This window comes from Dipteris shenzhenensis, chromosome 15 (genome assembly GCF_047967505.1).
Source record: "Dipteris shenzhenensis isolate YYH24624 ecotype China chromosome 15, Dip_SZ_1.0, whole genome shotgun sequence".
Taxonomy (NCBI): domain Eukaryota; kingdom Viridiplantae; phylum Streptophyta; class Polypodiopsida; order Gleicheniales; family Dipteridaceae; genus Dipteris; species Dipteris shenzhenensis.
In genome coordinates, this window is record NC_141610.1 from 18,279,226 (window position 1) to 18,351,314 (window position 72,089).

The window sequence follows — 72,089 nt, forward strand, 5'->3', positions numbered from 1 at the left end:
GGTTTTGTGGAACTCCCCCCCCCACTATTAAAACTAGGGTGTTTATTTATTTATTTTAAAAAAAGGATACACATATTTTATTGGTGACCAATAATTGCTAAGGAGAAAAGCTATGATTAATGTACAAACCTATGACTACTTGAAAACTATGACATAAATGGTGCTATAGTTACATCTCCACGGCATATGGGTTTACCCACTTAGAGGGATTCTTTATTTCTTATCTTTCAACAAATTATGTCACTTGAGTGTTGCAAGCGCTCAAACTTTAGAAAATCTTCACAACCCCTATAGTTACATCTCCATGGCATATGGGTTTACCCACTTAGAGGGATTCTTTATTTTTTATCTTTCACCAAATTATGTCGCTTGAGTGTTGCAAGCGCTCAAACTTTGGAAAATCTTCACAACCCCCTTACATCATAGGCCTAATCCCAAATAGAAAGGCGCCACACTATTGGCCCCACTATCCTCTATGTAGCAGAAATCATTCAACACATTGTTGTGAACGTCAAAAGCAATGAAAATCCAAAAAGGTCATTGGGAGCAGAAACGATTTGCATGTGCATCATCATCATGAGCCAAGGACATTGTAAAATTTGGACGCATTGAAAATGTGCGAAGGTTATTGAGAGTCGATATCATTTATATATAAATTTCAAGTGTTATAGACCCACCGCAATCTAAATATGGAAACTAATGCAATTGTGTATTAACACAGGTGTGATCTTATACCTTCCATCATTAGCAATGCTGATTAGTATTGTGCAATCAACCCAAGTGTGGCCAAGGGACTATAATCATTATTTTGACAATAATCGATGAATGACTTGAGCAATTACTTTTATCCAAGTATTTTTATAATAATATATTTATGATATGTTATGCATATCAAATTCTTCGAATTCCATTGACCTCCTCAAGGACCAAGCAAATCAAAACATGCAACACACCAACAACAAAACAAAACAAAAAAACATCCAATGCAATATAAACTTCACGCGCTTACATTTAGGATATTCATAGCAAATTTAGATATACAAGTATAAAAAACATATGTAAGCTACCATGAACACAAGGCACCATATAGGGTCCATCAGGACTTGAGTGATGGTCCTACAAATACAAAGGGGAGTTTTCTCTCTTAGCAAGTTAATGAAGGCCAAATGTTGGTAATTGTTGTGGCATGGAACTTATCATGTATATTGATAAGGCATTGATAGAATGAATCGGCAAATTATATTCCTAGGACTATAACGACATCATAATTGATATCGCTCTTTGAAGCTCATGCTAAGAGAGCTTATCATTCGATCATGCAATAATTCATTGAGCAAGGCTAGCATCTATGGGGTTGCATATCATATGAGGTAAATCCACTCACCTATCATTTTTTTCTTTTACGCGTGCAAGAAAAGGAAAATTAATTAAGAAAAGAAAGTACAAACATTTTGCCAAGTTAGCATAAGCTACAATGTAGCCTTGAGGGCTAGTCTAGCCAACTTAAGCTATGAGAATCGATCACCATAGTACGAAAGGGCAGATGGCATCTTGCTGAAGAAAAGGCAAGAATTCCATTGGAATGTGCATGTCGGAACATAAGGTCATTATTGATTCTCTATATTTGTTCAATAAGCATGGCTCATATGAGATTCCACAAGCAACTTGTGACTCTGTTAGCCTGCCTTTATCTCCTAGTAGTGCAAGTTTACATTTGAATTGAATATGGATGTTTGAGAGCCACTATAGTATTCGTCTCCAAAGCAAGAGCGTGAAGATGCATGTCCAAACAAATGAAAGTGTGATTCCATAGAGATGTAGCAAAATGAGTAGATTGGAGAGATGTCCTTCCATTTAGTGATTCTATCCTTCGTTGGATACTCGCAAGTGAGAAGTCGCCATAGAGTAAAACACAACCTAAATGAAGGAGTTGCAATCCAAACATGTTTGCAACATGCCGCCCATATTTGACCTAGGTCGAAAGGAGCTACCTTCTTCAATCTTGTTGGACTGCTTAACATAATAAACAGTGAATTACTAGGGATAAATTATATTTTAAATAGGCAATTTAGCTCCTTACTATTTGACTTGACCCTTTTGGCCATTACCAAAGTTGTGCTCATAGGCCAAGAAGGACTGAGATGTTGAGAGGTGGCTCATAGGAATTGATTTTTCCTACGCAACAGATAATACTGATCAAACAGCTCCTAAGGGTCAAACCAACAATGCCGCATCGAATTCCATAGCTGAAAACAAGAATTTAGGCCACATTTGTTAAGTCTTCTTGAAAGATTTGGGCTTATTTGAACCAGAGCAATGTTATTAATGAACAAGGAGCTATTGAACCAAATGTCCATCCCAAGGGTCCATCACCTGTCAATCGCATTGTGCCCACTCACTTGCAATCGCCTAATAGAGTTCTCCAAATGTGAATCAGCTTAGTCAATAATGACTAACAGATTTTCATGTGGAACCTAGAAAGAAAGATTTCCTACCATTTTAGGAGCCCCAGGGTGAATCAAAGAATACTCTAGTCTTCTATCGGATGCTGAGCATACACCGTGTCATCTTCATGAGAATCTTGTTTTTCCTCTCTACAATCGGATTATGTCGAGGCATGTATGGCACTATTTTGTGATGCTTTATCCCATGCTCTTTCAAGTACCCTTCAAAAGAATGTGAAGTATACTCTCTTCCATTATCAGAATTAATTGTTCCAATTCTAGAATTGGTTTGGTTCTCAGCCAATGCTTCGAACTCCTTAAACCAATTGAACACTTCAGATTTGCTTTTCATGAGAAAGAGCCAAGTGAACCGGGAGTAATAATCAATGAATGTGACAAAATACCGATACCCTCTATGTGTTGTGACTGTTAGATATCAATGCTCCACTCTCGTGTAACTACACGGGAACCAACTAACTCTACTTGTAAGGACCCCATATGAGGAGAAGGCATTTGAGTAGCTCGGTTATCCGGTAGGTCCTGGTTTGAACACCAGATGGGGGCCATGTGTGGCTTGATGGCTGGACGGAGTTGGCACACTACCAACTAGGCTACATGCAAGTGCGGGAAGGCATCCCATGACTGACCGCATTGAGGGTAGACGGAGCATTTCCTGGGGCAACCCACTCTCGGGTTGCGGGGCCCGTTTGGAGCCTCAGATGATCTCGGATGGCTCTGGGCCGAATAGTAACCATAGGTTGTTGCTCTATTTTGCGCACTGGTTCTATCCTGTGGTCGGTGGCCTATTTCGGGACCGACCCCCAGTCGGCTGTTTTGGGCGGACTGGGTCGGTCACCCAATTGGGTCTAACCAACTACGACTGATGGCTATATAAGAGCGAGCCCGTGAAGCCCATTTCATCACTGGCTATAGCAACCGTGATTCCTTAGTATCTAGCCTCCATCCTCTACTGTTTTCAGCTTTGCCATCGAAGCTTCTTTCATAGGAGCACATGGCTGGGAGGCAGCGCCATCTATTGTATCAGTTCTATAGTAATCAAATTTTTTATTCTCCATACTATCTGTTTTTCTCTCTTGCGTACGAGATCCTCTTATCTGTTCAGCACAGATGTTGTATTGTTTTCTTACATGGTATCAGAGCTTGGGCTCTAGCAAGAAGATTTGGTGCGAATCCCACTGTTTGACGAAAGCGAAAAGTTGGACGGCTCTAGCTATCCACTCTGGAAGTTCAAGATGAAGACCATCCTAAGCATATACGAGCTTTGGGACACTGGTACTAGGGTGGGCGTGAGGCCGGTTATGAGATCGGATCCAGCCAATGCAAGACAACAGATAGTACCAACTGTGGATGAGATTCTCGCGTGGACAAGAAGAAATGCAGATGCGTTGTGTTCTATTGTCTGCAGTGTAAGTGATTCCATCATGGCGTTAATTCAACATGTCACCACAGTGGAGGAGGCATGGACGATCTTGAAAAATTAGTACGAGACCACGAATCAGACGCGGATTCAGAATCTGGAGACTCAACTCGTGAACGAGGAACTGTCTGATTCTGAAGTGGCAGAGAAGTTCATAACTAGGGCGAAGAATCTGTGTGATCAGATGACTGCAATTGGCATCACCATCACCAACGAGAATCTAGCACGAAGGTGCATATAGATTCTCCCACCAAAGTATGACAGTCTTATTACGGTGCTAAATACGCAGAATAAAAATCTGCCCCTCAACTTTGAGGATTTCAGCGTGATGCTTCTAGAGGAGGAGATGCATCAAAAGACGAGGACTGGAGAAGATTCAACTTTCTACACTGGATCAAAGAAAGGTAAGGGTAAGGACTCTGGTAACCCATCTTCTTCTGATGATAAAAAGAGAAAGAAGAAGATCAAGTGCTTCTATTGCAACAAGGCAGGGCACAAGCAGAATGAGTGCCGGAAGAAGATTGCAGATGAGAAGAACGGAGTAAAGAAAGAGTCCAGCAATAGCGCACATGCAGTACCAGTAGAGCTGTTCGTAGCAATTGAGGAGATTTGCACGGAGGTAGTTCATATACCTACGGATGAACCTTGGATCATTGACAGTGGTGCATCGCGCCACATGACCAGTCGAAAGGATTGGTATACCTCTCTAGAGCCAGTAGGGAATGACATCCTGGTAGTAGTCGGCAATGATGCAAAATGTCCAACAAAAGGAAAAGGTACGATTGCTCTCAAGTTGTAAAATAGTTGTCCAATGTTCTTTATGTGCTAGATATCAAGAGGAACTTGTTGTCCGTTTCTACAATCACGGATTAGGACCTCAAAGTTCAATTCGATAAGAATGGTGCACAGATTCTGGATCTTCAAGGGAAGGTCATTGGTAAAGGTACACGACACAACAACATTTACGAACTCTCAGCTTTCAGTGCTCGAGCCGAGGTGAAGAACATAAGCTATGGCATGAGAGGTTTGGTCATCTAAACCTTAGTTCTTTGAAGGAGATGCATAAAAGTGGAATGATTGTAGACCTTCCAGAAATTTCAGATCTGCCCAATGTATGTGAAGCTTGCATGATGGGCAAGCAGCATTGGCAGGCCTTTCCTAAACAGGCCAGCAGGGCAAAGGCTCCTCTAGAGCTCATTCACATGGACCTCTGCGGAAAGATGGAGATGGAAGCTTTGTTGAGATATCGAGCTCCACTCGCGATATGCCAGGGTGACCGTTGTGCATTTATGTCACCGACTTGTTAGCTACAGATGCGGTTGGTACACCGCCCACGAATAATAGCTGGATGACAGCTATCCTTATCTACACTAGTTCGTGGCTCAGTTAGTATGCCACCTTAGTTAGTTGAGTTTGGTTTGAGACCCACATATAGGGTTCTTCTATTTCTTTGTACTTGAGTTCTTTTGGCTTTCACAACTAAGAAGAGGAAAACTGTTTTCAGCCTCCACCTTTGTGTGTATTCCCCCATTGTGATTGTGAGAAAGCCTCAAGTGAGACTCCTTCCCTCTCTCCCACTATCTTCACAAGCTTTGGGTGGTTCCTACTACTTCATGACGCTGATCGATGACTACAGTAGAAGGACATGGATATACTTCCTGAAGACTAAAGACGAGGCCTTTAGTAAGTTCAAAGAATGGCATGTAATGGTCGAGAAAGAATCGAGGAGGAAGGTGAAGAAGTTGAGATCAGACAGAGGTGGAGAGTTCACATCAACTGAATTCGAAAGTTACTGCAAAAGTCACAGGATCAAGAGGCAGAAACCCCAGCCACATACATCACAGCAAAATGGAGTAGCAGAGCGCAAGATGTGCATCATCTGAAAAATGGGCTGGAGTATGATGAAAGGGAAAGATTTGCCAAATACTTTCTGGGCTGAAGCAGGTAACACGGCAGTTTACATTCTCAATCGTAGCTACATGAAGGCTGTGAATGGGATGACTCCACTGCAGGCCTTTTCTGGTAAGAAACCTTCAGCTGCACATTTCAGAGTTTTTGGATGTGATTATTTTGTGCGTCCTTGATGCTAACAGAACCAAATGGGAATGGAAGAGTATTTTCTTGGGCTATAGTGAAGAGGCAAAGGGTTACCGTTTCTATAACCTATTACCAAGAAGGTAATAGTAAGTTGCGATGTGGTTTTCTCAAAACAGCCGCATCAATCAGAGGAGGATGCTTCCTTCCCAGACAACCAGGACCACGATATCCATCCAGTACCACCACCAACAGCAAACCGAACTCCCCCAATGGTGCTTGGGAGGATTCAAGATAAAGAAGATGAAGAAGAGCCTGCAGAACCACAACGGCAATGGCCATTCCCGAAGTGGGTCAAGCAACTTTTGGACGGCTGAGAACCTCCAGCCATTGAGGAGGAACCATCCGAACACCGCCGGTCCAAGAGATTAGAGGAGCAAAGAAGAGCACATGAACACTTGGTTAACTACGCTTTGACGATAGAAGTGATCCGTGCTGGTGAACCCAAGTGTCTTGAAGAGACACAGGGTGATGATAGGTGGATGGAGGCTATGCAGTTGGAGTATGGCTCCATAATGAAGAACAACACTTGGGACCTTGTGGATCGACCACCAAAACGCAAGGTAATCGGCACCAAGTGGGTGTACAAGATCAAGTACAAGTCCGATGGCATGTTGGATAAGTACAAGGCTCGGCTTGTGGCAAAAGGATTCACACAGGTACATGGTTTTGATTATCAGGATACTTTTGCTCCCATAGCTCGACGAACCATAATTCGTAGTGTTTTGGCTTTAGCTACCCAGGGAAGTTGGCCTGTGTTTCAGATGGATGTAAAATCTACCTTTCTAAATGGAGATCTCAAGGAGGAGGTATACGTGGAACAACCACCAGGTTTTGTGATCCCCGGTTCAGAAGGTAAAGTCTGTAAATTGAAGAAGGCACTTTTCGGGCTGAAACAGGCCCCATGAGCGTGGTACCAGTGAATTGATGCCTACTTTCTACAAACCGGGTTCAGGAGGAGCCCATCTGATGCAAATTTATATATCTTCAGAGAAGGAGGCAAGTGTATGATCGTGGTCCTTTATGTGGACGACCTCATCATAACAGGGAACCATGAAGAGAAGATCTCGCAGACAAAGCATTTGCTAGGAAGAGAGTTTGAAATGACAGACCTCGGACTAATGCATTTCTGTTTGGGGATTGAAGTTTGGCAAGAGCCGAAACAGATCTTCATTTCACAGCTGAAGTATGCTGGACAGATACTGAAGGCATATGTCATGGCTGAGTGCAAGATAGTTGGTACCCCTATGGAGGTTGATGTGAAGCTCTCAAACAAGGATTCATCACCACTGGTGGACAAAGTGAAGTAGAGAAGACTTGTGGGCAGTTTGATTTACTTGTGCAACACGCGGCCAGACATTAGCTTTGCGATTGGTGTACTAAGCAGGTTTTCCAATAAGCCCCAGGAGAACCATTGGAGGGCAGGGATGCGGGTGCTAAAATACATCAAAGGCACACTTGATTATGGCATCACCTATACTAAGGGCAACATCTTGACTGGATTCTGTGACTCGGATTGGGTAGGAGACATGGACAGCAGGAGATCAGTGATAGGTTACTGTTTCTCACTTGGATCTGTGGATTAGCAAGAAGCAACCTATAGTTGCTCTTTCTTCTACCGAGGCTGAGTACAAATTAGCATGCTTTGCTTCTTGCAAGGCAGTGTGGTTGAGGAGGATTTTAGGGGACATGGGTGTAGTGTAGAACAAGCCTATGCAACTATCATGTGACAATCAGAGTTGCATGGTGATTGCAAAGAAGCCTATGTTCCACTCTCGTACAAAACACATTGAGATTCAATATCACTTTGTACGCGAGCTCATCATGGATGGAGAGTTCGACTTGGTGTACTGTCCGACTACAAAGAATGCTACAGACATCTTTATGAAGGCTCTTGGAAGAGACTTGCTGGAGAGGCATCTTCATCGACTTGGCATTGGGCTGAAAAGTTAAGTTCACTTGCGGGTGGACATTGAGGGGGGGTGTTAGATATCAATGCTCCATTCTCATGTAACTATGCGGGAACCAGCTAACTCTACTTGTAAGGCCCCCCATATGAGGAGAAGGCATTTGAGTAGCTCGGTTATCCGGTAGGTCTTGGTTTGAACACCAGATGGGGGCCATGTGTGGCCTGATGGCTGGACGGAGTTGGCACACTGCCAACTAGGCTACATGCAAGTGTGGGAAGGCATCCCATGACTGACCGCATTGAGGGTAGATGGAGCATTTCCTGAGGTAGCCCACTCTCGGGTTGCAGGGCTCGTTTGGAGCCTCAGATGATCCTGGATGGCTCTGGGCCAAACGGAATCGTAGGTTAGTTGCTCTATTTTGCGCACTGGTTCTATCGTGTGGTCGGTGGCCTATTTTGTACCGACCCCCAATCGGCTATTTTGGGCGGACTAGGTCGGTGACCCAATTGGGTCTAACCCTGACTGTGGCTATATAAGAGCGAGCCTGTGAAGCCCATTTCATCACTGGCTACAATAACCCTGATTCCTTAGTATCCAACCTCTGTCCTCTACTGTTTCCAGCTTGCCATCGAAGCTTCTTTCACAGGAGGGCACGGCTGGGAGGCAGCGCCATCTATTGTATCAGTTCTATGGTAATCAAATTTTTTATTCTCCATACTATCTATTTTTCTCTCTTGCGTACGAGATCCTGTTATCTGTTGAGCATAGACGTATTGTTTTCTTATAATGACATCCATTGGTTCGCAAACATCACTATGCACAATCTACAAAACAATGGCCTCTTTCCCTCATAGGGCAAGCGTCACAAAACCTTAAACCATGCCTCTTCATTGCTTGGATTCACTATGGAGAGAAGCTGCACATAAATATCGTACAAGCTTATTGCATAATATTTATTATTTGTATGCAATATTTCCTTAATGATAAAAGTGACAGTTTACCCCTTGCATCTTCTGAGCATAAGCTTGACCACAACCTTCCTTGCATCAGCCACACAAGCTTCGTAAGATTCCTTTGGAAGCCCACTTGGAATCTCCTTGCACTTTTCCTCCAAGTCCATCTTCCATTTCCCCTATGATGACAACATAGTTTAGGTAACAACAAAGATCCAACATTAGATATTATTCACTTTCTAGAAAGAAAAAGAAAGAAAAAATCAAATGGAAAAACCTCACATAAAATTTCATGCGTCCCAAAATTGTTCATGTTAAGGGATACCATGGCCTTTGACCTTGTAAAATCTCCATTTGACGTGACTTTTCCAAACTTTTTTTTCTCCTACTTAGAAAAACTATCAATGAATTGCTCATGATCACAAGCACACATAGTGCTACAATGCCATAATATACCTTTAAGATTATTAGTCACAATTGCATCCTCATTCATCCTATCAAGTCATGAGAAAGAATAATGAAGATTTATTTTTTCTTAATGCAAATCTTCAAGAGCCTCAACAAAAATATGAAAGTACTTATAGATTAAACCTTTGAATTGCAGCCAACAACTTGATTTCATCTTTCTCTGTAGGTGATATGAATTGAGCATGAACTCTTATGTGCCTTGCCTTCACTCCTTTGGAGAGCTCTTCAATACTCTTCATCCATGAAGTTGTGCAATGATTTCCTTCCCATACAAAAAACATGTGATTTCTTAAAAACCCCCAATCCTCATCCTCAACTATTTCCCTTTCAAAATCTTCATTGACTTCCACCCAATATTTGATTTGATCATCAATCATTCTTGTCTCACCATTTGGCAATTTTATAGATAGGATGAAAGAACCCTTAGTAGGTAAATTAACCCTCACTCTCAAAGGCAAGCTTCAAGTTAGAGAGGTTATTTCTAAGCTCTCTAACCTTATTATTTACAATACATTCACATAAAGGAATCTTGGGTACCACCTTTGACTTATTTATGGTCAAACCTCTAGAATGTCACTACCATGAGGCCTTTCTATGCAATTTGGTATGACCTCCGAAGCTTGTTCTGCTCACTCTTTTGTATCTTTATTCGAGTATTGGAGGTCAAAGGAACAATGGCAAGTGGATTAGCTTCATCAACATTCTCTTCAATAAGCTCTTCCACCACTTGGTTTTGCTCAACACTTGATGCTTTCTATCTTTTGCCTCTTCCTCTCCTTGTAGAAGACACTTGCCTTTTTGATTTCTGGAGATCATGAAGAATATATATTTGTTATGTATCAAAAAGCATATCGATATTAATTAATCGAGCAAATGTATATAAATAATAATCTATTACACTATCTAATAAATATATGAAGATTAATAAACCAACCAAAGAAATGCAAGAGATTATTGGACCCATTTGAATCAGTGAAAAACACTAAATCTATAAAAACAAGGAATCATAAAAAATTGAAAATGACCACCTCTAAAGAGAATTGCAATGACAAATAAATACACGATTGTTTAAAGAATTATTAATAACGTGTATTATGAAGTATATGTTTGTATCACGAAGTATTTGTGATGGTGCTTGAAACTATGTGTAGATATGTATTTTGAGTTAAGAGCAAGCAAACTTTAATGTGCTCCTAGTCTAACAACATATTGCTTTTTGCCAACATAACTTTGGCTCAAATAAAAAGCACTTTTCTTTAGAAATCATCCTGTGTGAGATCTCTTTGTAGATACATGGATGCTCACTATTGGCTCGATTCCATGAAATCTTTAGATAAGAAGGTAGACTCTCAAGTGGGAAACATAAGCAACTCTCAAGACCCTTCGCCAACGAAAGGGTCCAAAGGGATGTTATTTCAGCTTTCATAAAATAGTGTTTGAAAGGATGATGAGACAATGTCACTAGAGGCGAGACTTGCATTCTTGAGATCTCTTTAGATAATACACTTTCCTTCTTTCCATCAAGGCTCAGACCAATTCGGCTTTAAATACACGATTGAAATTCTGAGTCATTCATCATCATCCAACTCGACTTGGAAGGAAATCTCTAGTAGCTTCATGAACCCTTTCTCTAGTGAAAGGGTCTAGACATTGCATTTTCATCTTTGTTGACATAGAAATTTCAACTCATCATCATTATCCTAGCTCAAAATCGAAAGCCTTAGAGTTTTAACCAGCCTCTTCCTCAATGAAAAGGGACCTAAAGTTTCTTCTAAGACACCTCTCGAGTTATATCTATGCAGAAGCTCCTAGACCCTTTCACTAGTGAAAGGGTCCAAACATCGCTTTTAGCCCTTCATGCCTTTAGCTTTTGTATGAGCTCCTCTTTCTTGTTAGCTAGTTGAAGCTTAAGTGCTCTTTATTTTGTATGATGTATTGCTAGTAGTAAATAAATAGAAGCTATCAAGAACAACCCTCTTACAAAAGTCCTATGAAGATGGTGAATAATTTGACACGATTCAAAAATTGCTACAGGATTCTAATAGAGCCATTTCCCACCACAACAAGCATAGAGTGGATCTACCAAAGGACAATATCCACACCCTAGGTTTAGGGAGGCAGTAATCAAAAAATAGCTTGTCAGTGAGCAAACACAAATGGTGATCCTTACATCAGCATTAGTAAGATCCAAAAATTATCCTCTTCAAATGTGACAAGTTCAGAAGTGCTACAATGTCTATATACATACATACATGCATGCACATGTGCACGCACACACACACACACACACGCACATGTGCGTGCACACACACACATGCATGCACGTGTGTGCGTGCACACACACACACAACCACTTTAAGGAAAGAGACCAAAACCAACAAACCAAAGGACAACAACTTTGAGATAGAGGACTCCTGGCGGGGTTAACTAGAATGGACAAGGGCAAGAGGAGCATCTCCAAAATAGAACACACTAGAGCCAGAGTATGTTGGACAATAGAGGAGCTAGGAGGAAAAAAGCACTAAGAAAGTCCGCCCAATGAGATACAAAAGAAGGGAGAGACCCAGAAGAAAGAAAGAGCCTACATAAATAGTAGAAAAGGGGGCAAGGAGAAGTGCACAATGAAGGACACAAAGTAGATGAAGGGGCTAAGAGCTAAGGTGGCAAGAGAGGGACGTGATAGGAGCTCAAAAAGCATTGTGATGTAATAAGGATGGCCACACAAAAAATCGAGTAAGCAGACATAGTTGGGGGTCCACTTTAGAATAGTGGATGAAGAGCAAATACTTGAAGAACTCAAATTTAGTTTAATTTCAAATGGCCAAACCCCAGTAGGGTTTCCAAAATAAGTACACAAATGTCGATCCAGGCTTCAAGGTCAACTGTGTCTTCAAAGTACACTTCAAAGTACACTGGCTCTTCTGTAGCTATGATGGTAGTCATAAGAGCATAGTTGGTGGTTTCCACTTGAATTGCTCTGCCTTTCCGAGCATATGTCAATCTGGCTGGAGGTTTACTTTCCCTAGTAGACCGTCTGAGCTGCTGTGGCTATGTTTGGGGTGTTGCTGGCAATTCTTGCTCTTCTTCAATCAACCTATTCTGTAGATGATTGTGAAGTCGATGCTTCTATCTCCTGTGTAGGTGAGGTTTTCCATTCTGATTTCTCATCAAAGATTACATCTCTGGAGATAATGACCTTGCGGTTGATGGGATCATATAATTTGTATGCTTTGCTTTCTTCACTGTAGCCAACCATGATGTATTTTCGTGACTTTGCATCCAATTTCCTACGCTGATGATCATCATGTATGTGGGCATATGCTATGCAACCAAATATGCAGGTATGCCCAATGTCTGGCTTGTGTCTAGTGAATCTTCATAAGGAGTCATACCCTATATCAGTTCAGTAGGAAGCCGATTAAGCAAATAGTTTACAGTGGCTATTTCTTTTGCCCAATACTAATTTGGAAGATGCTCTCACTCCCAGGGGGTCCACTAGGGTTTATCATATGGTACCACTTGAGTGTAAGGGAGGGGGTTATATAAGGGAAGGAAGGTACATTTTATAAGGTAAGGTCCCATAAATAGGGGGTAGATTTTGGGAATTTTTATATATTTATTGCACGTAGGTGATGTCTCCTTATTACTACTAGTGAATCCCCCATGTTCTCACTAAGCATTGCTTTACCACTATCTACTAAAGTCCCATTCTTCCTTTTAGCTCTTGCATTCTGCTAAGGAGTATCTGCACATGTGAATTGTCTTTGTATGCCATGACTTCTACAAAAGTTCATGAATGCTGAAGACATGTATTCACCTCCTCGATCTAATATCATGACTTTGATCTTCCTGCCTGTCTGGTTTTCTACCATGGCTTTGAATTCTTGAAATCTGGAAAACACTTCAGATTTCTCTTTCAAAAAATAGACCCAACAATATTTGCTGTAGTCGTCGATGAAAGTCAAGTAGTAAAGTGAAATATTGATGTTGCAGGTCTGGGCATAACCCCATACATTTGTATGTATCAAATCAAGAATACCTCATGCACGAGAGGTACTCCTGACAAAGTTGGTTCGCTTTTGTTTGCCGAAGCAGCATGCTTTGCAAACTTTTCCAAGAAATTGTAGCTTTGGAATCCCAATTGCCATATTCTGTTTCTTGAGATCTAACAAGTACTTGAAATTAACATGACCATATGTTTTGTGCCATTTTACAGATAGTGGCATCTGTTGTAGTTGAGCTGACATGGCATGCTTATCTAGTACTATAGCTAGCATTTTGTATAAGCATCCTTCCTTGACACCTTTTGCTACTAGCTGACATCTTTTGGATTTTTCTCTGATAGTGCATTCATCACCATCGAAGATGACGGTGTAATTGTGTTTCATCATCTGACCTAATGCCAAAAGGTTCTTGCTAAGATTCGGAACATGGAGCACATCTTTCACCAATCCTTTCGTACCAGTGAAATTGTTCATAGGGATAACGCCTGTCCCTTGAACCAGATTTGGTGAATTGTCTACTGTGTAGATGAATTTTTTTGACCTTCTAATGGCTTCATTTCTGTGAACCATTCTTGATGATTTGTCATGTGAGATGATGCATCGTTGTCGATGTACCAAGGATCCTATTTCACTTGGTCGACTTGATATAGCTGAAATCCTCTTTGGGATTGTAATTAGTGTCTGTGTACACTGTCTGTGTACACTGTATCAGTCTGATGCATTTCCTCGCTTACAAGAAACATATTAACATGTTCATTTGCAAAATGATTGTGACTAGAATGTCCACCACGATGATTTCCTCTGCCATGAAAATTCCCTCGATTGCTACTGGATTGACCGCCTTGGTCGTACTGCTTCTTGCAGCAGCAATCTCTTTCATAGTGTCCAAACTTGTGATAGTAGTTGCACTGAATGTTTGACACATTGGTGGATGCATTCCCTCGTCCTTGAAATCTTCCTCGGTTGGAATGATTTCCTCTTTGCTGATTTTGATGCTACTGAGGATGATGCTGATGCTGATGTTGATGCTGACTTTGATTTGGTTCTGATAATGACCACTTCTCTTATATGATCTACCTCTACCTCTGCTTCTATCTGAAGTTGTGAATGCCTAATTATTAGAATGACCTTTACATGCTTGAATTGCCTGAGTCCTGAGTTCTTCACCAAGTAGAACTGACTGAAGTTCTTCCAGTGTTGGAATTTGCCATTGAATGGCAATGGTAGTCTTTTATCCAGAGTACATAAGCGTGACCAGTTTCATTGCTTCTGTTGCGAAAACTCTGGTTGATCTGGTTTCTCAGGGTGAGAATCTTGGATGTGTTCTTGGACTCATAGAGAGCTGCAAACATATCCCATGCTTCTTTCAATGTCTTGACTGTGTTAAGCTATCCTAGAATGACATCTTGCACATTCTGCTTGATCAGATGATAGGCATACTTGTCTTTCTTATCCCCTTCTGCCTGAGCTCGGGCATGGCAGGATTTGCTACTGGTGCGAAAATTATTTGTGTAGCTGTAGATCCGGTTGTAGATCCCATTGCTAGTGCTGTGACAACAGATGGAGTAGAGCTACTGGTGGCTGGATCATCCAATGGTCTAGGTGTAGACCCATTGACATACTCCCATTTGTCTTGAAGTACAAGAATGGTCTCCATTCGGTATTTCCATGTACCGTAATTGGAGTCGTCTAACTTAGTAGATGCCTCCAGATTGAGGTTGCTAGTTGTAGACATGGTGCAAAAAATGTACTCAAAAGTGTCGTGAAAATCTCTGTATGAATGAACTGCAAATACACTGACTGTGCTAAGTGAAATCTCTAAACCATCGGTTAAGATAGAACTGCAATATATAAAATCTGATCTATATTACAAGGCTTATGGCAATGATGGTGGGAATAGCCAAGAGGCTTTACAAGGATGAAATAATGTGCAGAATGCCGTGAGATAGCCAAATAGGCTTTACAATGGTGGCATGTGTGTGTGAAATCAAGTGCTATCTACCCATTGAATGCCTATGTACTCTTTGAAGTCTGCTCACTGAACTGATGAATGTAAGGTTTTAGGTAATGTAATGATGTAAAACCATATGTGTGACTCCGAGTAGGTACTAGTCGAGAATTTTGGGCATGGCTTAGATTGGCAACTTGGGGAAATTCAAAGTGTCCCCTCTATGGCAATCTAGTCTACTTTGATCTATATCTATACCAACCGTCGATTGATGAAAGAATAGCAAATAATTCATTTTCTTTTGTTCTTTTTAAGTGCTGGGTTAGATGCATCTATGTAGAGGCGAATGTGCATGAAGGAAGTGGTTTTATTGGCGAGGCTCAAATGTGAGTGTAACTTGCGCCAAAATGTGTAGATGATATGACGAGCACGTAGAGCATGAAAAATCAAGCGACTTTCCTTTTTGGAGCGCCCTCAAATTCTTCTTGAATCAAGAGATACGACTTGATCTAAGTGGAGGGGCAAAAGGAGTGCAAATGGTGCTCAATGACGATGTGTCACTGTGCCTAGCAAGAGGTGTGTCAATGGAGCCCTGTGCTGAGGTGGCAAGAGAGGTCACATGCAGTGATTGTGAAGAGGTAACTGTGCCTACAGGGGTCAGTGCTAATTGGACAGCTGAGGTGGCATAGATGATGATGTCAGCAGATGATATGGCAATGCTGATGTGGCAGATGATGTGGTAGGTGACGTGTCCCTGATGACATGGTAGGTGATGTGTCCTTGATGATGTGGTAGGTGACGTGTCCCTGATGATGTGGTAGGTGACATCTCCCTGATGATGTGGCCAGATGACATGGTAGATGATGTGGCAGCTGAGCTATGGCTGATGAGTTGGTAGGCTAACTGCCTTGATGATGTGGCACGATAAGGTTGTTGACATGGCAATTGACTACCATGTGTCAGTTAGGAGATGTGGTAGATTTAGGATGACTTGCCATGTGGTAGAAGGGTGACCAACCCTTTGTGATCCTAGTGAGGATAAGGTGATCCTATTTGGGTTAGCTCTTGTGCCACATGTCACGAGGTGAGGCACCAGAATCTAAGAAGATTCTGTTAACATCATTGGAAGCTCGCAGCAAGGCAAGACCAGCTTGCTCAATTCTTTGCTCTACCTCTTTGGTTTCATTTATAGTGGCGAGGGTGGATTGTCTCCTCCCAGGTTCTCGCTCGCGAGCTTCACTGCTGCTCCTTCACAGGTGCTGCGTTCTGGTTGCGCACCTAGAATTTTCGACTCGATGGAGGTCCGAAGCTATAGTTACCCTAATGTTGGTGCCAAAAGAGAGGCAAACAATTTCTTCAATCTAGAAATCAAAGAGTTCTTTGCTCCACTGGCAGTTGAAATGGTATGCATTCGCCATTAGTGCTGCGAATACTGATACAGGAAGCGTTCAGAGCTGCTGTATTGATCGGATTTGCTGTAAGCCTAGAGAGGATTGGAGGAGCCTCTTTATGTGAGGTGTTTGGAGCTGCAATGTGCTGCACGTTGGCTTGCATGGAGCTTGCACTATGGAGGGCTGTTGGCTGCTTTGTGGCAGATTTCTCCTTGCATGGAGCTACGTTGAATGTTTGAAGAATCGAGGCATGGTGGAGCGTTGATGGGCCGACCACTCTTGAGCTACTATGCTCACTGCTAGCCAGAAGTCCACTAAGGGTGCAAATGGAGATGCAGCTTTGATCGATGACGAGTCCAATGAAGTCGCCATTGAAGCTATGGAGCATGGCACTCGTTGATGTACAACTTGTCTAGGCTCTCCACCTTTAATAGCTGCTTAGTCGGGTGAGCATAGGAGGTCTTTCTTTCTCTTTTCACAAACCAAATCTTGCTCACTTGAAAATCTCTAATGAACAAACTCTCAATGAAATGAAACTCTCTCTCTTTTATAGCAAAAATATATATCTCTATTGCTCTCAATGGACAGCTCTCAATCTATCTCACAATGGAAATCCTCACAAATAACTCAAGAAATGAATGTAAAACTCTCTCTCTTTCAATTTCTCACAAACTATCAAAAGAGATGAATGGAAATCCTATGGATGAAAATTTTTCCAATGAACGGAAATTCTCTATGGAAGTGAACTCTCACAAGAACACTCAAAAACTCTCAATCTCACAATCTCTCTCACAAGGATATCAATGCTTTAGCGGAAGGCAAGGGAGATCTGATACCATGACAAAATATGAAGAGGGGAGAGGAGAAGAGTGGAGATGAGGAGAGAGGGCATAGCTTTAGAGCACACCACAAATGACTAACTGTACACTAGATTTAGTTGAAAAAATAGAATATATACAAACCCATTTAGGGTTAGGGTTAGGGGATCTAACCCTTTCCTTTATAGCACTCTATAAGGTTAGTGCTATGCACATATGATCACATGATGGTGCTATGCACACGTGATCACATGATGTTGAGTGTGAACTCTCAACGAGGAGGATCTTTGCTAAGCTTTTGTGGCTACTCTTTGAAACTCTGGGCGATGTGACTCATTTTCATGAATCGTATAAAGCATCACATAGTCTGTCCTTGGAACAAATCTCTCAGGTGGTCTAGACACTCTAGATGTTCTTCTCAAGGGTATTTTAGCTTGTGTCCTACCTAGATATCAGCCACATTTGGCTCATCATTTCCACTAATAGGTGATCCATCATTTGTCCTCGATTGTGTACTTGTGGTGTACCTGGGAGGACCATTTCTTGCACATTTGGTGCATGGACAACTTGTTGTCTATCAACATATGCGGGTGGATTCACATCTTGGAAAGTGATTCTCCTCATTTCCACATTCCTCATGGGTGTCTTATGCATCTTCTTCTCATTGAAGACCACGTCATGGCTTCATATGATCTTCTTTACTTCTGGATCCTCGAGACGATAGCCCATCTCTCCACTTTCACCATAACCCCAAAAGATGCATTTCCTAGACTTATGATCTAGCTTCTTCTGAAGCTCTTTTGGCACATGTGCATATGCATCACACCCAAATATACACAAATGAGAGTAAGAGGGATTCTTGCCACTCCATGCCTCTTTGGGAATACTACAATCCAAACTCTTACTAGGTGACCTATTGATCACATGCACTGGAGTCTTCATTGCATCAGCCCAAAAACCACCAGAAAGACTTGCATTGGAAAGCATACATTGCAATCTTTCCTGAATGGTGCAATTCATCTGTTTTGCAACTGGATTCCACTCTAGAGTATGAGATGTGAGCTCCCTCTTGATCCCACATGTATCATAGAAATGCTGAAAGTCACGAGAGATATGCTCTCCACCATTTTCAATCCATAGGCATTTAAGCATTCTACCTGACTGATTTTTAGCCAAAGCCAGCCATTTCTGAAATACCTAGAAAACATCACTCTTTTGAGATATAGCATATGCCCACACTTTCCTAGTCACATCATCAATGAATGTCACATAGTATTCAGCCCCGCCTAATGATCGTGTAGGCATGGGACCACATACGTTTGAATGCACCAAATCACCTCTCAAGCTCTTTCTTTCCTCTTATTTTATGGGATGATTTAATCTACTTCCCATAGAGACAATGCTCATTTAATCTACTTCCCATAGAGACAATGCTCACAAAATTCAAAGTTAGAAAAACTCAAATGCAGTACATAACCCAAACGGCATAAGAGTGTCATTCCATTCTAGCTCATGTGCCCCAATCGACAATGCCACAAAGAAGTACTTGGCTGCTTGGTTATTGCAACAACATGATCAAGCACCCCTGATACATGTAAGGGATACAATGTCCCACACTTGGCACCCCTGGCCAAAACCATAGAGGCCTTTTGAATTTTCCAACTCTGAAAGCCAAAAGTGGTCTAAAAACTAGCATCATCTAGCTGACCCGCTACCAGTGAAATGAGACTCGGTCAGCTTAGGCACATGTCTCACATTTTCCAAAACAAATACAGGTCCATTTGCAAAAAAAAACTTTATCTCACGTGCTTCCACTATGTCACATACATAGTTATTCCCAAGATGCACACAACCTGTCTTTCCACTGTCATAAGTGGAGAACCATTCCCTATGGGGAGTAACATGGAATGAAGCACCAAAATCCAAAATCCAATCTTGGGAATATGCATCATCTGAAGAGGTAAGCAAGTCTACAGCAGGTAGACTAGTCATGAAGAGAATGTCATTATCACTATCATCAGTGACTGCATTGATCTCCTCGATCTTCACTTCCCTTTGTCCTCCCTTGGACTCTCTTCCTTCTTATTTACACCCCAATTTGCATTCTTTTTCTTATCTTTTTACTCTTTTTTCAGCTTGTAGTAATCCTTTTTCATGTGTCCCTTTTTGCCACAATGGTAACACTCAATGTTTTGTGCCTTGGATTTGCTATGAGACTTCCCTCTTTCTTGGGACTTCCCCCTGAATTGTAATTTGTCCCTTTGCACATTTAAGGCTACATCCTGCTTGTTGCCATCCATAGATTTTTGTCTAACCTTCTCGGGGCCAACAAGCTACCCACAACATCATCAAAGTTCAGTACTGCACCAGGTGCAGAGTTACTGACAACTGTACGGAAGGTATCCCATGAGGATGGCAATGAACACAAGAGGAATATTGCCTTAGTCTCTGCATCAGAATTCATCTCCCCATGAGGATGGCAATGAACACAAGAGGAATATTGCCTTAGTCTCTGCATCAGAATTCATCTTCTGAGCCTGAATCTGGTTGAAAATAATATTTAATTCATTCAAGTGAGAAGAAATGGAGAACCCTTCCTTCACCTATAGCTTAAACAACCTCTTCATGAGGTAAACTTTATTAGAGGTAGTTTCCTTCTCATAAGTGGCACATAATTTCTTCCACAAATCTTCCATAGTCTGCTCATTTACTACTGTGAAATAGACTAACTCTGTGAGATAAAGTCTAACAATAGAATTTGCTAATGCATCTAGCTCATTCCAATCATCCTCATACATATTTGCAGGCTTAGCTCCACAATTTCTACCAAGGGTTTAATCTGCTTGTTTTGAATATGCACATCCCTTATTTGTTCTTTCCATAAATAAAAGTTTGTCCCATCAAACTTTTTAATGTTGAAAAACTCCTTTTCAGACATGGAAGAGGATGCCATGATGCAAATGAAACAAAATCCCAAATGCTAGTACTGCAAGAGAGAAATCATAGCAAATACCGACTCATGTGCACATCCTCATGTGCACATCCTATGCATCCATATGAGCAAATCTGGCCCAAAAGAAAATGTCAACTTGCAATGACAAAACAATGGTAAACCCAATGCCAATAAGTGCCAAATGCCTCAAGCATAAACACCATCCATGGGCATAAGCATCAATAATGTCTCATCCAAGATAGCATAGCACTATGAGTGCATCTACTGCAATATGTCAAAGCTATCCCCTAGCATAAAATAGCATCTGAGTGCTAAACGTCCATTAATAAAGCATCCCCCAAGGCAATCTGGGCATATCAACACATCCAACAAGGATCACAATGCATCCAAATGGCTTATAAAACATCCACTACAACCCAATGCAAACCACAAATGAGTGTAAAGGCTCAGACTACAACCAAAGTGATCTGCATAACGTATATCCAGAAAATCATGGCCCCACGGCAATGATCACTAGTGAAAATAGAACCTGAGATGCCTCAAAACATGGATGTCACTCTATAATCTGACTCAGCAAGAAAATCTACAAATATCTCTCTTCTGTTGGAACTCTAAAATCTCAACGGATGAATGGGAAACGTGGAGTCAACCCTTGCAATTAACTTGTAATCAAGAAATCAAAGGTTTGAACCTTTGAATGGATTTTTGATAGAGAAATAGGCAATTGGTGTCTCAGAGAGACGAAGCTTCTCCAAATCTTCATGAAATCATGCAAGAGTTGATAGGTAGGGGTTTTGGGCCTCCGAAACGCAATTGGAACAAATGGTTTTGGAAACCATGGTCCCAATCATCGGGTCCAACACATGGACCAAAAAACGTTTTTGCAAACAGACCTATTTGTAAACACCATCAGAGTGTGAATGATGAGTAACAATGAAGTTTTAGGACTCCTGAGTCCATTGAAACTGGCAGATCTGCAAATGGTTGCTTCAAACTCAAGTTCCAACACACTAGCATAAAAACGTTGAAGCAGAGACACTGAGTCAAAAATCCAATAAAATGATGCCAAAATCAAGAATGGTGTTTTTGAGCTCTTGAAGTGCAATGGACACCAAAAGCGGGCAATGGTTACCTCTACAGGTCATTTCATGCTCTCAACTGCCGTCAAGAGGAACATGGAAATCATAAAAAAACATCTTTTTTCTCCAAAACCACCTGCAAGCTTGCAAAAAACCACTCAAAGAACTTTCCAAAGGTTTTTACAAGGTCTTTGCATACCAAGATGCATGTAAAGTCACCCAATGGGTGTTCTTCTTCCTCCCACAGAGCTACATCAACAAACTTTGGGCTCCAACTCACACTCGGGCTCAACTAGAACATCTGCGCTCTAATATCAATTGAGAGATCTCAACAACGGAAGCGGAATGGAAGAGGGTGAGAGAAAGGGAGAGACAAAAGATAGAGCTACACAAGTTTTGGTGGGTGCAGAACACCCTAATCTTCTATGTCATCCATATATATATGTGTTTGAGTATTGTACATAATTGAGGTTAAGGTACAGTGGCCTTTAACCCCCACACCTTGTTGTTCATATATTATGACATGGGAAAAACTAGATATTATTATATTGCATATGTTGCAATTTGTAGCCCATGACTCCAAATGTATATGGGAAAGATATTTTAAGGTTTACAAAGTATGCTAGCTTAGAGTCTAGAAGCAAAAGTGCTTATAAGTATTTGTGTAAGTAAGGCTAGCTACTGCACTAGTGTGTGTAAAATACCAACAATCATTAATAGAGCATAATGCTACGAATGATCATGGTCCAGCATGCACATTGGCAACAAAGGTCATTGGAAGAGTCATTCAAACAACAGATAGAGAAAGTGCATCAAGACATTTTTGAGGCCCTTTGTCACACCAAGCATCCGGTAAGCATGGTGCAAAACTCGCTTTGGAAAAGATCCATGGCATTTGTAGCTATGCGATGCCGAGTTACAATGCCATCCGCAACAACTACTTAGATGAATATTATGAGAGGATAAAATACGAGATGAAAGAAGTAGTATATGATGGTATCGAGAGAACAAGATGTACCATTGCTAGGGATGGATGGAAAAATGTCACCAAGAGGTCTTTGATCAATATTATGGTCGTAACCTTTATGGGAGAGGACTTTCATGAATTCATCGACACAAAATGGCCATGCCAAGATAGGTGAATACATTGCTGAATGGCTGATGTTGGGGCGTTACAACATTGTTCAGATAACATCGATAATGTCAAGAGCTATTGAAAAGCTAAAAGAATTATAAATAAAAAATATCAGAGTATTTGGGCATCACCATGCTCTTCCCAATCGTCTTGACCTTGTCCTTAAATATTGGTATAAATAAGAAGAGATCCATTGGTTCAAAGTAGCTATGGATGAAGGTCAAAGAATGGTATTGTACTTTGTTAACCACAAGAGATTATTGGGCATATTCAAAAAGCACCAACTTGCTGATAAGCCACTAAGTAAAACACATCCCAGAAAAAATTATATAATACTGGAGCATTTGCTCAAGCTACAAGGAGTTGTAACCGAGACATAATTCAGTGTAGAATCTCACAAGTGGATAGCTAAGTCAAATTCACAGAACGCCCACACTGATTTCATTGGTTTCACCAAGATGAAGCATCTCAGTCAAAATGCTAACTTCTGGAAGAAAATAGCTGATGTGGTTGATGCAATGAGAGGGTCATTGTTTGCTTGGGTGTAGCCATTTTTGGTGAGGTTCAGGGACTTTTTTGTATATAGATATCTTGCATGACCCATAACTTATGCATTGCTCAACAAAATTCGGCAAACTTTGTCTTCAAGTTGTAGTACACATTTCAACTTGAACATGAGAGCAAAAATTTATGGAATAAGGATTTGGAATGAGACTATTAAAGCATTACAAGTGCTATGTTGCATGTGAAGAAGCTAAAGAAATAGAGGAGTAAGAATTACCGGTACATAAATACAACATACCTACCTTGGGTCCTTTGCCTATTACCATTGATCCTTTAGTGGCCTTCCATAAATTTCTTGCAAATGTGATTATGCAGCTTTCATCATCCAATTGTCCTACTGAAAGTAAGTTTCTTCTTGAATCAAAAATATACCTTACTCCTTCAACAACCATTGGCTTCCATTCTACAATTTTATCAACACCTTGCCCTTTCCAACAACTATCAATGCTTCATCATCACCTAAATGAACTTCTCCAAAATCACCTTCAACATAGTCTTGAAAAGATTTCTTATGAGGTATACAATTTTGACCACACAATTCATGCACCACTTTTTATGTATTTTTGGCTTGGAAGCCCAGTGAATAGAGGAGGGGAAATGCCCCCCCTACACCCCCCCTTTATTGAATGGGTGTAACGTGGGACTTGATCATTGTCACACATGGATCAATGAATGTAATCTCAGGGCTATTGGATGTAACTACCAAGAATAACTCCTTTTTCATAATCAACTTAGTTGTTAACTATTACTAAACTCTTTTGCCTCGAGCTAGAGTCCTCCACCTTTTTCTAGTCTACCTTCTTCGAATTCTTGCAAGCTTGGACAAGATGTCCAAATCTACCATAGCCATAGCACTTTCTAGTTTTCCTTACCCTCATTGTCAGAGGTTGCATAGATGTTTTAATAGAAGATATAATTACGTATTTAGATAAAATAATGGCAAACGTTTATCAAGATAGTTTTTTAAGTTTCACAGTATTGTGAAAACATGTTATGAATTTATATGTTTTCATATAAATTTAAAAGAAATTATGTAAATCTTGGTGAAAATTTAATGGACCAAATGGAAGTCTTTGACCGGAAGTCACTATGCACTAGAATCTTACTATGCACTAGAATCTTACTCATATGTACTTGCATACAAGTAGATAAAGAATACATTAAGCCTTAGAAAGAATTTCATGGCCAAGGGTACATCCAAATCTCCATGTAATCATATATAGAGTAAAGCACAAAACCATCCAAAGATGTACCAATGCTTGCAACAAATCTCAACTCAAGTATGGCACCATAAAAAGCTAAGTATATTGCACCCTTTGCTATGGATGCTCCTCCAAACTATTATGCACATCTATCGGTTTTTATTGCTGCTCAAGGGAATCCTCTTGGCTCAGACATTATTTGCTCCCAATTCCTCTTTAGGTTATTATTGATTGGAGTGCTTTCAATTGTGCCTTGGTTGGATTGTCCTATGCATCTCCCAATTGCTCTTTAGCTTGTTGATGGGATCTACACACTAAAGTGCTCGAGATGAAATCTCAAATGCCCCCCAAGGGGGGTCTTATATAGGACTAATTGCCCACCTAACTAGCCAACCATATGTTGGTTGAGTAGCCCTAAATTAATTGACCAGGATTGAGCTCATCGACTACTAGTAGTTAACTCCTCTGTCGACCTATAATACTGGCTGACTTGCTCAAAGGTGACTAGTGCAACATTTGTGGCCTTATAAAATTGCCTTTTGCTTAGCATTACCCAAGCTTATCAACCTACATCTAAGGCTCTTTGTTGGGCATAAACCTATCCATTGGTTTGGCCCATGGGGTAGTTGGTAGCCCTTGACAATTTCAACCTTATAATTAAGGGGTCCAAATTATAAATCCAAGAAGAAAGATTTGCTACCTATGTGGTAGCCTATGTGCTACCCATATGGTAAATCCTCTTTATCCCTCCCATCTACTGGTCCAATTTCCCTGTGTCCTCATATGGGGGCTCATAGGTGGGCAATTGAACTCTATTCTCCAACACAAGGGATATACTAGTTGGAACCATACAAGACATCCTAAGAGTTGAACATTTTTGTCATGCATGTCAAACTGGATTAATGTGGTGAGTATAGGTGCTCAGTGACTCCAATAGTAGGATGACCTTATGGATACACTTGTTTTGCCTTACCACCATGAATAAATATATATATTGTCATATGGAAATGTTCATGTGCAAGTCATAGGCATAAAACGAGTCACTCCATACCTAATATGAGCTCTTAATAGGCATAAAAGATAGGCCCTCCCTCCCTCTTGACCCTCAAATGAGATTAAGGTCTTACATTAGCAAAAATACTTTCGAGTCCTTCTCCTTGCAGGTTTTAGTAGCATCTACATCGAGGGTAGTGCTTTAGTACAGAGCAACTCTCTCTTTATTTTTCTAGATTCTGCAAAAGCTGGCCAAATGAACATACTATTTTTTGAATGCCCCCTGAGACTCTCTCTCTCTCTCAAGCCTTCGTATGATATCAATAATGTAAAAACAATGAAACATGAGTGGTAGTGCCTATGAGCATTTAGGCTCTCTAGTTTATAGCCTATTCATGTAGGAGGGGGCGGGGGAGGAGGGTGTCACGAGGGCAAAGTTTTCCTTTAAACTTTTTTCACTTTTTTCTCTTTTCCTTTGCTCCCCGGTTTGGTCCCCTACCGGGATCCCAAAGTATCCACTTGATCTCATGGAGTTGCCACTGACTTACTGACGGGAACCTCTACTGGACTGAATATCCTTCACCTTCACAAAGCTGCCTGGCTCCTTCAGATGCTCAAACGAAGAGCATAGATCTCCTCCCGGAAGCTACGGTCCTGAAGAGCCTCTCCTTCCCAAAACACTTGTTGAACCTCCGTGGAGCAAAAGTAATGCCTGGGGCTTGCTCTGGAAACTAGGTACGAGTGCGGGAAGACGCCTGTGAAATCAGCTCCCCAAAACTCCTTAACTGGCTAGTTATGACTAACTAAACTTAGCTGGGGCTAAGTTAGCAAAACCGCCAAAATGAATTGGCTGTGCCGCCAAAGTTAGCCGTCCTGCCAAAAAGAGAGGCCACCCGTCGGAATCGAACTCAGAACCTCGAGGTAACCATGCACAGAACTTTTCGACCGGCTAGCCAAGTGGGCTGGTCTTTGCTATTAGTTACAAAAGATTAGCACTTGCTTATAGCATGACCTTGGCTCCACGCACGCATCCTTCTAGTCTGCGCAGTCGAGAGGCGGAATCGAACATGTGACCAACTGCCTATGGGCTCGTCATGCCATCCACTGAGCCAACCACTTGGTTGATGTAACCAAGCGCACCTCTTTCTTTATACTTTGTGAGTTCGCATGCGGTCACGCCAAAAGGGTCGTGCACCTCGCGTGCAGGAGTCGAACCCGGGACCTCGAGGATAACTGTCGAAGCACCAACCGCTGAGCTAACCACGGGGACCTAGTCATGATTGGTGAAACCAAGTAGAGCCTGTTGTATATATTATGTATTTGGTTGATTGGCAAAAGGGGGTCAGCCCCCTCATCGGCTCGCGACCTGTCTCCCCTGCCTGGAATCGAACCCGCGACCTATAGGCTAGTGCTCAAAATACTTCACGGCCCGGCTAGCCATCGGGGCCGTGGCCTTGCTTGCGTATACTTCTCCACACTACGGTTATATAGCAGACTTTGGCCCTTAGAGCTATGGCGAGCTCATCGTCGCCATGCGCACGTCGAATCGGCTATCTGAAGCGTCGCCCCTCCACTCCAGATCGGTGAGCTCCCGTAGACACGAGGGTGTCGGTTAAGAGGCTCGCAATCGGTCGTGAGGTCCTCTCCCGACTTTTCCATCGCTCTCCGTCGAAGGAGTCCGTGAAGGTGCTAAATGTCCGTCGAGCTAGCATGAAGAGTCCGAGGCTTCGCTATGATCGTGGACTCGGCCACGTGATCCTGTCAGTGGGATGCTCCCTTGTACCAAAGGGCTCCTGGAATGGAGCCTTGGAGCTTGTGTGCTAAGCCTCCACGTCGGGAGCACGACGGAACTGCAGTTCCATCTGCTTCCATCAGTGGATGGCGGGATCTTAGAGCAATCGTTCTCTAAGATCCGGGCTCCGCACACCCTGCCGTTTGGTAGGGGAGATATTCGGAGGGGTCTCTCGATCTCCACGAGCTTCTGGGCCAAATGATCCACCACGCTCTTCACACGACTCTCTGCATCGTCGAAACGGTGTCCTGAGATGACGCCTCGATGATCACCACGCCCTCCACAGCCTTCCGTTCGCGACGCCCTTTTGTGGGCTTCTTCTCCAAGCCAAGGGGAAGCCCTGGCTCGAAGGAGAGCCTCAAAAACACTCTGCACCTGCAACGCTCAACGAAGGGGAGGGGGATACGAGATAAAGCTGTCAACGACCTTGATTTCCAGAACTCCAAAAGACACTCAGGGAGACGAATATTTTGGCATTCAAAAGGAAGGGGCCTTGTGGTCAAAATGCCACAGGGCAGATTACATTGATAAAAGAAGAAGAAGATCTCACACACTTTCTCTCAGGATTACAAAGGAGCTCACAGCTCTTGCATGATCTTCAGTTTTGGTCTCTCACCCTGGGCTGCATCCTGCGTGTGAGTGTTTTTGGATTTTGGAGGGAGTTCTCCCCTTGGTTGCAACGTCCAGCCGCCTTCATTAAGGCCTCATTCCTCCTTGGTACCTTCTCTCTCCAACAGTTACCTTGAGGGCCAATCAATTCAAATCCACCCGTTTGAATTGAGCCCCCTCAAGGCCAAGGTTGGGAGTCCAACCTTACCATGGGCTGCTCCCCTTGGTTAGGTCCAAGGATGTCAAGGGTTATCCTCCCCTTGACCCAAAAGAGGGTAAGGATGTCTTTCTTGTTGCCGATGTCGAGTCCAAGGGATGTTGATAGAAGAGGGGTAGATTGAGGCTCAGTCCCTTGTCAACGGGCCACCCGTTACATTCCCCCCCTCTTTGTCTTACTCTCTCGCTTCTTTGGAAAGGGGTGTGAATCATTGTAGCCGTGCACGATGTCGACGAACGGCCATAGAGAAGGTTCCGTCCTCCATGAGTCCTTCACTTGAAGGCTGCCCCTTCCAGTGACAGTGGTACAACCTGTTAGGCCCAAACTCATTCGGTCTATCACGGTGTGCCATGATGCTCTCGAGGTTTTCACCCTCTCCTCGATTCATCAGTAGAGCCGGACCTCTATTCCTCTGCTCACGATCTGGATCATCATCTTCTTGAGCACCCTTCAACATGGAGACGTGAAAGGTGGGATGAATATGTAGATGGGGAGGAAGTCGTAGACGGTAAGCCAACTTGCCTACCCTCTCAAGGATCTCGTATGGCCCATCGTACCTACACGCAAGATGATCCATGAGCTCCTTTGGCATGCTGAACTGCTCAGGGTTCAGTTTGAGGTAGACCTTCTTGCCAACCTCATATTCTACATGCCTCCTCTTCCGGTCTGCAAATTTTTTCATCCTGTCTTGAGCTTTACCCAATTGCTCCCGGGTAGTTTTAAGCCTAGTTATCCACTCCTCGTGGAAGGCTCCTCCTGTTGGAGCTACTCCTCCTGCAGTAGATAGTACAACTGCTTCCCCCGGAGCCAAAGGCTGATACCCATAAGCTAATTCGAAGGGGGAAAATCCTATAGAGGAATGCTGCTAGTTGTTGTAGCAGAATTCTGCTGCATCCAGATGCATGTACCAATCAGCCTGGTCTCCCTGAACATAGTGTCTGAGAAAGTCCTCCACAAATTATTTGGTCCTCTCAGTTTGTCCGTCAGACTGAGGATGATACGAGCTGCTAAATGCAAGCTTTGTCCCGCACATGGCAAACAGTGTACTCCAGAAACTGCCAGTAAACCGTCCGTCGCTGTCAGACACTATTTCCCTGGGTAGACCATGGTGTTTAATCACGAACTTGAAGAAGAGCTTTGCTGCTACTGGGGCATCCAGTGTACCCATGTATGGAATGAAATGGGCCAGCTTGGTGAGTCTACACACCACTACAAATATGCCCGTATGTCCTCCGCTGTTCGGTAGACATGTGATGAAGTCCATGGAGGCACTCTCCCATGGCTTTGTTGGAATGTCGAGTGGTTGAAGAAGCCCTACTGGCTTCATCCTTTCGGCTTTGTCTTGCCCACAAATGTGGCATGTTCTTACATATGCATCTGTATCTCTCTCCATCAGTGGCCACCAGAAATTTCTTGAGAGTAACTCAAGAGTCTTTTGCTGTCCCGGATGGCCTGCCCACTGTGGTTCATGATGCTCCTGGATCATCCTCTTTCTCAAGCCTCCTATGCATGGAATATACACTCTCCGCTGCTTGAAGTAAATGATCCCATCACGTACCTCTATGTGTGGCCTCTTTGCATCAGTCCCGAGTAGCTTTTTGGCAAACTCATCCTCTCCATACCCTGCTTTGTTCTCCTCCAGAACTGTAGATCCCTGCAGAATCTGAACTGCAGCTAGGTAGGGAACTCGGGAGAGGGATCCACTACTACATTCCCTTTACCGGGCTTATACTTGATGTCAAAGTCGAAATTCGCCAGAAAATCTTGCCACCTAGCTTGTTTGGGTGATAGCTTGGGCTGTGTCACAAAGTATGATGTTGTGACATTATCTGTGAAAACAGTGAATTTACTGCCTAGTAGATAATGCTTCCAAGCTCTCAAGCAATGGATTACTGCTGTCATTTCCTTGTCATGAGTGGGGTAACGGGTTTCTCTATCAATCAACTTCCGACTCTCGAAAGCTATGGGGTGCCCATCTTGAAGGAGTACTCCTCCTATAGCAAAATCGGAAGCATCTGTATGTACCTCAAAGGGCCTCTCAAAGTTTGGAAGAGCTAGGATGGGCTGGCTGCTCATGGCTTCCTTCAATTTCTGAAAAGCACCTTCATGCTTGGGACCCCACTTCCACGGTGTATCCTTGTGGGTGAGATTAGTGAGGGGGGCTGTAATCTCACTGTACATATCTATGAAGGACCGGTAGAATGAGGCTAACCCATTGAAGGCCCGCACATCATGTACACCCTTCGGAGTAGGCCAATCTACTATTGCCTTCACTTTGCTCTCATCCATCATGAGTTTACCTTGGGTCACCTTGAACCCCAGAAAGTGGATGGTCTCCTTGGCAAAGTCACACTTGCTCTCTTTCAGAAACAGCCTGTTTGCTCTCAGCCTGTCAAACACTTCTCTTAAATGCCTTACATGCTCTTTGAGATTCTTGGAGTAGATAAGAATGTCATCCAAATAGACGACAATGCATTCATCTAGAAGATCCCTGAAAATACCAGTCATGAGCATCGTGAAGGTTGCCGGGGCATTGGTTAACCCGAAGGTCAGAACCTTCCAATCGAACGACCCATATTTGGTCTCATGGTGGTCTTCTCCACATCAGCTTCTGCAATTCTGATCTGATGGTACCCTGATCTGAGATCTATCTTTGAAAAATACCTTGCATGCACTAGAGAGTCAAACAACTCCCTCATGTCAGGAAGAGGATACCGGTTCTTGATGGTGATTTTGTTAAGGGCCCGGTAGTCTACACATAGACATAGGTCCCCTTCCTTCTTCTTCACAAAGAGCACGGGTGCTCCGTATGGGGATTTGGAGGGCTGGATGAATCCGGCCTCTAGCAATTCCTACAACTGCACCTTCAGCTCTTTGTTCTCTTCCTGTGACAACCTATAAGGTGCCTTGGCTGGAGGGTCTGATCCTGGATATACCTCTATCCTATGGTCAATCTCCCGTTTAGGAGGAAGCTCCTTTGGGAGCTTCTCAGGTAGGATGTCCGCATACTCCGCCAATAAACCCTGCACCTCTTTTGGTATGTGTCCCTTAGATGAAGCTGAACTCTCCTCATGCTCTTTGATAACCATAAGGTAAGCTTGCTGTCCTTTTCTTACTGCCTTTTTCAACTGCATAGCTGAGAGGACTTGAGGCAAAGGACCTCCCTTTTGCCTTGAGGCTTTGACCACCTTCCATCCTCCTTCCTTGCAGAAAACTAACTGTTCATCATGGCTGTTGATCATTGGCTCTCAACCATGTTTTCCCAAATACCATGTCGAAGTCATCCATCTCCACTATTGAAAATTCTGCCTTGTGAGAACAGCCTCCTACTTGGATGCTTACCCCTTTTGCTACCTTGGCAACTGCTTGTCCCGGGGTGTTTACCATCTTCATGACCTTACCTTTACTGATTTCAGCCTTCAGTCCTATCTCCTTGGCCTTCTTGGAGGTGATGAAGTTATGGCTAGCTCCGCTGTCCACCATAGCCCTCACTAGGCATCCATTCACTGTAGCAGTAATGAACAGCAGATCAGAAGCTACCTGATCTTCACTCATAGCCCCTAGAAGCTGAAGAGGGGTCATGGTTTGTGTGGGCTGTCCATTCTCAGTTTCCTGGATAGTCTGAAGTGACTGTCTCATAGGGCAGTCCCTGGCAAAATGGGCTCCAGTGCAGATATAACAGCCACTCCCTTTCGGGGCTGAAAGACTGGATGAAGCTTTGGCTGATCCCACACTGCTTTTGGGCTGAATAGTACCTGTTTTACCTTTACTTTTTTGGGCCACAGTAGCTTTAGGTTTGGCCTGCTCAGCTGGAACATCTCCCATAGGGCGGTACTTCTTCTTTTTGGAGCCAAACCACTTGAACTTCTTCTTTTTGAATGGGGGAATCCCTTGTCCACTTGGCTTGGACTTGGCTTGACCTTGTCTCTCACCATGCTGCTTTTCTTGCCGATCGATGAGGCGGTCCGCTACCTCGTATGCTTCCGCCATGGTCTTTACATGCTCTCTCATGAGCTCATCATGTGCCCAAGGCCTCAGCCTTTTGATGAAGTAGTAAAGCCGATCAGCTGCGGTGGGTTCTCTCATCTTCCTTGTAATTCCTCCACCAAAGCTTGGCGTCATCCACCAAGTAGGTTGAGGCATGGACCACTTGCTCTTGGGGCTCGGTTATCTTGGCAAGGGCAAGGTATTGCTGCATGTCATAGATAAAATTCTCTAATACCTTGACTTCCCGTGTGCCCGTATATGGTTCGGGCTCCTTGAGTTTGATCCGATGCTTCCCAAGTGGTCCACCTCCATCATCCTTGATCAGCTTGCTCATCATATGTGCAAGTTCTATCTTAGCTTCTGAGAGTTGTTGCTGTAGCAGCCCCTGGCTAATCTACAGCTCAATTAGAGCAAGCTCTATGGCCTCAAGCCTTGCTTCGTGCTCACGGAATTTGAGTTTAGTTCTACTCTTGGTGTTGCTGGGCTCAACACCCACTATTTCATTTGAATCATCCATGAAATGTGGCCTTCAAATGAGCTGGACTGCCTATGGGAGAAATTGTCAACTCCTATCAAGCTGATACCTTTGGGGGGACTGACTCTGCTCAGTCCTTCAGCTCTGATACCACTGTCACGAGGGCAAAGTTTTCCCTTAAACTTTTTCACTTTTTTCTCTTTTCCTTTGCTCCCCGGTTTGGTCCCCTACCAGGATCCCAATGTATCCACTTGATCTCGTGGAGTTGCCAGTGACTTACTGACGGGATTCTTTGCTGGACTGAATATCCTTCACCTTCACAAAGCTGCCGGGCTCCTTCAGATGCTCAAACGAAGAGCATAGATCTCCTCCTGGAAGCTACGGTCCTGAAGAGCCTCTCCTTCCCAAAACACTTGTTGAACCTCCGTGGAGCAAAAGCAATGCCTAGGCTCCGGAAACTAGGTACGAGTGCGGGAAGACACCTGAGAAATTAGCTCCCCAAAACTCCTTAACTGGCTAGTTATGACTAGCTAAACTTAGTTGGGGCTAAGTTAGCAAAACCGCCAAAATGAATTGGCTGTGCCTCCAAAGTTAGTTGTCCCGCCAAAAAGCGAGGCCACCCGCCGGAATCGAACTCAGAACCTCCAAGTAACCATCCGCAGAACTTTTCGTCGGGCTAGCCAAGTGGGCTGGTCTTTGCTATTAGTTACAAAAGATTCCCACTTGCTTATAGCATGAATGACCTTGGCTCCACGCACGCGTCCTTCTAGTCTGCGCAGTCGAGAGGCGGAATCGAACATGCGACCAACTGCCTATGGGCTCGTCACGCCAACCACTGAGCCAACCACTTGGTTGATGTAACCAAGTGCACCTCTTTCTTTATACTTTGTGAGTTCACACGTAGTCACGCCAAAAGGGTCGTGCACCCCGCGCGTAGGAGTCGAACCCGAGACCTCGAGGATAACTATCGAAGCGCCAACCGCTGAGCTAACCACGGGGACCTAGTCACGATTGGTGTAACCAATAGAGCCCGTAGTATATATTATGTATTCGGTTGATTAGCAAAAGGGGTTCGGCCCCCTCGTCGGCTCGCGACTTGTCTCCCCTGCCCGGAGTCGAACCCGCGACCTGTAGGCTAGTGCTCGAAATACTTCACGGCCCGGCTAGCCACCGGGGCCATGGCCTTGCTTGCGTATACTTCTCCACACTACGGTTATATAGCAAACTTTGGCCCTTAGAGCTATGGCGAGCTCGTCGTCGCCATGCGCACGTCGAACCGGCTATCTGAAGCGTCGCCCCTCCTCTCCAGATCGGTGAGCTCTCGTAGACGCGAGGGTGTCGGTTTAGAGTCTTGCAATCAGTCGTGAGGTCCTCTCCGTCGAAGGATTCCGTCAAGGTGCTAAATGTCCGTCGAGCTAGGGCGAAGAGTCCGAGGCTTCGCTATGATCGTGGACTCGGCCACGTGATCCCGTCGGTGGGACGCTCCCTTGTACCAAAGGGCTCCTGGAATGGAGCCTTGGAGCTTCTGTGCTAAGCCTCCACGTCAGGAGCGCGACGGAACTGCAGTTCCGTCCGCTTCCGTCGGTGGATGGCGGGATCTCAGAGCGATCGTTCTCTGAGATCCGGGCTCCGCACACCCTGCCGTTTGGTAGGGGAGATATTTGGAGGGGTCTCCGGATCTCCACGAGCTTCTGGGCCAAATGATCCACCACGCTCTTCACACGACTCTCTGCATCGTCGAAACGGTGTCCTGAGATGACGCCTCGATGATCACCACGCCCTCCACAGCCTTCTGTTTGTGACACCCTTTCGTGGGCTTCTTCTCCAAGCCAAGGGGAAGCCCTGGCTCGAAGGAGAGCCTCGAAAACACTCTGCACCTGCAACGCTCAACGAAGGGGAGGGGGATACGAGATAAAGCTGTCAACGACCTTCATTTCCAGAACTCCAAAAGACACTCAGGGAGACGAATGTTTTGGCATTCAAAAGGAAGGAGCCCTGTGGTCAAAACGCCACAGGGCAAATTACATTGATAAAAGAAGAAGAAGATCTCACACTCTCTCTCTCAGGATTACAAAGGAGCTCACAGCTCTTGCATGCTCTTCAGTTCTGGTCTCTCACCCTGGACTGCATCCTGCGTATGAGTGTTTTTGGATTTTGGAGGGAGTTCTCCCTTGGCTCCAACGTCCAGCCGCCTTCATTAAGGCCTCATTCCTCCTTGGTACCTTCTCTCTCCAACAGTTACCTTGAGGGCCAATCAATTCAAATCCACCCGTTTGAATTGAGCCCCCTCAAGGCCAAGGTTGGGAGTCCAACCTTACCATGGGCTGCTCCCCTTGGTTAGGTCTAAGGATGTCAAGGGTTATCCTCCCCTTGACCCAAAAGAGGGTAAGGATGTCTTCCTTGTTGCCGATGTCGAGTCCAAGGGATGTTGATAGAAGAGGGGCGGACTGAGGCTCAGTCCCTTGTCAACGGGCCACCCGTTACAGAGTGGGCGGGGGCAGATTACAAACGTGGTGGACTTAAGTTGCTCCTCACGCTCCTCCTTGGAGAAGGGGCGAGAGGAAAAACGTGGTTATTGGTGAGCTTTGACAGGGAATTGGTCATCGCTAGCGAGTGAGGAGGACCAATTTCATAAATATTGAAGCATTCGAAGCAAAATTTCCATGCCCATCTAACACAAAACACACGCGCGCTCGCATGCGCGCACGTGATACATTCGCCACTCGTTCGATTTCACGTACATAAGTTGATAATCGTGCACACAAACTATCGTTGTTGCGTTTGGTCCGTGGATCGGGCGCACTCCTAATTACCATGCTTCTGTCCACGATTTTTGTTTGGCGAAAACCATCGTTTTGTATCGAATAATTCGTCACTTCTCGCTTGCAAACCGTCGCGACTCGCCATGAATCTTAAGGAACGACGAGACCCATCGGCGATCACGAGCACATTTTCCATGAAACAATCGAGTTCTATAACGAAAAAGGCAACCCAAGTTCTTCTGTAATCAGCCCATCATCAATCCATTTCTGAGGAGCAATCAGGGATTAGAAATTCATACATTCCTGCTTTCACAACAGCAACATTTGTTTTGCGTCCTGTACTGTGCCTGCTGAATTTTGCGACTCTGACCCTTAATTTGCACTGCATTTGCAGCTGTCCTCGATAGGATTAATGTGTTTGGCTCAATGATAGTTTGTGTGCACGATTACCATCTTGATGTGTTGCCACTCTGCAAGCTGCAGCTTGGCCAAGAGGCCTGGGCCAGGCCTGCCCTGTTGGGCTTGCAAATCGCCCAACATTGTTGAAAGGGAGACTCCTCGGAGGAGAATGATAATGTTAGTGTCCCTAGCATTTTGGAAAATCGAAATTCTCCGATGCCGGGGTAAGGACGAACCTAAAGTACTGGTCGTCCGCTGAAGATGCTTATACTTAGCGTATCTCGCAACACTGATTTAAAAAATTGCGACACACAAGCTAGCTAGATCTGCGGTGTCTTCTGCTTACAGCACAAATTTTGTCGGGGTAGTAGCTTGAGCAGCAAGGCGCAGACCAGCTACTGCGCACAAAGCCGTGCACTGTCGATCCATGATGAAGGCCGCACGCTGGGCAAAGGTCTGTCGAACACAGGCAGAAAATTCAGAGTCCGGAAGGTGCAGACTCCAGAGTCCAGACTGTGCGGCTCCGCAAGAGCTCAGAGTCTTAAGACTCAGACATTAGAATTAGAATTCTTTTCAGAACGCTAAATGACGCCGATCCCCATAAGAGCTACTCATACTTATTAGTCATTATCCACTGCTAATAATGTGTATTATCAGATCGCGCGAATTGACTTTTGGTGGCTCAATAACTTCATGATCAGCATTGACCAGGTTTCCGATCATGTAACAGGATACTGCTCAGCGAGCAAGTTTCGTGTTTCTAGACAAGCAAGCGACCACAACTTACAAGAGAGAGTGTGCTTTCGAGTAATTGACAAGACATGGGAAGTTGTATCCAACTAAAGCCTCCTTGTCAAAGAATCAGGAACTGATGCTTTCGTGATTTTTGGACAGATTTCGGACCTGTTGTGATTATTAGTAGATTTGTACCACGTCCCTCTGTGCCTGTGTTGAAATCACTATAAGCAGAACTTGGGTCAACATCCAGCTTTGGCCACAGACGCTCTTCTTCTCCGAGCAATCAGGAAAAACAGACATTTTCTCTAAAATGTCCAACAGATACTACTACTCGAGTTTCATCGTGTAGTATTCAAATAATCCAACCCTCTAGTAGTTCTAACGGAAACGGAATGCAAAATCCAGCACGTAAAAATTTTAACACTTCCAAAAGAAAGGCCCAGTTGGAGATGATCGGAACCTTCGTTCAATGTTTAAAAGCTGCATCTGAACCTTTGGAATGCCAAGCTCTAATAAGAAGGCGCTCTTTTGTACAATTATCTGGGAGAAGCTTGCTTAAAGAGTTCAGAAGAAGGCCTTTAAAAAACACCAAAGCGAGACGTAGGAAATTTGTTACACCCTTCTAAGGATTGAAAAACACATTCCCGCATTTGCACTTCCAATCTTCCGGCTTATAGTTGGAATTGTACTGTGCTGCAAATTTTCCTTTTGACGGAGTCGGGCGTTTGTGATCTTGAGGTGTGGCTGGCACCTGAACTGCTTGACATGGCTGGCAGCTGTTGCATTTGCTCTCGCATCTAGGAGGCCTTGAACCCAGCTGCGTCTCGACTTCTGCGAATCTGTGTCGATTTAAACGTTTGTGCCTGAATTTCTGTAGAAGCTTTGAAGTGTAAGGGCATATCGGTGGGTTTATTACGCCTAATGACATCCGAGACTCATCGTTGTAGACTATATTGTAGAATATGCTTATGCAATAGCGAGTCAGCAAGCAGAACCTGATCAAAATTACTGTCATCTGCGGGATGATAACGAATCCGGTCTTTGGAGCTAAAGCTGATTTCGCCTGGGTGCACGAGAGGTCGAGCAGTAATGAGGATTTGGATATTCAAATTGAACAGGAAAGAAAGAATTTCGTACAGCTAATCAAGCAATACAGAAAAGCGTCTCTCTCACCGGCAAGCTCGGAGCGGGAATCGAAGGTGGATGATGCACAGACGATCTGGAAGGCGATGAAGGCGGCGATGCAGGCGCATGAGCGACGAAGGGCGCTGGGGCAGGGAAGAGAGGGATGAGGTGATAGTGGGGCGATGAGGCGGGGTGGTGGCCGCATGGTGGAAGAAACTCGAGCAAGGAATGAGTAGCTGGGGAGTGTCAGCAGGGGCTGTGAGCCTGCGAGCAGAGGGAGGTGCTCATGTGCTACAGGTGAGCGGGGGAAGTAAAACAAGGATCGAAGCTACCAATCAGAGCGATGGATAGATGAGGAGTTGTAGATTGAATGCTGCGGGAGCTACGAACGAAATAGCGACAGCAGCTGGGTGCGTTTCACAGGGAACTAGATGGATGTGCCATGGAGCGTACCAGCTCTCAGGGAGCAAGCGTATATGAGGGTGAGAGAGATTTCCATAGAGAGAGAGATAGGCTGCGAGCTACATAGCCATAGCCAAGAGGAGGTGAGACTGAGCTAGGAAGTGAGCTAGATAGCCATAGCCAGATTGAGACTGAGGAGGTGAGACTGAGCCAGCCGTATGTGGGTTAGGCCGCCATAACCAGATTGAGACTTAGGAGGTGAGGATGTGAGCTACACCACCATAGCCAGATTGAGACACAAGAGACTTCAATTGAGCGTTTGGGAGAGAATTGTGTGCGATTTGTCAAAACGTGAAGACCACGTATGCCTCGCTTTGTACTCCAACTACTCAACACTATTGATACTTGTGATAGGTATATATACTTGAGCTAGGTTGAGTTACCGTAAGGTATCTATATTGCTCCAGTTGAAAAACCCCTTCGCGAGTGTAATTGCCCCTCTTAGGGAGGCACCATGGTACTCCATTCCCTCTACCTGGTTTTCCCTCCGGGAGATGAGGAGGAGCTATTCATTGGAAGGAGACATGGAAGAGAGGGAGAGGGGAAGAGTCGTGAGGGTGTAGGAGCTTGGGGGTCAAAGATCAAGTACACATAGATCTCCAAGGGGGTCATTACTTGAAACCCCATAAACTTACCGTGTCCCAATCAAAAAACCCTTGAACATGATTATTATGTAAAGGGTAGATTTTTTGCTATTAATTATTATGTAAAGAGTAGATTTTTTGCTATTTAGAACTTCTTCCGTTAAACCCACGCTCTATACTTGCATAGGATGAGTCATCCCTTGAAGACGTAAATAGTCAACCATAAAGTAAAAAATGAGCTACGTTAGCCAAAGTAGGATCCCTTGATTTTTAACAAGATAGACAAAGTGTGTTGATATCACCTTGATAATATAAACCCTAGCACGGTTTTTAAAAAAGCTGACAACCCATAAGGGGATTTATCACATGGGCTAGTTTAAGATGGAAATAGGATGGGTTTGGAATCTAAACCAACTAGTTTAGAATGGAATAGTCTATAGTGGGATTAACCACACTTTTTCCTATCTTGAACCATGGACCCTAGACCCCAAGGTATAGGGTGGGTGTTTTGGTATATTGCTAAGAGTCCCGAATTTAGTGTACATAGTATCATAATAAAATGAAAGCAAAAAAGAAATTAGAAGAAAGACAAGGCATGGCAATGCACATGGTCCACAATCACCCATGTCCATATGCTTTTTTATTTCCTACCAGGGGTTGGATGCTTGTTCTTTTAAATTGAGATGCATGTGACATTATCACTTGAATTAATACATCAACAATATTCTTGGAACCATGATAACATGGCATTTAGTATGGCCCCTAGAAGCATTGTCCATCATCATGTTCAAACTTCTTAATCTCTTAATTACCCCCTCATGGCGGTAAAGTAATAGTTGCATTAAAAACAAAAAGAGAGGACATCATAAAAATGTGTAAAAGAACTATAAGTAGTCAAAATAATATATATGAAAATCAAACGTATATAGGCTAGAAAAAGGCCTTTCCCTTGTGTTCCTTTAGCTCTCAGTTCTTGGGTTGTCAAGGGAAGTAGCAAGCTAAGGGTGTCCACTTTTTGTTCACTCCCCAATCCTTAGGAGGTGGAAAAACAAGCTTTTTAGCACACAAAAATGCAAATCTCACCTACTTCCCTATGGATCTAGACTTTAAAGTCTTCAGACATAACATCACACATGCTATTGTGCACACAATGGTATAGTCTAATCGAAAATTCGATGCACACACAAAAAATTTCTTTGTGTCACATGGCATGGTTCCAGGGCGGTCACACCTTTTTCTCGAACAGAGAGTGTCATATTAAATTCTAAATTTCTCACTCATTTTAGATTAAATGTTATTAAAACTTTGTAGGTGGTCTCTTTACATTATGTGGAGCTTAACTTGATTGATTGGTAATTATTTGAATGATTTATCTAATTATAAATAATTATTTATAAAGTCATAAAATACATGCATTTTAGTAGCACACCACATTTTTTTAGTATTTTGAATAATTAAGAAAATCCAATTCATTGGAAGGTTAGTAGGCACATAAGGGTGTGTGGTTCAATTATCAAATCCCAAATCCAACGGTTAGATTTAGGAAGATTGAAGTTTAATTTTTACTTTTACTCCTTAGAGGATCAACAAAGAATATTAAATATAAATCTAGTAATTCTCAAACACGACCAAATATTTCAAAAATGTCAATATTTTTAGTCCTCTACATGATGAATAAAAGGAAAAAATTTTGGTTAAATTTGAGTAAGGGAAACATACAATATGGCCTCCAAGAGTGAAATCTCCCTTTTGTGGGGGAAAAAGGGCCACCCAAGCCTAATATCAAGACAAGGTAGGCTTGGTATTAGGCTTGGTGAGGTAGGCTAGGAGCATCACCGACCCTAGTGGCAAGCTTTTGGAGTGTGCATGCTACCCATGTGGAAGGCTGAGTCATCTATTTTTGCCTTGCAACCATGCCATGTTGTTAGACCGCATGGTGCCATGTCATCAAGGAGATGTGACATTACTCCTTGCCATGTCACCTTAGATTGCCACACGTGCTGCCACATCAGCCACATGTTCCACCTCATCATTCCACATCATAAGAGCTCTTGGAGACATGTCATCACACCTTGCTACCTTGGCATACCTCGTCAACATTGCCATGTCACCAATCCCTCCACCTCAATTTGCCATGTCAATCTACCACCTCATGAATGCCAACTCATCATGCCACATCACATTTCCATGTCACGGAAGAGACTCATATATTCCACACCATATTGCCACATCATCACCATGCATGGTGCCACATCAGCCACATGTATACACATCATGATAATGGCGAGCCACATCATCAACATGCATGGTAAGTTATACATGCATGTGATTTGAGTGCATGAGGCATAGAATACCACGATCGAGGTTTATGACCACGATGTGCATGAGGCATAGAATACCACGATTGAGGTATTTGGAGGTTTTTGGAAATGGCAAAATAATCAAATGACAAATCAAATTGTCATGGTTTATTACCACGATCGAGGTATTTGGAGGTATCCAAAGGTGGCAAAATAATCAAATTGTCATGGTTTATGACCACGATCGAGGTATTTGGAGATATTTGGAAGTGGCAAAATAATCAAATTATCATGGTTTATCACATAGGTTATTCTGAAATTGCATTAACGAAAATATTAATCAAGATAGGCACATATATTATGTGAATATTAAACTGAAATAAAGTCAAACGATGCAAATATTCAAAATTAACATTGGATTCCATGCATATATAATATGACTAAAATCAACTTATTTGAGTAGACCACAAAAATTAGTTTCAAAACAAAATCAAACATAATTTTAGTAGCCAATTATTTTCAATCTTAGCACCTTCTCCACCAATAATAATCAAGAGCAATCTAGTGGATAGTTCAGGCTCTCTATAAGACACCACGTTTTGGTTCATTTCACCCATTCTTAGCCATTCTTGCCTCCCCATCACTTTGTCACACCTTCCATCCTACTTTCATTGAGAATGGGTTCTCAAAGCCGTAGAGCTAGTAGACGTGAAAGATGTAGGAACCCCCCCCAAATCTCATTGATGAGGAGCACAAGCGAAAGGCTCGTGAGCGCAAGAGAGCCTCTAGAGCTAGAGCTCGCGTTGCCACCACCGATCCACCTCCACCTCTACATCCCACCTCCACCTCCACCCCCACCCCCACCCCCACCCCCACCTCCATTGTCCCCCCCTCCACATCCTCATCCACTCCCCTACCTCCAGCCTCCGCCCTTCCCCTAGCCACCTACATTTTGCCCTCCACCTCTACCTCTTCCCCCTCCACCCTCCCCCCTCCCCCCCTTCCCCTTGGCGCCTCCTTTCCCCCCTCCACCCTACCATCTCCCATTGATCCCCTTGCACCACCTTGCAGTAGGAGTGTTGCTTCACGAGGTGACTTGCCGAAGTCCACTATCCGTCGTCGTACTAGCAAGATTGTGTGTCTTTTTTTAGTGACCTTACTCCAGCTTTGTAGTCTGTTCTTCTCACATCCCTGATTGATCACCCTGACTTGGTAGAGTGTAGGAGGCTTACTGGTTGTATGTAGCGAGGTCCTTAGCAGTGTTTGACGTTCCTATGCTTCTATTAAGCATAGGAACTCTAGTGATGCCTTGGCAGCATGTCATGCTATTGTGGCTGCCATTAGTAGACCTCATATGACAGGCCATGTGCGTACTGCTTCACATCTTCTTTAGATTGCATTGCACACATTGCGAGCAAGCATGATAAGGAGGTAGAGTCCAGAGAGGATAGTGAGACTGATGCTCTGTGGGCTTCGAGTGGTCGTGCACCTCACAGCGATCGATTGTTGGATGATTCCACTAGGCCCTTGATACAATAGTTTTGGGATGAGCATTGCAGAGCATCCCTAGTGTTCAAGAAGGCATTGTGGAAGAGGGTGTCACGCGGTGTGTACATTGAGCATGGTGCATGTTTTTTGGAGTGTTCCCAGACTGAGTTGTATACTCAGTTTGTAGAGGCACACATAGAATTTAGGATTGGCCAAAGGTCATTTGAGCAATGCAGGCCATGGTTTGTGCGATGCTCTCAGGAGCGTGACACGTGTTGTTGTCACTACCATGTGGATTTTGGATTGATATATGATGTATTCCGTTCCCTTGATGGTCATAGGGGAGTGGTTCCTACTAGCCCTCATGACTTCATTCATTCCATATTGTGTACATGAGATGGCAATGCTTTATTCCTCCCTTGATTGTGTGGAAGGCAGGTGTACTTTGTGTGGTGACTCTGCTAGAGTGCCATGAGTTGCACTAGATACTTGTGACATGCAGATGGTTCGTTGGCAATAGTATGAGTATAGTACCCTGACATTAGATGGTGGTGCACAATCGAGGAGGTTGCAGCTTGTGGGGAAGGAGACACCACGTGTTGTATTCATTGACAGTTTTCAAGGGAAGCTATACTGCTACATACGCCACTCACACATTGCGAAATGGGAGGATCGTCAGTACCGTGCATGTTTGAGGATATTCCTATAGAGGTGGTTGTCTCAGTGGTGGACTTTGCAGAGAATTATACCTTTGCACCATAGCATGAGATCCAATCGGAGTATTATTTCTCCAAACAGGTGACGTGTGATTGAGTTATTGGTTTTTTTATGGCCTCATTATATTGAATTATTTCAATAGTCATATATTTTTTCAATGCCATATTGTAGGTTTCTATATTTGTGCACATTAGCTATCATCATGCACAAGCTCATGTGGATGACATTGATAGCATCATGGACTCACGTGTCATTGTGCGAGAGTATCACTTCTACATTAGTGATGATCGATCGCATGATGCCCATTTTGTGCAGCATTGCTTCACTTTGCATGATAGTTTCTTGAGGGATCATGGTGTCACATGGCAATGGTGCTGGATCTGGTCAGACGGCTGTGGTGGTCAGTTCAAATCTGCTAGGCAGTTTTATTAATTCTGCAGATGGCACTGTGAGATAGGCATTTCGATCACATGGAGCTACTTCGAGACAGGGCACGGTAAGGGAGAGCATGATGGTGCAGGTGTTTGCGTGAAGCGTGCTTTGCGTCGATACCAGTTGCGTCACAGTGTCGATCGCTTCAAAGATGCACATGATGTAGTGCGATGGTGCAGCCAGCACTTATCCACTAGTGCTATCTCCTCGTTTCAGTTGCATGATGATAGGGTAGCGAGCCGGTATTTTTGGTGCGTGGACATTAGGAATCTTGATCGGTCTAGGCCTTTTGATTGTCGTTCAGTGTCTAGCACTCTTGATTTCCATTCCATCAGGAGCATAGGTGACTCTCACCTCGGATCTTTTCTCGACGGTTTGCATGTTTTTGCTCCGCATGCATTGATGATGATTGGGGAGGGTGCACCATGATACCATGGGCCGATCCATGGGCACAGCGAGTGCTTTCTCCCTTCCAACCTTGGGAGGAGGTACATGATGATCAGGATGCGGGATTCAGTTCCTCTAGAGATTATGACTAGTTTACAGATATGTTGCGTATTGGTGATATCTTCGCGGTCATTGCTTTGGAGGGCAATGAGGAGGGTGTGGATTATTACTTGTTGCGATGCTCTATGGCGAAGAGTGTGCTGAATGAGGATATAGTGGATGGGCATGGGATGCATTTCGATGCTCATAGCATGATCGTAGGTGGCCACTATTTTTAGCAGATACAGATGCATGGTCATTATATTGAGTTCTAGGAGTACATGGTGGATTAGGAGGCATACATGTATTCTCATCTTGCTGTTGCGATCAAGATTACTTTGAGTCGTGTTCGCACTCGCAAGGTGATGTCCACTCCACGATGGCACCTTGCAGTGGAGGATCATGAGAGCATACTTGCAACTATTAGCATGAGAGCCATCTTGAGGAGTAGCACATTACATATCATAGTTTTGGGATCATCAGTTGATCAGCTAGATTTTTATTAGGTATCACTAGTTGATTACATATTTTTGTATTCGATATGTATAGGCTCACTGTGTGACTCTACCATTGTAATTTTCATGGACTCATATTTTATATTTCACTATGATGGTTTTATACACGTTCATACACATCATTGTATTAGATTCTATTTTATACATGATGTCCATTGTCTTCTCAATGGGATTTATTGGTTTTGCAAAACAAAAAATTGTTTATTAGTAGTTATGTTGTAATTGTGTTTTGTGCTTTAGGACATTTTAAAAATGTGACTAAGAAAATTTGTGCATGTACTAACCAAATACGCATGTGGACTTATCTGTTGGGGATGAAACTCTGCATGGCTCTTAGGCTACCCTAGACCTACATCCATGTAAGATTTGGTCTCCAAATGATTTGGTATGTGCCACGTGGAAGGTATAATGCGTACATTTTTGCAAGCACTCCCTACTAGTGACTACGTATGGAAAATGGCACACGTACTAACCAAATATGCATGTGGACTTATCTGTTGGGAATGAAACTTTGCACGGCTCTTAGGCTACCCTAGACCTACATCCACGCAAGATTGGTCTCCAACTAATTTGGTGTGTGCCACGTGGAAGGTATAATGCGTACATTTTTACAATCCCTACTAGTGACTACATATGAAAAATGGCACACATACTAACCAAATATGCATGTGGACTTATCTGTTGAGGATGAAACTTTGCACGGCTCTTAGGCCACCATAGACCTACATCCACCCAAGATTTGGTCTCCAAATGATTTGGTATATTCCACATGGAATGTATAATGCATACATTTTTACAATCCCTACTAGTGACTACGCGTGAAAAATGGTGCACGTACTAACCAAATACGCATGTGGACTTATCTATTGGGGATGAAACTTTGCACAACTCTTAGGCTACCCTAGATGTACATCCATGCAAGATTTGGTCTCCAAATGATTTGGTATGTGCCATGTGGAAGATATAATGCGTACATTTTTACAATCCCTACTAGTGACCGTATGAAAAATAGCGTACGTACTAACCAAATACACATGTGGACTTATTTGTTGGGGATGAAACTTTGTACAGCTCTTACCTAGCAACCCTAGACCTACATCCATGCAAGATTGTCTCCAACTGATTTGGTATGTGCCACGTGGAAGGTATAATGTGTACATTTTTACAATCCCTACTAGTGATTACGTATGAAAAATGGTGCATGTACTAACCAAATACGGATGTGGACTTATCTGTTGGGGATGAAACTTTGCATGGCTCTCACGCTACCCTAGACCTACATCCACACAAGATTTGGTCTCCAACTGATTTGGTATGTGCCACGTGGAAGGTATAATGTGTACATTTTTACAATCCCTAGTAGTGACTACATATGAAAAATGGTACACGTACTAACCAAATATGCATGTGGACTTATTTGTTAATGATGAAACTTTGCACGGCTCTTAGGATACCCTAGACCTACATCCATGCAAGATTTGGTCTCTAACTGATTTGGTATGTGCCACGTGGAAGGTATAATGCGTACATTTTTACAATCCCTACTAGTGACTACGTATGAAAAATGACGCATGTACTAACCAAATATGCATGTGGACTTATCTATTGGGGATGAAACTTTGCGCGGCTCTTAGTCTACCTTAGACCTACATCCATGCAAGATTTGGTCTCTAACTGATTTGGTATGTGCCACGTGGAAGGTATAATATGTACATTTTTACAATCCCTACTAGTGACTATGTATGAAAAATGGCACACGTACTAAGCAAATACGCATGTGGACTTATCTGTTGGGGATGAAACTTTGCACGGCTCTTAGGCTCCCTAGACCTACATCCATGCAAGATTTGGTCTCTAACTGATTTGGTATATGCCATGTGGAAGGTATAATGCATACATTTTTACAATCCCTACTAGTGACTACGCATGAAAAATGGTGCACATACTAACCAAATATGCATGTGGACTTATCTGTTGGGGATGAAACTTTGCGCGGCTCTTAGACTATCCTAGACCTACATCCATGCAAGATTTGGTCTCCAAATGATTTTCTATATGCCACATGGAAGGTATAATGCGTACATTTTTTTAATCCCTACTAGTGACTATGTATGAAAAATGGTGCATGTACTAACCAAATATGCATGTGGACTTATCTATTGGGGATGAAACTCTGCATGGCTCTTAGGCTACCCTAGACCTACATCCACGCAAGATTGAGTCTCCAAATGATTTGGTATGTGCCATGTGGAAAGTATAATGCGTACATTTTTACAATCCCTACTAGTGACTACGTATGAAAAATGGTGCACGTACTAACCAAATACGCATGTCGACTTATTTGTTGGGGATGGAACTTTGCACAGCTCTTAGGCTACCCTAGACATACATCCATGCAAGATTTGGTTGCCAATCGATTTCGTATGTGCCGCGTGGAAGGTATAATGCATACATTTTTGCATGCACTCCCTACTAGTGACTACGTATGAAAAATGGCAAACATACTAACCAAATACGTCGGTGGACTTATCTACTGGGCATGAAACTTTGCCCAGCTCTTAGGCTACCCTAGACCTACATCCATGCAAGATTTTGTCTCCAACTGATTTGGTATGTGCCATGTGGAAGGTATAATGCGTACATTTTTAGACCCTACTAGTTCACGACTACGTATGAAAAATGGCGCACGTACTAACCAAATATGCATGTGGACTTATCTATTGGGAATGAAACTTTGCACGGCTCTTAGGCTACCCTAGACCTACATCCACGCAAGATTGGGTCTCCAATTGATTTGGTATGTGCCACATGGAAGGTATAATGCATAGATTTTTACAATCCGTACTAGTGACTACGTATGAAAAATGGCGTACGTACTAACCAAATACACATGTGGACTTATCTATTGGGGATGATTTTGGACCAATCGTACATAATCATGTATTAATGTTTGACACATGTTACTACCAATGAGCACCATTCCATTCTAAACATTGACATTTTTTTCTTAATCTAAAATTTTCAAAAATTAGTGACACTATTAGTGTAATAATTGTAAGCATTGATATATACAAAATTCAATATAATATTCAAAATGATAAAGTTCATAGCACGAGAGAGAGAGAGAGAGAGAGAGAGAGAGAGAGAGAGAGACCTTATACTTGAACACCTTTTCAATGCATAATGTTTACAATTACTTCACATGGCATTATTTTTAAAATACCATATGTATTAGATGTGTGAATTGAGATATCTAAAATTCAAAAAGGTACTCCTAATTTTAAATGTTTATGTTATATTTGAACAAACTATAAAGTGAGATAAACAAAGTAAGAAGAACATCATGAAAGTACCAAAATGCTCATACATCATAAAAGTAAGGACAACATCATGAAAGTACCAAAATGCTCCTGGATCAGATGGGCCAGCCTCATCCTGATGAAGAGGAGGGCATGTTGCACGAGCCATCGCTGCCATCTCTGCCTCCCTCGCCTCCTCTATGTATGTGCGCCTCAGCTCCCAAAGTCATGCATCTGTGAATACTTGTGCCTCAAATCTAGTGCAAGTAATCGTCTCTACATGTAGAAGACGCTGGTCTCGGCCCCATGGTCTCGACCCCGCCCAAGATGCTGCTCCACCCATTGTTGCAATGATATATGAAGCTCTGCCTCTCGCTCAATACGACGTGCCTCCTTTGCTCGTGCCTCATCACCTGGCATGAAATCACCATATGAGAAGTGTCGCGGAACACACGGTGCAACCACTGAAGTATCAGCACCCTCCTGCTGCAGCAAAGGTCTCTATGCCTCCTCCTTGTAGTGCTCTATCAAGACCATGCGGGCAAATGGATCAATGGCTTGACGATGAATAGGATACAGATCATCCATGCCTAGTCCTCTGTATGTGGCCACGTCAATGTCAGTAAAGCATACAGGGCACACTGATCCTACCACCATGTGGCAGGTCATGCAATGGAGATGTGCGATGTGGCCGCACCCTAGTCCAAACCACCCTACAGTATCAAAATCCTCGTGGCAAAGGATGCAAGTGGCGGTAGGAAGCCTAGCTATGACTAGTGCATCTATGAGTGTCCTAGTCGGCACATCTACAGGAGGAGCACGGTACAAGGCCACACTGAGGTGGATCCCATGGCGAGATGGATCATGACTAATATGTCTCAACTGTAAAATATAGTGCTCCGGACGATGGTAGGCTATGCGTGCCCGAATCCTCTGCTCCTCCAAATCTGCCTCCAACTGTCGTACACGAGACTCCATATCCTGTCGCAATAGATGTGCCTGCCAAGCAAACATGTCGCGTACATGGTGAGAATGAACCAAAAAACTTCAGTTCAAACAAAACACGCAACAAAAAAATAAACTAAAATAATCAGAATAACTAACCTTGGCCCTAGACTCAGCCAACAATGCCTCCAACTCTGCAATCCATGCATCTCAAGTATTAAACTCATGCTGAGGCGGTGTAGATGTGGGAGGTGGTGTAGATGTGGGAGGCTCCATAGATGTGGAGGTGGAATTGAAAGTGATCTCGATAGGGCAGAGACCATGTCGTGCAAGGATGAGGCCACTGAATGAATATCCCCCCTAATCCATCCTCCAACAGCTCGCAGTGCCAGTGCAGGGATAGTGTGCAGCTCTAGTGCCTCGCATCGATGCCGAACACCTACAGTCTGACGCTCCTGAAGCCCCATCCTACCATGTCCCGCTCCTAATCCTGGACGGGTACTAAGGTAGTCTACCTAATGACCAAGCACACCAAACTCGACATATAGCTGCATGGCAAATGACCTGGCTATTTCACGGTTGTGAGGCAATCGACCACCATTCACAGTGAGATATCTCGAATAAATGTGTGCTGCTATGACAGGGTCCCTACAATGTAACATATAAAAGGGCTGCCCTGATCGTGGTCGCATTGCCTCAGTGCGACCATCCCAAAACATATCCTCTAAGGCTTGCCTGTGAGGTGACTCACACTCAAACAAGGCTCTCCAACCCAAGCCATGACCACCACATCCTGTGCCTGAAAGGTGTCCAAAACGTCCTCAATTGTGTCTAATCGACCTAGAGCATCAATGACTGAATTGAGACTCACAACCAAGTGAGGGGGTGCCCTAGCATCCTGTAGTGCTCTCATCTCAGCGCTCAAAATCGCTATCTGCATATGAACAGTGGTGCCAGAACTTGCGCGTTGGCTAGCACATGCACAAAAAAACACATGGAAATTAATATTCTATTTGGATAATGAAAATTAATATTCTATTCAATGGGACTTAATAATCTATTTGCATAATGAAAACTTTTAGCTAGCCAATTTTGATTGAATTTTTGCAAAAGCTCATGACAAGGTTTCATGGAATCACATAAGTCTTTGTATTTGTCTATGTAACTATATCCATACATAGATCTACAACCTTCCCTAGTTTCCTATTTCTATAGTTTCACATGCCACCTAAAGGGATTGCTAGCCACATGATCTACCCTCTCCTTGCATCAACCTCTCGCACCATATGATTTGAAAATGATGTGTAGGTGAATGTGTTGTTCAAATCATCCTATTTGTTTGATTGATTACACTTAGTCATGTACTCCTTGATGAGGTAGGATGTCGTTGGAATCATCCTACGCACCTAACGGTAGATGGGCCAAATGTGTGGCTATGCCTACAATAGTGCTATGTTGCAAATGCAACACATGCACTCCCTACATGCTCTAAGTTGCTCCACTCTTCAATGGAAGATGCACACACAATAGTTATTTAATGGTGTATTAAAAAAGGGATTTAGATGTACATCCTTGGTCTTATTTCATTTTCAAAGAATGCTACACTTCCTAATTTGAAAAATAATATAAAAGCCACTTTAATCTCTTTTTTAAAATAAACGAAATAGATGATTTTAAAAAACAAAATATATACGTTTTGACATTTAAATAAAAACTTCACTAACTTGAAAAATAATATAAAAGCTACTTTAAACTCTTATTTTCTTTTCTTTTATAGATGATTTCTAAAAACAAGATTTAAACGTTTTTATATTTAATTCAAAACTTCACTAATTTAAAAAATAACATAAAAACTACTTTAATCTCTCTTTTTTTAAATAGATGATTTTAAAAAACAAAATATATACATTTTCACATTTAAATAAAAACTTCACTAACTTAAATAATATAAAAGCTACCTTAAACTCTTATTTTTTTTAAAAAAAGATGATTTTTAAAAATAAAATTTAAACGTTTTTTTATTTAAATAAAAAAATCACTAATTTAATAAATAACATAAAAACTACTTTAATCTCTCTTTTTTTTAATAGATGATTTTAAAACAAAATATATAGGTTTTCACATTTTAAATAAAAACTTACGTAGTTAAAAAAATAATTTAAAAAATCTTTAAAATGCATTTAAAATTTTAAAATATTTTATAATTAAATTAGATATTTCTATAAACTAAAATTTAAATAAAATTTTGCCAAAAAAAAATGCTACATTAAAAAAACCTTACCCGGAACCTCCGGCTCCATCCATCTCCGTTGCTCCGTCATTGTTCGTCAGTCCTTGTTCGTCGCTCCCGCAATTCTGTCGATTTCGATAAGGAGGAGCTCTATCGAGGTTTGAAGAATGAGGGGGTCCCTCTCTTTATATACGAAAATTTAGGGTTTCAATACCATAATCGAGGTATTGGGATGCCAGGTAACTCGATCGTGGTATTGGACATGCAACATACATCATCGTCCAGCATACCACTTGTGATGTCATATACCTCGATCGTGGTATTTCACATGCCACATACACATCGGTCCATCATACCTCAATCGAGGTATAGATATGCCATGATACCTCGATCGAGGTATCTCAGCTGCCAGCACAGTAGATGTCGGATGCCACATACCTCGATCGTGGTATTTGACATGCCACATACACATCGGTCCAGCATACCTCGATCGAGCTATAGACTTGCACGATACCTCAATTGAGGTATGTCAGCTGCCAGCACAGTACATGTCGGATGCCACATACCTTGATTGTGGTATTTAACATGTGGCCAAGTCATCGATCCAACATACCACGATCGAGGTATGTCATCTGCCATGTCGGATGCCACATACCTCAATCGTGGTATTTGACACGACCAATTTCATCTATCCATGATACCTCAATCGAGGTATGTGGACTTGCCACGATACCTCGAGCGAGGTATAGGTGGCTTGCCACGATACCTCGATCGAGGTATAGGCTCAATTCGGTGAAAGAAAGTCTAGGATCTCGATTGAGGTATTGGCTTGGTTCGCTTGTCCTTGTGTGCAAATTTCATTGGAGATGATTCCTCGATTGAGGTATTCACACCAAAGCAAAACCTTTGTATTTTCACTCGAGGGGGTGTCACACTCACTCGCAAGTGGACACCCTTAGCTTGCTACCTCCCTCAATGGTGATAAGGGTTTGGAATCTTGCTCAAGTTGACCTTTGTTAAAACACTGTGGTCATTAGTCTTGGAATGATGTCCATCTGTGTCAGTCATGTAGTTTATTATAAATGGTGCATAATCTCATTGCCCTACTAAAACATTAAATGGTAGTCTTAAACTAGCATAAAATTCAACCCAGGTTAATTAAGCAGCCGACCTCAAAGAGAAATGTGCTTATATATCAACAATTGTACTACCATAGTCTGGAGACTACATGAAATAGATTCACTATTTGGCATTTGGCAAGACAAAAAGGAGATCCAGTAGAGCTGCTCAACTTTTCTTCTAATTGACTCTGAGACTTGCAATTGCAACTCATAGAGGAGTTACCCCATGAAGTTTTGGATGACGTCTGGCATACTCCTCTCGTGCCTACTAATCAAGGCCACTGCATTGAAAGAAGCTAAGTGCATGAATTGGACTTGAGGCATAAATGGCAAGGTGGTGGAGGAAAAGGGTAGAGCAAGAGACGAGGGTGGAGGAGAAGGGAGTAGGACATGAGAGTGGAGCACAAGGGTGGAGACGAGGGTGGACAATGTTACAAGGGTAGACCACTTGAAGTCAATGAGTAGGTGCATGGTGATAAAATAGCCAATGCCTACCACACTGGCAGCTTGGCCTACTATTGGAGCAATCCATAAGAAACATCTTGACCATCAAGGAATTTCTTGGCTATCAATGCCCACTCAATGTGAGACCCTAGTGGATTAGATGGTCGTTATCGCACAATTGTTTTAAAGCACCATGATGTCCATCATTTAAGCCAAGTGGTTGTAATTGCATCCAAGCCTAGTGGTTGTAATTGCACTCAAGCTTAATGGCTATAATTACTCATAGCTTAGAGCCACAAACTAAGTCACTAGAATTTTCCAAGCTACCAAAATTACAAGCTCGATGGCTATAATTGTCCATGTTTTTAAAGCTATCAAATTAAGTCACTAGCACAATGGCCAGGATAGACATCCCACACATATGGTGGTCCATTTTAGAGTTGCCAAATTAAGTCATCCCACAAATTTAAATTAGCATGGTGGAAAAATGGAAGGCTGAGTCACCACTCTAGATAGTCCTCATCGCACAATCATTTTAAAGGGTCCTCATCACACTATCATGTTAAACATTATATTGGATTGAAGTAAAATACTGAATGTCCCATGGGTAATGATGTGGGTGCATGCATTGCATTAGTGACTTTGGAAAGGACAACAAAGACAGTGAATAGGATTATTCTTCCGAGGGTTTTAGTACGTTTTTTTGGAGAAAAGAACGTTCTTTTTATTTTAAAAACGTTTGGGAACATTCAAAATGCAAAAAATGCATTTTAAAAAATTGGTCAATGTTTACTGATTGATTGAGAATACACCTCACGATATCACACCACTTTGTATAAATAGGATATACCCCATGGTGTTGAGATTTTGGGGCACCAACTCAATATGTAATATGTTGCTACCCCCGTCCAAAATCTAGGGTATGGGGGGACAAGGTCCATATATAATATGCATGGATTTCCTTTAAAAATTACAAATATGCAAGGGAAAAATATGAATATTTCATGTCCCCCCTCCCACAAAATATAAGGTATATACCTTGAAAAATATGCAAGATTTTAAGATTTGTACATATTTTTCATAATATGTGAGGCCCAAGGGGGGGGGGGTCTTCTAGATGAGGGAGGGAAAACAAAAAATACACTAAAATATTGAAACCTATCTCCTTTCCAATTAATGTAACTTTTTCATGTGTTATCCAAATTTCAAGGTGTAAAGACATATTTGAAGCTCTTTTAGTGTAGAACACAACCATGTTAATTTGAATAATTCTTGTTCATGGCATGTTGTTAAATTCATCTCATACTCAAGATTTTGATAGGTCTTCTTACTAAGGGGAGTTGGTGCTCTAGGGATGAGATACATCATGTGGTGGACATACATCGTGCTATAAAACGGAACACCACGCGGTGGAATTGAGAATTATTGTGTTTTGACAAATGCATGCATGCTGCATGGTGCAATCATATTGGCTCAAAGACACATCGTGGTGTTCTGTGACACCACGTGATGTGTCTAGGCAAGATCTATAAAAGCAGGGACCCTGCCATTTTTCCCACTTTCTGTCCAATTTTCGTCTATCCTAATGCCTTCACCGCTTTGTTTTTGGTGAGTTTTTTGATTTTTTTTCAGTTAAGGCCGGATGATGGCTCAGTTCGACCGGTTGGATTTACCTCATCCTAGCTGAGAGAGGGAGATACGTGTATGTTTTGTTACTTGTATATGTACGTATGTGGTGTGTTTGTCACTCAAGGCCAGTTGATGACTCACTTCAGTCGATTAGATTCATCTCACCCAAGTGACATGTTTTAGGTAGTATGATGATCGAAGCTGGTTTGATGGCTTGCTTTGGCCAGCCGGATTCACCTTGCTTTGATCTAGTATGTAACCTTATTATTTCGCCAACTCCATTGTATTCTTGATGGTAGATGTTACATCTCCACGATTTTTTGGCTAGCATCATAACATAATTGTCCTACCCTTGCAACAGCTTTAACTGGTACCATAGGTTGTGTTGTATCAACATCATCGGCTACCAAGTCCCTACAAAGATGGTAGCCACTCTCTCAGCACCATGCCCTCTACATAGTGGCATTGCTCTATTGGGATCACCCAAAAAGTGCCATCACATTCTTGCAGATGAGCCTCTATATTCTTCATGGAAGAATTCATGTCTCCAACAATTGCCAACAAACATCGTAATGTAGTTGTGTGCTACTCTTGCATCAGTAGGTCCTCTCTGGAGCCATGGTGTGCTATTAAAGTGGGGGGGGGAACATATTTGCTAAAACATATTTCATAATCACTGAAATGAATTTTGAGCTTCCAAATTTCCTTACAACATCCAGCTTGCAACATGTAAATAGTACTTGTAAGCTTGCTAGACTTCAAGAGAGAGAAATCATCCAATTGCCTTGCCCTCTCCTGACATGATTGGATGATTATGAACGTGGTAATCTACCTATTTAAGTAGGCATGGGATGGCATATCAACTTTTCCCACATCTCTCTCTCTCTCTCTCTCTCTCTCTCTCTCTCTCTCTCTCTCTCTCTCTCTCATGTATGCATCTAACTGCACCATGATTATTCACAACATTATGCTCTAATGGAGGATGTTGGCATTTCAAACACACTAGTGCAGTAGCTATAGCATTACTTACATAAGCACTTACAGGATGGAAGCCATTTTACACACTTGTCAAATTCATAATGCAAAAACAAATACGAGTACCAATACTATTCCAAGTGGCATGACATTATACATCACACGGTCTCTTCACCCTCATTGTTGCTAGAGTGGCTTACTTCATCTTGCATTTGCCCAATCATGCAATGGACTTAGGAGATCACAATGTACCCACATTGCTAGATCTCCAGCAGTACTCTCTCCCTTAACATCATCCCACACTCTACCATTCACATAAACATATACCAATTTCTTTGCTCTTTTTGTCTTCAAGCAATTTCTTGTAGCAAATATACAAACTTGTAATTACTCCAATTTTGTTCATTGGAGGAATTGTTCCAAGGTTGGGATAGCACTTTCAAGCCCAAGGTGTGCAAATGAGGTGTCAATGGCCCAAACTCTTCCAGCCATCTCCATGCAGGTATCTCTGTTACAAGGTCATGTATTCTTGAATATGCAAACACCCCTTCCCTATTTCAAAATGTGGATAATTCACAGTAGCAACATATTTGGCTTTATCTTCAAAGAATCATCCCATGTAGGTGCTACCCAAACTTGGACCTTTCATGTCTAGTCTTTGGAAGGCATACCCTCAACAAACCATATCGGTCTTGAGTCAATGTTTTCTTGGGTGTAGCCAATCTCGCGAAACTATTTTTGGGGCCATTTTGGGGCTGTGACACGATGCGCTTCTGGGTGAATATTTGAATTTTGCGTAGATCCATGTTCTCGCCAAAAATTTTCTTGACGTCATGAAGGTGCACTGGCATAATAATGGGATGCAATCTATTTGTTCTGAACACTGCATAGCTCGACACATGGCATCTCTACACCGCTTTGTGCAATGCAGACTCTAGCTTGCATCGCCTGCTCACTTATCATCACGTAGCCTTTTGCCGTAGCTTTCACTAGGCACCGCATCCATACATATCATTAAAATTGAAGGTTGGCTTGGAGAGACCACCGTGCTAGTTCTTGGCATAATAATTAGACGCAATCTATCATTCTGAACACCACCACAGTAAAGTCTCTGGCTTGACCACCTGTCATCGTGCAGTCTTTTGCCGCATCTTTGCTCGTAGCCCGCTCGTAGCCCATGCAAATCATAGGTTGGCTTGGAGAGACCACCGTGCTAGATTTTGGTGTAATAATGAGATGCAATCTATCATTCTAAGCATCACCTCATCAGCATAGTCTTTGGCTTGATGACGTGCCATCATCGCCCAGAATTCAAGGTTGTCTTGGAGAGACCACTGCACTGGTTCTTAGAGTTGTAGATCCGTTACCTATTTTTATGTATTATAGGAGGAGGTCTATGATGACCAGTGCACTGCCAAATAGAAGGAGATCTATGATAGCCACTCTACTGGTTCTTGGAGTTATATATTTGTGTACCAAGGAAAATGTATTCCGTTGTGCAACTAAGCAAAAATGCAATTGATGATATGGCCCTTGAGGGGTCCCCTTTAGGGGCAAGGGCCATATCGACATGCCATTTCTGTTATCCAATGGCATCTTGGATATTGTATAATGCACATCAATATGGCCCTTGCCCCTAGATGGGGACCCCTCAAAGCCCATATCGTCAATTGCATTTTTTGAAAGTTTAATTGTATTTTTCTAAATGTATCTCCATGCAACCACAACAATGGGTCGTTGGAGATATTTTAGAGCTATTTTGGTCATAAACCAAGGAAATTGTAGCCCTTCTTTCCTGGTATTTTAGTCCTTGTTGTGGTAAATATAAATGAGGAAAAAAGTATAATTTATTGAGTGAAAATTGAGCAAAAGAGATTACAATGTACATCTATGTCCAATAACAGGTTAGATAAAAATTAACAACTTATACGAGAAAAAATTGAATAGAGGATCTTACATTTATAAAAACTCAGCAATTGCTGAGAGCCTTAAAGGCCAAAAGATTACAGCTAGCGGCCATACCATTCAAATATAAAATTTAACAATAATGCATACAGAGGAGATACTGAGAGCCTCAACTTGAACAAAAAGAGATTACATATATGTAATAAAAACTCAGCAACTGTTGAGAGCCTTAGAGACCAAAACATTACATTCGGTGAGCCAAAAGATCGTTGAGAGCCTTAGAGCCAAAAGATTACATCCAGCCATTACTGAGAGCCTCATTTAAGCACGAGGGAATTGGTACAACTCAGTTTTCCACCAGTCTAGCTTGTTGCGTTAAAAAAATTTTACGGAGCCAAAGGAGGATACGATGGAGAGGCCGAAGACCATGCACATTGCCAGGACTTAGATTACGGGCCCCCCAACAAGTCGAGAGTACTCTGCTATGAAAATACTGAGGCCTTTGTTGACCTCTACGGGGAACCCATACAACACAGCCAGCATAAAGAGGCCCTCTATGAGCATGTCATCTAAGGTGGTCACATGCAGATGTGTGGGGAATTGACTGTGGGAATGAAGGGTCTCCACTATTGCTAGCATTTCTACTCTAGGTAAGTGCAGTGTAATCACCTTATATGAGAAGGCAGATAACATTCAGATCACAGAGCATCGAGGGGGGGTGGTAATAGGCATGGTGAAGATGAGTGGGTGAGCAGCAAATGAGTAGGGGAGCAGATGAGGGATGAGAGTTGGAGGAGGGAGCGTGGAGCAAAGTAGAGCAAGGGTGGGAAAGAGCTAGGGGAGGGGTGTGGAGAAAAGTAGCAGAGCAGGGGCAGATGAGAGCAATGTAGTAAAATGCCAAATGCCATAAATCTTATATATATTATAAAGTTCGAGCCACCATGGTGGCTGGAGCTTGGGGTTCCATCCATATTAATTGCCAGCCACTACGGTGGAATCTTAGGTGCCACCACATATGGGCGGGTAATCATGAAGAAGACGCCATGTGGTGGGTGAGTAGGCCACTTTGATGGTTGGTAATTAACTACTAGTCTGATGGAATCTTAGCTATGATAGACATGGCTGATGAGAGCCACCACCACCAGGCAGTAATTCCCACAAAGGTAAATCATGAAGCTCTAATCACTCATTACCATGCACTCTAGTTCTCTACTGAGCATGCGAGCCCGGTGACTGATAATTTTTACTGCACTCGTAGTGATCATGCATGCTTAAGCCCGGTGGTGTGTGAGCAGTGGTGGCTGGTAATTTTAAGTGCCAGCCCAGTGGAATCGTAGCCACGATATATGTGGCTATAATCACTCATTATTACCATGCACTGTAGAAACGCATGCTGCACAAATAAGGTGTCATGTTCCCTATCATCTGAAATGTAGAAATGGTGCGTGCGTTGCACTGACCTGGACTCCTGTGAATTAAGCAGATTGGCATCAGGCGTGGAAGAGTCAAGCAAATTATTGTACATGATATGCAGAAGAATTATTATCTGCTTTTGCAATATGTATGACAGATATAATAGTGTCACGGGGAAAATTGGCAAGGCACATCCTAAACTACTCATCTTGCCAGTTGGCCATGAAATTGTGAAGCACATATTTTGAGAGGGATTGAACCATGTGACCTACAAGCTCCCTTGGCTGGGTGCTCTTATATCTAGTAGCCATCTCTTTTTATTGGATACTTCAACATTGATGTTTTCAAATTGAGAGATCTCAACAACGGAAGCGGAATAGAAGAAGCTAAGAGAGAGAGGGAGAGCTAGAAGAGAGAGTCACACAAGTTTTGGTGGGTGTAGAACACCCTAATCTTCTATGTCATCCATATATATGTGTGTGTGTGTGTGTGTGTTTGAGTATTGTACAGAATCGGGGTTAAGGTACAGTGGCCTTTAACCCCCACAACCTACCACTTAAAGGCCAATGTGCCTTTAAGGGAGAATAACCATACTATCCAATGCCCATCAAAACACGACAATACTCAAACCGCTAACTAGGTAGACTCTTTGTCAGCATGTCTATAGGGTTATCATCTGTATGAACCTTGACAAGCTCTATGCGCTTGTCCTCAAGTACGTCCCTGATAAAATGGTACCTGACCTGAATGTGTTTGGTCTTTGCATGAAAGACCAGATTCAGTGCTAGTTGAATAGCATTCATGGAATCACCATGCAATGTCGGTACACCTGTATGAATCCCCAAATCTTTCACTAGCCAATCAAGCCATATAGCCTTTTTGCAACCCTCTATGGTTGCAACTTACTCAACCTCTGTGGTAGATAAAGCAATTCACTTCTGTGCGCGAGACATCCATGACACAGCAGCACCTGCAAAGGTGAACACATAACCAGAAGTGGATCTCCCGCTATCCACATGCCCTACATAGTCTGAATCTATGTATCCAAATACACGCATCTCTCCTTTTCCAAAGAAGATACACACCTCCTTGGTACCCTTCATGTACCTCATGATGCACTTAACTACATCCCAATGCCTCTTTCATGGATTAGCCATATACCAGCTAACAACTCCCACTGCAAATGCAATGTCCAATCTAGTAGCTATCATAGCATACATCAGACTCCCAACCGCTGATGCATAAGGAACCTTGGCCATCATGGCCCTCTCCTCATTTGATTTGGGACTATCTACCTGACTCAGTTTCACATATGGAGGCAATGGAGTACTTATTACCTTCCCCCCTTCCATATTGAAACGCTACAATACTTTTGGCAATTGATGATATGGCCCTTGAGGGGTCCCCTTTAGGGGCAAGGGCCATATCGACATGCCATTTCTATCCAGTGGCATCTTGGATATTGTATAATGCACGTCGATATGGCCTAGCCCTTACCCCTAGAGGGGACCCCTCAAATGCCATATCGTCAATTGCATTTTCTAAAAATTTAATTGTGTTTTTATAGAAGTAACTCCATGCAATCACAACGGTGGGGTCGTTGGAGATATTTTAGCACTATTTTGGTCATAAACCAAGAAAATTGTAGTCCTTCTTTCCTAGTATTTTAGTCCTTGTTGCAACCAGTAAATATAAATGAGGGCAAAAGTACAATTAATCAAGTGAAAATTGAGCAAAAGAGATTACAATGTACATCTACATCCAATAACAGGTTATATAAAAATTATCAACTTATACCGAGCAAAAATTGAATAGAGGATCTTACATTCATAAAAACTTGGCAATTGTTGAGAGCCTTAAAGGCCAAAAGATTATAGGTAGTGGGCATAACCATTAAAGTTAACAATAGTGCATAATAAAATTGGGATCATAGAGCATCAAGAGGGGGTGGTAGTAGGCATGCTGAAGATGAGTGGGTGAGCAGCAGATGAGTAGGGAAGCAGATGAGTGATGAGAGTTGGAGGAGAGAGTGTGGAACAAAGTAGAGCAAGGGCAAAAAAGAGCTAGAGGAGGGGTGTGGAGCAAAGTAGTAGAGCATGGGTTAGATCAAAGCAATTTCATAGATGACGTGCATTTTGTGCTGTGCTACTCCATTTTGCTGTGATGTATGTGGTGGGGGTTTTTGCCTCCTGATCCCGTGACTTTTGCAGTAACTTTTGAATTCACTTGATGTGAACTCTCCACCTCTGTCTGATCTCAACTTCTTCACCTTCCTCCCCATTTCTTTCTCGACCATTACATGCCATTCTTTGAACTTACTAAAGGCCTCATCTTTAGTCTTCAGGAAGTATATCCATATCCTTCTACTGTAGTCGTCGATCAGCATCATGAAGTAGTAGGAACCACCCAAAGCTTCCATCTCCATCTTTCTACAGAGGTCCGTGTGACCGAGCTCTAGAGGAGCCTTTGCCCTGCTGGCCTCTTTAGGAAAGGGCTGCCGATGCTGCTTGCCCATCATGCAAGCTTCACATACATTGGGCAGATCTGTAATTTCTGGTAGGTCTACAATCATTTCACTTTTATGCATCTCCTTTAAAGAACTAAGGTTTAGATGGAAGCACTTGATCTTCTTCTTTCTCTTTTTATCATCACAAGAATATGGGTTATCAGAGTCCTTACCCTTACCTTTCTTTGATCCAGCTAAGAAAGCCGAATCTTCTCCAGTCCTTGTCTTTTGATGTATCTTCTCCTCCAAAAGCATTGCACTGAAATCCTCAAAGTTGAGGGGCGGATTTTTGTTCTACGTATTTAGTGCCGTAACAAGACCATTGTACTTTGGTGGGAGAATCCGTATGCACCTTTATGCTAGATTCTTGCCAGTGATGGTGATGCCAATCGCAGTCCTCTGATTGCGTAGATTCTTCACCCTAGTGATGAACTTCTCTACCGTTTCAGACTCAGACAATTTCTCATTCATGAGTTGAGTCTCTAGATTCTAAATCTGCATCTGATTCATGGTCTTGTACTGATTTTTTAAGACTGTCCATGCCTCCTCCACTGTGGTGACATGTTGAATTAAGACCATGACAAAATCACTTACACTGACAATAGAACACACTGCATCTGCATTTCTTCTTGTCCACACAAGAATCTAATCCGTAGTTGGTACTATCTATTGTCCTACATTGGCTAGATTCGGTCTCGCAACTGGCTTCACGTCCACCCCAGTAGCAGTACCCCAAAGCTCGTATGTGCTTAGGATGGTCTTTATCTTGAACTTCCAGAGTAGATAGTTAGTGCCGTCCAACTTTTCGCTTTCGCCGAGCGGTGGGATTCGCAGTCTTGCAGGCTGGGCCATCTCTCACAATCTGCTCGCAAACAGAAACACACTACCAAATCTTCTTGCTAGAGCCCAAGCTCTGATACCATGTAAGAAAACAATACAATGTCTGTGCTCAACAGATAACAGGATCTCGTATGCAAGAGAGAAAAGCAGATAGTATGGAGAATCAAAATTTTGATTATTGTAAAACTGATACAATAGATGGTGCTGCCTCCCAGCCTTGTGCTCCTATGTGAGAAGCTTCGATGGCATGCTGGAAACAGTAGAGTATGGAGGCTGGATGCTAAGGAATTAGGGTTGTTCTAGCCAGTGATGATGATGGGCTTCACGGGCTTACTCTTATATAGCCACCAGTCGTAGTCGGTTAGACCCAATTGGGAGACCGACCCAATCGGCCCAAAATGACCAACTGGAGGTCGGTCCCAAAATAGGCCACCGACCACATGTTAGAACCCTGGCGCAGAATAGAGCAACTATCCTACGGTCTCCGTTCGGCCCAGAGCCATCCAAGATCTCATATGGGGCTCCAAATGAGCCCCACAGCCCGAGAGTGGGTTGCCCCGAGAAATGCTCCATCTACCCTCAGTGCGGTCAGTCATGGAATGCCTTCCCACACTTGCATGTAGCCTAGTTGGCAGTGTGCCAACTCTATGTGAAGCCATCAGGCCACACATGGCCCCCATCTAGTGTCCAAACTAGCAGGACCTATCGGATAACCGAGCTACTCAAATGCCTTCTCCTCAAATGGGAGGCTTACATGTAGAGTTAGTTGGTTCTCGTGTAGTTATACGAGAGTGGAGCGTTGATATCTAATAGTGGGTTGTCATTGTTACCCAAGTTCATTTCCTCCAAGTCATCCTGCCTGACCCTGGCACTTTTTTGCATATGTTCTTTAAACTGTATTTCTACCTCCATGATTGCTTCCTCTATTGACTTGGAAGTGAGGTCCTTTGGTGTATCATGTTTGTTTGCATTAGTGTCTTCTCTTGTATTTTTTTCTGTGAAAACCTGATCCGACTGGTTTTTGACTTTGTTCTATTCTGTAGCAGTTGGATTTGTGCTGGAATGTGGTATCTGCTAATTTGAACCTATATATTGATCAATAATCTTAATAATATCAATCTCAAAAAATAGGATATACAGTAGGGTTCCTTCTAAGGAAAATTTCTTTTTCCCTTTCCTAATAGTGATTCTCTTTGTGCCCCAGTCTTGCTTGACCTTGGCAGCTCTTAACCATGGCCTACCCAATAGCATTGAGTAAGCAGAATCTTTTTCCTCCATTTGAAGTACTACAAATGTGACTATGAATGTGAGTCCCATGATTGTAATCTCTTGCCCTCTCAGTATGCCAAGAGGTTGAATTCTCCTTTGGTTAGCCATCCTCACCTAGAATGGTGCTAGAACCAATTCATTGCAGCAAAATTTTTTGAATAAATCTTTTGAGAGGATATTGACACTTGAGCCTCCATCAACCAGTACTTCTGGGATTCTTTGCCTTTTGTAGTCTACATCAATGAGTGGTACTTGATAGTCGACATCTTGAACTGTTGATGAGTAAATATCGAGAATTTCCTCTTCATCATTACTTGGTTGTTGAGCTTGTGTTGGATGTGATTCTTCTGGATGCAATCTCTTGCAAATTTGATGTTTGAAAGTTGGAACCAAGTCCAGTAGTTGATCAAGAGTAATTTGTATCTTGGAGTCCATTAACTCTTGGAAAAAGAGTGTGTTGTGCTCATTTTGCATGCTAGTATCTTGCTGCATCTCTTGGGCTTTTGTAGTAGTAGCCTTACTTGCTTGAGTTGTTTTGGCCTGGATCACACTGTGTGGTTCTGTCTATTCAATTGTATTCTTTAATTCTGGGAACTCCGGCGCTGTTCCAACCGGAAAGTTTGTTTTTTGTTTTGGAGTGGCATTTTGACTTGAGTAAGTATTTTGTGGATGTGGGATCTTCACAGGAAACTGTCCTGATGGATTGCTATTGCATTGTAAATTTGTAGCATAATTGTTGCATTGTTGTTGCACAGGCGGATAGTCGGATCTGTTGGTACTACATTATCCCTTTGTTTTTGTTATTCCATTGTTCTTTTTTGATATCCTATGAGGCGTTATTCTATAGTACTTGTTGCAATGCTTTGTTTCATGTCTTACTTTGATTTGGCTAGTTCATTGGCCTGGCTATTTCTCTTGGGGGATCTCCTAGCTCGGGTAGTGGCTTTGTATTCTTCGATCTTGTAACTGTGCTAAAGCCTGAACATTTCTTTGATGCACCATCTGACCACACCCAATGTTGTTATATATTTTTTGCATGGGGATTTTCCTATTTTAGCCATTCCCAATGTAGTAGAAAAGCATGCTGCACAAATAGGGTGTCATGTTCCCTATCATCTGAAATGTAGAAATGGTAAGTGTGTTGCACTGACTTGGACTCTTGTGAGTCAGCAAGCAGATTGGTATTTGTATGTGATATGCATAAGAATTGTTATCTGCTTGTTGTACCATTGAGCATGTTGTATCTCATCTTGTTCTTGAAAAGAATAATTTTTTGCAAAATCAATTGTGAAGCACATATTTTGGGATGGATTGAACCACGTGACCTATAGGCTCCCTTAGGCGGGTGTTCTTATATGATAGTAGCCATCTCTTTTTATCGGATCCTTCAACATTGACATTTTTAAATCTCCTCCATTTTAGAGCAACATGGTTGTCTTCCCTCATTTCATTTGGATAGACATCGAATGTTTTCTTCTTCAGCTTCAAACTATAATGCTTGCATGTGCCGCAAATGTTTGTGCCACTCACAGTCTCCCTTTGGACAAACCACTAGCTCCCATAGAGACCTTAGGCTACAAAACCTATCCTCCCTTGCAACACATGATGAGGATCCAGGTGGCCTACAGACTATACATTCATTGGGGAGGCATGGACATCGATCCCCATGGAGGAATGCTCCAACACGACCATATCTCAAGTCATTCATAGCTTGTCGAGCCAGGTCAAAGTCTATGTGTCTTTTGCAATAACAAACATTCCTGTCTTTGATTTTCCTTATGTACCAGGGTGTTCAATGCTCAAAGCTCCTCTTCCCAATTGAAATGTCTAGATTTAGATCCACAAACTTGAGATACAACTCCATCTACTAACCCAACATGTGGGAACAATAGAACAAAGAGCCCTCTTTTGCTACTACTAAAAGAATACAAAACACAATCTAATTAAAGTGTATAATGAAGCAAAATATTTTTCAACCACCGCGCTGGTTTAGGACAATCACAATTTCAATCACTGGGTTAGTTTAGGACACATTTAGGGTAGTCAACCATAGGGCTAGTTTAGGACACATTTAGGACAGTCACAATTTCAACCACTGGGATGGTTTAGGACACTATCATAGTTTCAACCATCGGGATGGTTTAGCCTCATGGTCTCAACTTCACATATTAGACAATAACAAGTATATTGCTTCTCATTTCTGAATTTCACCATTATGGAATAACAATATATTGCTTTTCATTTCTGAATTCCATAATTTAATAGTGGTATATGACCCAAATAGCAAGAAATTAAATTTAACGAATTTAAGTACTAAGAAACACAATAATTTCAACCATCAGGCTGGTTAATAACTAATATCTGTTCAACCACACTGGTTTAGGACAATCACATAATTGGTGATTGAGCTAAAGCAGCCATGATTGCATGATGTTCCAACCACCGAGCTGGTTTAGTAAAGTAATAATATACTGCGAAATATATTGCTATTAATTTCTACTCAACCATGCCATCGGGCTTAACAACAACTAATGTTTGTTCAAGCATGCTAGTTCAAGACAATCACATAATTGGCAATTGAACTAAACCAGTCTACGGTCGCATGATGTTCCAACCATCGGGCTAGTTTAGGCACCACTGAGCTGCATTGTATCTAGCATGTGTATGATGTGCTCCTCAAACACTTTGCATCCCATCCACTTCTTACATATGTCCTTTCTATTTGGAGAAACTCTCGTATTTTTGCATGTATGTAAAGAACAAAATTTTGATGTTTTTGAATAAATTGCCATATTCTATAGTCTTTAGGATGCATGCTCACATGCAACATAGCACTTGTAATGCTTTAACGGTCTCATTCCAAATTGTCATTCCATAATTTTTTACTCTTATATTCAAGTTTGGAATGTGTACTACAACTTAACACAAAGTTTGCTGAATTCCGTTGAGCAAATGCATAAGTTATGGGTCATACAAGATACCCATATACAGAAGAGTCCCTGAATCTCACCTAAAATGGCTACACCAAAGCAAACAATGACCCATCTGGCATGCCTGGAGCCAAGATGGCAATGCCATCTTGGGTCTACTGGCACATCAACTCAAGCAAGGGCTCTTGGAGCCCTATTCTTAATGGTTAGTTATGGAATGCACTTAGCATGTACTTTGCATGCAAAGTTTTTTTTTAATTTTTATAAAGGGCCTCCAAGAGCCCATGCTTGATCTGGCATGCCAAGAGCTAAGGTGGCATTGCTGTCTTGGCTCCTAGTGCATTGGATTGAGCATGGCCTCTTGGAGCCCTTTTAATTTATTTATTTTTGAATGGTTGGTTATGGCATGCACTTGGCATGCAAAGATTTAAAAAAATTAGGGCCAAGGTGGCCTTTTTTTCAACAAAAAAAAAAGGCACCAATGTCAAAAAGGCCATGCTTATAGGCCTATATCTCGCACATGGTGCATAATCTAGAAATAATCAGCAGTATGATTTTTATCTCCTACTAGAAAGTATACACCTTTCTCATACAAACTTTTCTAACAATAGATCATTTGCCCATACATATTTTCCTTTCAAAAAATGGTCACTATCAATATTGGGATTACAAAAATCTAAAAAATGTGTAAACACAAAACATGGAAGAAAAAGTAGAGTGTAGTGAGTTAAGGCTTCACAAGTTAAGGCTTCATAATATTCAAAAAATTTATACACACTATACTCTACAAGTTTGATCTACCACTTCTTATTTCTCAATTCATAGTTTATGTAATTCCCATGTGCATCCCTTTTCTTGCTATATACTTACTATGCATGCAATGGATTTTGGATGCTAATCATTACAACATGATATGGATATCATCGATCAAGACTTGATGGATATGTTGGATTTAAGCCATAAAGACCTTATATTCCAAACTTATATACCATACTTTCCACCTCTTTTAATAAGACATTTAACTATTTTTCCACCATTTCCCTATCTTCTTACTAAGCTTTGCATGCTTAATTGGCACATACTTTAAATTTATACAGTGATGCATTCTATTTATTACATTCAAAGATTTGATCTTATTAAAATTTAAGAAAATTTCGTGGTCCATTTGAAGAAGATCTTTAAAAAAGTTATATAATTGTATAATAAAGTTTGTTAATACATATCTCTTCTTGTATTTGGCATCATTGAAGCTATGAAACAAATAAAATCTCAACCTAGCCAACTAAATATAAACAATGTCCAAGAGTACAACACTTCCAATAAAAAGAAAAGATATCCACTATAGCATTATAACTTCCAAACATCTACAAACATATTTCACCCACAAAGTCCCACACCATTGTCTCTGTGCCAACATGGACTTAAGTAGCACAAAATGTGTGTGTAGAGTAGTGGCAAGCTCCGCTTGTACTTGCATAAGGCTAGGAATAATCCCTCTTAGGAATCCAACTTGCATGCTCTACATGCAAGTTCTACATATGATTCCTACATGCAACATGCAAGCTCTACATGCAATTCCTACATGATGCAACATGCAAGTTCGACATGCAACTCCTACATGCAAGTTCTACATGTGAGTTCTACATGCAACTCCTACATGCAACTTCTATATGCAAGTTCAACATGTAGAGAGAGAACGTCATACAATTCCTACATGCAGAGAGAGAAGATCTCCAACTTGTATAAATACCCCCTAATGGAATAAAGCCCACACTGTTCGGGGCATTGTGTTGAGTTCTACTTTGGTGTTCCAAGCAATTGTCTCACGTGTCCATGCTTCCTTGCACTCCACATCCAAAAACATGTCCTTACCTTGCAACTCCGCCTCCCCTCTCCTCCAACCTTGCAACCCATCCTCTCCCCCTCCTCCCCCTCCTCCTCCTCCTCCTCCTCCTCCTCCTCCTCCCTCCCTCTTCCTCCCTCCTCCTCTTCCCTCCTCCTCCTCCCTCCTCCTTCTTCATCCTCCTCCTTCCTCCTCCCTTCTTCTCTCTCTCCTTTCCCCCCATGCTCTTACATCTTCTTCCTCTCCTACTCCTGTGCTCCCTCTAAACCCTTAGTTCCTCAACCCTTAACCTCCATGATCTACGAGGGAGACGAGTTCTCCACCATGTACTCTACCCTGAACCTTGGATCCTCCTTCTAACCCTTGAACCTCTTCTAAACTTTGGAACCTCTCTCTGAACCTTGGAACCTCCTTCTAAACCCTAAACCTTCCTTTGACCCTTGAATCCCCAATGAAGATGAAAGCCTTCATTACCCCAACCATGATGATGCATGTTCCTTTCACACATGCATGCACTATGTTTGCTTACCACACTTAAGCCTATGTCTCTCACTGGAATATGACTCAAGGTCCTAAGCTACACTTATACTATAAACGACAACACCGATATATCTGTAGGTGACGAAAAGCCTCAGAACCTTGCATATTGATGAGAAAACCTTGCTCTTCCTGCAGAAGCTGTGGGAAAGAGAGAACACACACACAACCTAATACCTAATAAGTTCTCTCATCCATGTATGAATTGGTACACTCATGGATGATTGGCATCATTGGGATTCATTAAACAAGTAAAGATTCAACATATGTAATTGGATCTTGGCAATATCCTTGAAAAAAACATTTTTAATACCAATACCATATAAATTATGTAATCAAGAACATATATCCATTATTTAAAAAAATGCTAATTTTAATATTCAATCAAAGCATGCATAACTTATGTACATGGAGGCTTCTATCTAAAAATTAAGACCTGATTTTAACTTTCATTTGTCATACAAAGAACACTATTACCATCTCCAATGTTCTCCTCACCAAATGTTCATTCCATTTAAAGAAATAATGGGGTTGACAATTTGAGATCATGAATAATTACATCCAAAATGAATCAGTGTCAATACATCATAAAAATTACTAAAAATCATTAATTCCAGAACACACAATAAACACACACCACCCCTATTTTCTTCCTTGCATCTCTCTCTCTCTCTCTCTCTCTCTCTCTCTCTCTCTGATCCCCTTTTGTGTGTGTGTGTGCGCATGCATGTGTGTGTGGTCCAATGTTTAAAAAGAATGCCTAATACCTAATATAGTATGAAATCCCCAAGTTTGGTCTATGTTAACATAGATACTAACAAGATAGGTGCTTTGCCATGACTTTGATAAAATAAATTAATTTCACCTCATCAAAGAAGGTAGAAAAAATTCAAACACAGAGAATTTTTCAAAAAAAGATTTTGTATTTCATAATCGGGAGAGAGGGCTACATAAGAACAAGGAAGGTAGCTACTCTTGGTAGGGGGCTGAGCAAAGAAGGCAAACAAACTTCGAACATGGTGAAATTTTCAAAGAAAGTTTTTGTATTTCATAATGGGGAGAGAAGGGTACATAATAACAAGACAAGGGTGTAGCTACTCATAGGCAGGGGCTACAAGAGATGGGGGTGGAGTGAGGGCTATAGGAGCCAGAGGTGAAATCAAGTTTGGGGGTCTAGGAATTGGTATGTGCCCCTTCTCTTTGATTATTTCCTATAGATATTCAATTGACTCCATTAGAACCTCTTTCTTGGTCATTCCTTGATAGTTCGAGATCCATGTCCACACCATGCAAGCTTGGAACAAGGTGTGCTCTTGGTAGGAATGCCCAATTTACCTTGTTGTTCAAGATATTGCCATGCTACAAGAATAGTTCCTCCAAGTTCCTTGCACATCTCTCGTTTGAGGTAGCCATGTGACAAGGAGAGAGGTGGAGGGAGATGGTGAGAAAGAAAAGAAGAATAAGATGTTGAGAGGGGGAAGAGGTTCATGGTGATAGCTTGAGACAAGGAGGAGGTGTATGGGGGTAGCTTGAGAAGTGGAAGAGGTTGAGAAGAGAAAGGGTTTATGTAGCACCGGGGAAAGGGCCATACATCATTCTCAAGGACTATCCATGGACTCACTTGCATTTGATACATCAAACATCAAAGCCCACAGACTTGTTTTTACTACTTTGTCCCACATTTGTGACCCTACACATCTTTACCTACTGTCAAAGAGAGAACAAAAGCATATTCAAATGGACAAATTGGTGCTACATGAAATAAATTGTTTGAACACAATATCCCAATGGAAATATGACCAACTATAGCTCCATCATAGCCACAACACACAATTCAACATATAGGGATTTAACACAAGATCCACCCACTCCCATTTAGAAGGCTTGCTAGCCTACAAAAGCATACAAAATTCAAACACATGTACAACCATTACACACTTTGCCTTTACCAGGTTTCCAATCCATTTCAGTATGAACAAGCATTGGAATTACAACATAGCTCAAGGACAATATCAACCTACTCAAAGACAAGATGCATTTGACAATAATTCTGAATTCTTCCTCACCATAATTGAAAGTGAAAAAAACAAGCTTACAAATCATCAAGATCAAACATAGCAATGTTCTCAAAAAACATTGGACTACATAGTTCGGATTCCAATCATTTTTGACATTCACTTCAATATACATCATAGGAGATTTCAACATTGACTACAACCATGCATCAACAAACAATACTCCCTCTTCAAAGAAGTTGCTTGCACCTCTTCTGTATGAGGCTTGGTATATGCATTCAAGAGCTAGGAACCCATCTAGATAGGTAAGGCTTATAGTAACATGTGATCTCGATGGGAGGCTAAAGAAGCCCCCATGTGACTTCTTAGGTGCATGGGAATAGGAGGGTCGAGCCACTCCTCCTCCTCTACCTCCTTGATTGCCCCAGAGAAGGAGGATCCATTATGTTAATGAGGGAAGAAGAACATCTCCACAGTAGAGTATTCTTTGGCTAGAGCAAGAAAGGCTTGTTTGTATGAGAAAGCAAACTCATCAAAAAATGATAGCAGTAACAAATATTTGGCATTCCAGTTTGTGCAGTGATGTGACTCTCTCTTTGAGCCTCGGGATCATCAACAATACCATGCAAAAAGAGACATGCATTGGGATCTAGTTGAGGAAGAGAGGGGTAGCAATGGTGACCTGTGTGTCAATCACCATCAAACCCACTACCCTCTCCATCTCCATCCTCCATCTCCCTCCAGTGGATATCTATATAGCCTCCAAGATGGAGTTTTTTAAGATTTAATGTTAGATGATGATATAATATTCTATAATGGGATCATCATTTTTTTGTTTCCCTTTTGGTTGTAGGAATCATGGAATGACTTATGGAGAGGATATGATCTTTAGTGCTTTTGTGTGGACAAGAAACAATTCATGTTTAGAAGTTTAAGAAGTGCCTTCATTTATTGATCAAGGCTTCCAATGTGTGTGTGAATGTGTCCTTGGCAAGCTGATAAGATCCCATAAGGATGAGGTCCACCCATTTGGGTTTCATATCATGTCCCTTGAGCAATTACATTGTTTGCATATGTTTCATGAGTTTTCTTCTAAATTGCAACTCAATTCCATTTAATGAAAATTTTCCTTATGGGCATGGTAAGATATTTTGGGAAATGTTATCTTAAACAAGAAATGATAATTATGTTTCAATGATTACATACATACATACATGGTAGGATCGCCATATGCATATGTACATCATGAAACACTACCCATGCATAACACTAAGTGCGTGGAGAGTATGTGTGAGTCCAATGATGAGTGCTTAATTAACTGTCAAGATTATGAATTATTCAAATTTTGCATTTTCATCGTGGTTAAGGATTACTAACTAGGGTTGGATTCAACTTTCATGATTGCATTTTCATGGTTAAGGATTACTAACTAGGGTTGGATTCAACTCATCTTCTAGTGCAAAATGTTCAACATTCTAGTGTTCCATGGTTCAAAAGGAGAAGATTCAAGCCGAAGGAACTAGCTTGAGATGGCCTCCTCTAGTGATAGTGCAGGAGATAGGGTTGTCTCCACCTCTCATGATTCCTCCACTTCCATTGCCAAAGACAATGACTCCACTACTAGAGAACTAGAGTTTCTCGGGGCAAGGCCCCATCATGAGATGAATGCTAACATCACTCAGGATGTAGACATGCAGGCGCTATCA

General features: G+C 42.3%; 2 protein-coding genes across 2 annotated transcripts; both read right to left on the reverse strand.

Annotated features, from left to right (window-relative positions):
• Positions 1-28,220: 28,220 nt before the first annotated feature.
• Positions 28,221-31,146, reverse strand: LOC147893484 (uncharacterized). Its single transcript, XM_087386302.1, has 5 exons — positions 30,877-31,146; positions 30,569-30,663; positions 29,723-30,503; positions 29,571-29,666; positions 28,221-28,826 (listed from the first exon to the last, which is right to left on the reverse strand). Exons 1-5 carry the CDS (start codon positions 31,144-31,146, stop codon positions 28,221-28,223), a joined length of 1,848 nt encoding a protein of 615 aa, XP_087242428.1.
• A 5,776-nt stretch (positions 31,147-36,922) lies between these two features.
• On the reverse strand, positions 36,923-37,905 carry LOC147893485 (uncharacterized). Its single transcript, XM_087386625.1, has 3 exons — positions 37,547-37,905; positions 37,369-37,436; positions 36,923-37,244 (listed from the first exon to the last, which is right to left on the reverse strand). Exons 1-3 carry the CDS (start codon positions 37,701-37,703, stop codon positions 36,996-36,998), a joined length of 474 nt encoding a protein of 157 aa, XP_087242751.1. The 5' UTR covers positions 37,704-37,905; the 3' UTR covers positions 36,923-36,995.
• Between the last annotated feature and the right edge of the window lie 34,184 nt (positions 37,906-72,089).

Coding starts and splice junctions, on each gene's coding strand:
- LOC147893484 (XM_087386302.1), bottom strand. CDS start 31,146: ATGCAGTTGAAAAAGGCAGTAAGAAAAGGACAGCAAGCTTACCTTATG. Junction 30,504..30,568: donor ATGGGTCGTTCGATTGGAAG/GTTCTGACCTTC, acceptor TGGTATTTTCAG/GGATCTTCTAGATGAATGCA. Junction 28,827..29,570: donor CAAAGAGGCCACACATAGAG/GTACGTGATGGG, acceptor TATGGGTATCAG/CCTTTGGCTCCGGGGGAAGC.
- LOC147893485 (XM_087386625.1), bottom strand. CDS start 37,703: ATGCGGCCACCACCCCGCCTCATCGCCCCACTATCACCTCATCCCTCT. Junction 37,437..37,546: donor TTCCCGCTCCGAGCTTGCCG/GTGAGAGAGACG, acceptor TCGTGCACCCAG/GCGAAATCAGCTTTAGCTCC. Junction 37,245..37,368: donor ATGACAGTAATTTTGATCAG/GTTCTGCTTGCT, acceptor AAGCTTCTACAG/AAATTCAGGCACAAACGTTT.